Consider the following 72,089-nt stretch of genomic DNA (forward strand, 5'->3'; position numbering starts at 1 on the left):
TCAATTTTAAAACAATTGAACAAGGTAAATTATTAAGTATTACAAGTAAACACCAATTTTTAAGTACCTGTGATCAAAGTAAGTGTTCAAAATGTTCCCCTACCATCGTCTGGCAATGTCCTAGGTGGTTGTAAAAGCCATCCACTGCATTTTGAAGATAGTCACGAGGAATATCTTGAGCTTCTTGGACTATGAGATTTCTTAGGTGCGCCAAATCTCGAGGCTTAGTACGATAAACTTTATCTTTGAGGTATCCCCAAAGAAAAAAATCCAGCGGAGATAAATCAGGGGAACGAGCAGGCCACTCTACTGCACCACGTCTTTCAATCCATCTGTGAAGGAATATTGTATCCAAGTATTCTCTAACAAGGAGAGCAAAGTGTGGTGGCGCGCCATCTTGTTGGAAATAAATTCTTTAAATTTTCGAACAAGAGCAGCTTGTAGTGCAGGAATTATCTCATTTTGGAGCATTGCTAGATACGAGTCACCATTTAAATTACCATTGATAAATAATGGGCCCATAATTTGATTTCCTATAATATCTGCCCAGTTTCTGTGGATGCTGTGTATGACTCAATCTGCCACTTTCACATTCTAACAGTAGTTGTGTTATTGGTAATAATTATTGCTTCCTGGCTTCGATTACTACATTGACAGACGATGGTAGGGGAACATTTTGAACACTTACTTTGATCACAGGTACTTAAAAATTGGTGTTTACTTGTAATACTTAATAATTTACATTGTTCAATTGTTTTAAAATTGAAATAGCTATAACTACTGAATGAATCGACCTTTTTAAGTCCGGTTTGCGGCATTGTACTCTGCTAAGTAAGGCCTTTACTTTGATACCAAACTTGACCTATGCTGCTATTTAAGAATTTTGTCTGACTCCTTGTGGACCGTCCCACAAAGGGATTATCCGGTCGGTAATTGGGCAGATGTGTGCGTTACTATCACCAGTAAGCACGTGTGAACTTTGGTATTTCTTTCTATTATGGTTCACAAATTAAAAAAGAGGTTCTAGACTTAATTGACACCCTGTATGTATGTATATATATATATATATATATATATATATATATATATATATATATATATATATATAAATGAATGTTTGTGTGTTTGTCCTTTATGGAATCGCAAAATATTAGACAGACCATTATGAAAATTTGTATGTATACGTATTTTTCCACGGAGAAGGTTTATAAGCTGTGCCCATTGATGTAATTCACCACCAAGCAGCGCTGCAAAAGATAAAAGGTTTCGAAGCGCCTGCACACTATAAACTGCAATTACGAGACAGTTACGTATATTACATAGCCAAACACTATTTGAAGACTCTAAGTTATTATGTATATTTGTCTTTGAGATACATTTAAGATTGAACTTAAAGTTTGAGTGTTAGACCACTTTATAATAAAGTACATGTACGTGCACAATGGCTATAAACATAAACAGATTTTCTTGATCGTGGCACCAAGGCAAACTCTACATCGGCGTTGTAAATATAATTCAATTAAACCAGAAGTTCACATACACGGGCAAAGCTTACGAAAAGCGTGCAAAGCCGCAGGAAACAGCTAGTTGGTTCATAATATTGAATTGAACAATGAAGAAATCATGTCTTCCTTCCTATAATATTTAGATGCGTTTGCCCTTTCGGTTTTGAGCATACAGTCTTATCATCTCTTTCCTGAATAATTTACAAATGATTTTTAGGAACCTCTTTGCTTCCTATACACAAATGTTGGAGGCTCAACCTTGAATTACCTTCTATAAATAAGGGTCTAAAGAATTTCAAACTCACCAGGAATATTACAGAAAACAATATATTATATCACAGGTTTTTTGAGGGATAAATAAAACACTTGATTGTTCAATAAATGCTTTGCTTAAAAGATATCCATTCTTTATTAAAAATAAACAAAGAACAGAAACCAATGATTTGGCGACACATTACACTCTTGCAGTGACACTAACATTATATACTGTATATGCTCCACTTCTTTAAGTACATAACTGGTTTCATTTGCTAACACATACGCACAGACACTCCATTAAATGCACATAGAAATAATAATTGTTCCCGATATTGTTAGTACAATATTTATTCAACAAATGAACGTGACAAGGTAAATTGTTGGCAGTCATGAATCGCGTAACGCACAATTGATGAAGCCTAGCTGATAGACGTAAACTACAACACTAAGCGTACACAACAGGCCTAACCGTACAAGTAGTAGACCGTTGGTCCTTAAATTGGGATCTGTGAGCAGTGGATTGTTCCAAAACATAATTGTAATCTTCTGTTAGCTGGTATGGTTCAGGCATATGATATCTTGAAACTTTCATATGAACTAAATTTTAAAAATCAAGAAAAATATCACATGACTGACTATCTTCTTATGGTTGAAGTATTCATGGAATTTATTGATCTAAAAATGGGTCTGATGTACAAATCTCTGAAATATTTCATTTTGGCTTTGAAAATGTATCAATAATAATTTAAATTAATTATAATATTACTGTGTTAACTTATCAAGTTATTTTTGGAGCTTTTACTTGTAACTAGGAAACTAAATAAGTTTATTATAAAAAATAATGGTTTGAATATGAAAACAACCTTGACTCATTTCCCCAAAAATTGCAATATTTTATTTGAAATATTTATGAACTGTTTTCAATAGTAGATAAAGTTGGTTCTAATTTTTAAATTCAAAACATATGATAATCTAAAAAAATAGACTGAAATACTTTATGTAGCAATTAATTTTAGTAGTAATCGTGAAAACAATTTCTTTGATAGTAAAAAAGTAAAAGTAAACCTTTTATTTTTAAAATACTCAGGACCATTACAATGCTCACAGATCCCTCTATAAATGACACTACTGGCAAAATAATTTATGTACATCTACAATAATCTGTTGTGGTTTTGTTGAAACTTACAAACACAAGTATGTAACAAGCCTTTTATTAATTTATTAGGGCACTGTAGTAATTATAACCAACTCTGTCTATATTTATGCATGCTGTTTATTAGATCTATATTTAAAAATTGTCTCTATTGAATTAAAATCTGAAAGCATCTTTAATAGAAAAGTATGTAAAATGTTTTGTGTTGAAGTTTGATTGATTACAGTGATTACAAAAAGTAGATTAATGATTTAATGAAGCATTTGACTAGTATTTTAAGTTTGACTTAGTTCATATGTCTAAGGACTAACATTTAATTTAAGTTTCAAGAAGTTCCGCAATTCAGTGTTTCAGGAAAATTTAATTTTTGTAAGCAATATTTCGTAGAACTTAAAACAACAAGTAAAGGACTCCTTTACAAAATATTTTTTTCTGACATCTAAAATACTATGAAATAAGTTGTTTGTAATAATAAACTCTGTTATTTGAAAATCAGATTATATAGTAAAAGCAAGTAACATAAACAAGTTGTAAGTAACAACAAAACCACAAGGAGATACAGTCATAATAATATAGTGACGTTGACAATATCAACATATCGGTAGTAATACTCTAATATCATCTTTAATAGATCAGTATCTCAACAATATATTAACAAAATAGAAATATTTTTAATGCACATTTTAAAACAATTTACAACCAACACTTTGGACACTACAATAATCAGGCTACTCTCTTAAATAATGCCTTAAACATTTCATTTTGGATCAAACTGTTCAGTGAATGTGTGTCTAAGAGGTCACTGTAAAGTTTAAATGAATACCATTAGCCTTAAAAATTGACCATAATATAACATGGTACATAATGCAGAGTATCGTAGAGTGTAAGTTAGATAATACTAAAGTGGATAATTAATTTTATAACTATAACTTAACCATCTAATAGAAAAAAATTACAATCACAATTTCGCTGTAAAAGTAAGTTGCAAGTCATTCCTTCCTTTCTAAGAGCCAGTTCTTGGTGAGATTTATCGTATTGAAAAAAAAAAACCCATGAATGGTGACAAAGAGAGGATGGAGTTGTCAGCAGTGTGTCAGTAAACATGAAAGTAAACAATTCTAGACTTTGGCCATCCATTTAGGTACTGCAATCATGATCATAATGTAAGGTATAATTATTTATAGATTCACTATAATATTACATTTTAATCACACTATTAGACCTACATAAACAAAACGCTGATTTGTTCGAATTTTTGGTGTGGTAAATTGACAGTCACTGAACAGTTTTATTATAGCAAACAGTTAGATTGCTTATGCTACGCCAATGTATCCACTCGTGTCCTCATTGTACACAATACACTGTGATGCGAGTCTACACAGAAAACAACGATGAGTAGATAACTTTATACACTATTTTGTACACAAGTGTTGTATGCAAGGGTCTACAATATACATCGACTATTACATGGAACTGTTACTATAACTCACATCCATCTGCTACAGCAGTCTGAACAATTAGGCTAACTCGAAAACTAACTGTACGAATACACTGATCTAAAACCTGCTATGCCATGACAAACAACGGAACAACGGAGATGTTTAAGTAAACTTCTTACTCCATAAAGTACTCTTTGTCTTCAACATCGTTTTCTGCTAGAACTTTGCACAACAGCAATAATTCTAAATAAATTTCTCAAAAACTATTTCATAAACCATTACTATATAATAAATTTAAAGTGGTTTTTTTACTTTTATTTAGGTTTAGATTCAGTTGTGTTTTGAACTTGTAACATTTAATGTTTAATGTACTATGAAATTTCAGGCAAGTAATGCACCAAAATACAGTGTTTTAACTAAGACAAGTTTTATTGATCTCATAAGAATGCTATGAGCTTTTTGATGTATACAATACAGTTTGTAAAATTTGGTTTATAAGCAAAAGCAATAACTGTTAACTTGTTTACACACTATCTCATTTGTTAAAGGTTTAATAAACATGATTCAGACTATCTTAAAAGTAGCAAAATTTATGTTTTGATAAAATACAGATCAGAATTTTATTGTAAAATAAAATTACCGTACTATTTTATTTAATAAAAAGTATAAAATAAAATAAAAATGTTATGTATATAAAAATAACTATTTTTATCAACCCCTAATGACTGAAATCTTTCAATAGTTATAAAAAAGGTACACAAGCTATGTTAGATTTTATTCAAAGTAAAAACATGTTTTTGCTCTTTTTTGTTTACAATTTTTTTATGACATCTGAATACCGTAATATCAGAGTTTTTATAATTCCCCTTCAAAACACAACTGGTTTGAGAAAATAAAGTACATATGTACATGTTTGTTTAGAAATACAACACCAAAAACAAAAGAGACACATGACATCATTATTTAGGCCGATTCAATGCCAGTAACAAAACATTGGTTCTGCAATGTATAAAAATAAATCAACTTCTTACAAGTGTAGGGTAATAATTGACTTGATTCAATGCCCCCCGAGAGCCAACAGCAGACAACACAACTGCAAATATGGGACCCTGTTAGTTTCTCTCTAGTCCAACTTAATCTAATTAACTCAAGTAAAGCAAAGGTACTTTTCTACCTTCAACTCAGTGTAATAACATTGAAAGATGTTTCACATATTTGTTTTAAGAGATAAAAGAAATAGATACTCGCAGATTTTTATCTAGCCTTTTAACGTTTTATCTAGTTACTTATGTAATTACAGAAGTATTTAGATATTTTTACTGGCTACATCCAAACCTGTAACTTTCCAGCTATAAATAAATATTATTTATATCATGGTAGTGATAAAGAAATATTTACATCAACTTAAATGTGAACATTGTTATCAAAAGTGTTTCCGGAATGTAATTACCAATTTATTCTGATGCCATTTCAGCAATTTCATCATTTTAAACTTGTACACTCTTTAAAAATCTTTATTACCTCTTCACGGATGCAATAACAATTTATTTATCTTGTGTTTTTGGTTTTCTGTGATTATTTACTATATTTTATACAGTGTATGAACCTCTTGACTTTAAGGTTTATTCTGTTAATCAGTTTATTTACAAGTAATGTGAAGCCAGCCAAAATTTATAAAGATTTACAAGAAATTTGTGATAAATAATGGCTTAAAACTGTTGACACATAGTTCATAACAAAAGGTGAGAAATGGACAATCAGTTGTTTAGTTATAAAGCTCAGCTGTATCTGACAGTTAAAAGCTAATTCAACATTGCAGTTGGGAGCAGTTAAATCACCTACCATACACTCCAGATCTGCCATCATCTGACAATCAATTGTTCCTACACATGAAGTGTGAGCTTCGTGGAAAGTGCTTTGAAACAGACAACAATGTGAAAACATTTCAGGAGTTACGAATATCTTCCTGTCACTGACAGGATGTTTCTGAGAAAGGTTTGATATCTTGGTTATACGTTATATGTGTCTGAACATTGGTGGAAATCATGTTAAAAATTGTTTAATACACTTTCTTTCATGAAAAAATTTAATGTTTTTTTTTTCTTTATTTTTAAACAGAACTTACTTTCTGGACACACCTTGCACATAAAAAAATGAGATATTTTTGAGCTGTAGGTCTCATAATCTTCCATTAAGGATAATAAACCCCCAAACACACACGAGGCAAAATCGGTGAGAATACGCAATAGGATAAATATACTTTTTATTAAAAATTTGTTCTTTTTTAAATATGTTTTCTAAGACATTAAAAATAAATTATTCAGGCCTGAAATAAATGATCCAATTCTTAAAACAAATTGTTGGTTAGTAGGTTTTCAGACATTTGTCATCGTTATATGTTACAAAATGTATAACACTATGTTTCAAGAATTAAAATCTACCCTCTAAATTCTTGTTAGTGTGGTAATTTCATTTGAGTGGGTGTGATGTGTTATTTGTGCTCTTGACTTCTGTGTAGTCACAACGCCTGGGTTCATTTTCTCTTCTTTGGGCTTCAAGCTATTGTTAGGTATGATACCATTTTTCTACTGTTCATTTTTAGTGGCGGCTCACTCCTGCACGTAGTAGGTTTTAAGTACATGTTTATGTGTTAAGCTTTTTTACACCAGAGGAAGAGAGTATATTTTAAACCTCGAAACATAGTAAAGATGGCAAATGCCCGAAAACCATCCATCTTTTCAAACCACCCATCGTTAATAACAAACTTTGAACAAAGAATTGTTGGTTATGTCATCATTAGCTGTGGACAACTAGTTGTAGGTACAAATTTTACTACCAGTGTGACAACTAAGTTCACTAGCAAACTGGTAATTAAAAATAGAAAAAGCGTCAGCGGAGTGAGGTTTTGGAAACATCAGATATTACACTATATTTGATGACCTTTAAGCTGGTAAAAGTACATTTTTTATTTACTTCCAGATTTTAAAAACTGTATTTGATGAGTTTCTTTCCTACATAGGGGATTATAATTATATATAATAGTATAAAAAATATAATACATAATTAAATTATATATCATAAATGTGATGGAACTGAAAAATGTTTGTTGTTCAGCTACTTTGCATGTTCACAGATCAACAGAGGCACCACTGGTTGTGTCTGGCTATTAGTCTACATATATAGCAATGCAATTTTCATTTGAACCAGCTGAGGCACAAACATTTGATGGAGCTGTTGCAGGGTCCGAACACCGCAAGGTCGTCAACTAGTTGTATAATTATTTTTAGTTGAGCAGCTGATCCTCCACAGTTAATGGACCCAATTTGATTCAATACACACCACACCACAATCAACCTGTGGTACAAGTTTGCACCACTAGTTTTCCATGGCTAATAACAGCCTAAATCATTTAGTTTACATAATAATCACCTAATGTGTATTTGACTTTTTTATACTTTTTCCAGATTAAAAAAATTGTAATCCCTTTATCAGAAATTAGCCAACTCATAAACCTCTTCTTCCAGAAACAGCGTTAGAGGAAAATACATTTTCAGTAATGTTCTCTAGATTAAGAGGAACCACTCTTTGGTTTATTTAACATCTTACAGATATGTCCTCTAAAGTGCTTTACCTAAACATTTTTTAATAGACACTCAACATTCAATGGTATTACCAATTTGTAAACATGCAAAAAGTAATTTTCCTTTGTTTGGGGGTTTGTGTATGATAAAATTTAGGTCAGCTTTAACATTATCTAATTTTTAAAACTAAAAATCATTAAATAAAAATTGAATTAGTTAAATAAATTTAATTAAGATAGTATATTGTTCCGTGTTTGATTATTTATTTTTAAAACAGTAACAAGGCTTTTCAGGACAAATTGGACACATTTTGTAATTACAAAATGAAATCTTCTTTGAATTTAGAAAAAAACACTTGAATAAACAATACCACAGTTATTTTTATTTATTATTTTTATGTTTTATAACATGTTTAGAAGAAAAAAGATTAAATTCTTTAAACAAAATTGTTTAATATATTTTTATACTATTTTGTAATATTAAGATTTTTTAATTTCAGTTTTAAGTTTATGTTTCATTTGGTTTTTACTTGTTTGCTAGTGTTAATTGGCAGTCTATAAGATCCTCTTTTCTTTTGTAATTTAAAACTTCAATAAGCCAGAAATAAAGTAAAATGTTATTACATGAATAAGTTTCTTCTTCTAAATGTAAATGCCAAAACAGCAAGGGAACACAAAATAAGAGTTTGGTTATTCTGAATGGTTTAAATGCAAACTTGTGCTTGTTGTACAAGGAAAATGGTAGTAGGAGTGTAGAAAACAGTTATTGGCAGTGTCTTAAAATAATTGTTCATATAATGGCTACTCTACAGGTCTCCTAGTGCTTGTTATGGTTTGTTTGTACTGTTGGTGCCCTTCGATAGAAAACCTCACAGCATTATTTGCTACACAATTAACAGTCAGGGTAGGTCCAAGCAATATGTTTTAGGTCCTTAGATTTAAAAGATTTTTATCACAGTTTGGCCTCTGGATTAAGAAATATTTTAATTTTGATCCATAAAGAAATGTAGGATATAATTTTCAAAATGTTTATTAATTAACTTATCATGCTTACAAAGAAATTTCATATGTGTTTTTACAGTTCAATCACTATTATTTTAATGTGTAACACATTGTTAAGATCTATGTTCAAAATGTCTAAAATTATTTTATGTTATGTACTGTACTGTATAATGAATCATAATACATGCATTGCAAAGTAAAAATGTAAATCATCAATAAATATATTAATATTAAAGTTTTTTGCTATATAGCCTTCTTAAAAACAAACTAAACTGGTAATGTATATGATATTTCTCTGAATTTCATTAAAAGAATATTTCTATCAGTGATCCCACCTTTGGCAATAATTTTGAATAGTTCAATTTCTCAAAGCATATTTTTTTAGACAATTTAAATTATATAAATTCTTGACTATGTGTAGAAAGGGACAAACAGTTCATGAATAATTTTCCCCCAATTTCTTTAGTTCTGAAAATATGTAACAGTTTTCAGAAATCTCATTGTGCTTTTAGTTCATAAAATATTATCTTAAAAGTCAGTAGTGTTGTTTAAAATATAAATTGACCTGAGACATATATATCCTGACAAATATAATGTAACTTTGGTTTTGAAAATAGCTACTGATAGTAACCTGGCTCCAAACTTTCCAACCAGTAATTTATGTATTATTCCTTCTAAAATAAACTAATTTAAATGTTACTGGAAACAACTTAGTGAGCCCTGAGACTCAAAATTTTCAGGGCAATACTAACATTGGATTTCACATTTAAAATCCAAATTACCCTGTTCATTTTAGGGGTCATTCTTTGTCAGCCACTTACACTGTAAATAATCGTGTAAGTGTAGAAATGTTATTGTAAGCAAAGTAAAATGTATCATGAGAAAAGAAAAAGTATTTTAATATTCAATTAAAATATATAAATTATAATATTGATGCTTATTACTTTACCTAAAGCTACTCTTTACCTTGCCTGATATAATTCCATTACTTTGACTAAGAGTCAATGTACTGTTGTAAAATAATAGTTACGTTGAACTGTACACTTGTACGAAATCTGCAATAATATAACATTATAGTGTATATTAAAACTCTATTAATTAGTGGTTGTGTAACAAAATTGAGGACTATTATTTTCAAAGTTTTTGATCGTAATAAAACAACTTTATTGAAAAATCCTTAAACCCTGCCCTGGAATTAAGCACAACATTTCACTAAGTTACAAAAGCAGTTACAACAATTTTGTAACACTATATACTAAATTCTCTACTAAAATGTCAGGGACCACAGTACGAAGAGAAAATTAAGGACAAATTATTTTTAGTGCAATATAAATGTTATTAAAAATAACTTTAAAACTTACTTATTTACGTGAATAAAAGGTGTTCATACTGAGTTGTTAAGCAATATCGGGAAAGAAAGACCTTATTGTTGAGCAAATTGTCTTAAATATAATAAGTAATTAAAACTGCCCAAAATGGTGGTAAATAGAACACTTTGATGTAGCCAGTAAACACATATTGCCTGTGAAGCTTTAAACTATATAATCAGATAATTAAAGATATTTTGTCCAAAAAAGTATGTCCTTGTGAAACATCCATCAAAGTTGAACAGAACATAAGTAGTATTCAGTTAGGTTTACTAATACAACACTCAACAATTTCAAACACTACTTCATTTCAATATGTATTCAATGTACAAAACAGAGAATCAGTATATAACAATAGTTGTATAAACATCCGTTCAATATTGTAGTTACAAACTTGTTTAAGTGCCGGCACTCAAATAAGTTCCCAGATCAACTGGGTAGACAATATAAACACAGATAACAAACCGTATACAAAAAAAAACCATTTCCTAGAGTAATTTCATCCTTTCCAAACTCTAAAAACTGTATTGTTATTTAAAATGAAATAAAAGAGAAAAATATACATAAAAAACAATAATACATGGATTGTCGCTAATGAACAACTAAAGTTTAGGTTACAGGTCGGAGAAACATGTGCTTTGAAGCATTGGGTATAAAATCATAAGAATATTACATACTCAAAAATCTAATTTTTTAGTGTATTGAAATTAAAGAGTAATTTTTGCTTACATGTACGTGCCTGACAATGTAGAAGTAATTCATATTAAAATTCTTTATTTGTTAAAACAAATAACATGTGTATGGGTGCAATACATTTAAAAATATTAATTAAATACCACAAACTATTTTACTTTTCCATGGCAAAATTTACTTTTTAATTCTTGAGCATTTAAATATAGTCTTTCACAGAATGAAAACATTTTTCTATTAGGAATTACTAATTAAAACTTTCTTGATCCTTCTTTAACACCTTCACTGCGGCTCTATCCTGAGTGATGATATGTATTTTAGTCTAATTACAGCAAGCACACTATGGCGTCTGTCGCAGTCAACGTGTTAAACTACAGCACAGTAATTGTCTAGCTATAGTACATGTAGTTAACATCTTCACTGCGGCTCTATCCTGAGTATTAATAAGTAAGTATTTTATTCTTACAACAGTACGTGCATTAGGACGTTTGCCACATCAACGTGTTAAAAGAACGCACAATAACTGTTGGGATATAATACATGTAGTTAACTCCTTTTATTTATCTTGAGGAAAAGAGACTATAGCCTACACACGTAGTCCTAAAAGGACTTTACCTATGTTTAAGCCCTCAGAATCTGAGATTTTTACAGAAGCTTATCAAATTAAATTTGAGGCCTCCTATTTTCTGATATCTTTGGGGCTGAGAAAGTATGCCCCCTAGGTATTTTTTACTACTTTTAGAAATGGCAGGACAGTATAGCCAAATATGTTCTGCTCATTCTTCTGTTTCTCTGCAGAGTCTGCATTCATCAGGTTAAGACCAACCTTCATCAGATGTTTTGTAAGGAGGCTATTTCCTTAATATCTATTGCATATCCTCCTTACTTTGTTCTAGGGGCGCTGACCACCTTTTAGCATAAGGGGAGATAAAGATTTTAGATTGTCTTAGTCCAAAAGCCCTACTTCAGTTCAAGAATCTAATCCTCTTTTCCCAATCTTTTACAAGAGCTTTGCTGTAGGAGGAAGCTACTCCACAGCTTGGCTCCGGCCCTAACATATAGGTTTCTGTACTTTTAGCATAAGGGGAGATAAAGATTTTAGATTGTCTTAGTCCAAAAGCCCTACTTCAGTTCAAGAATCTAATCCTCTTTTCCCAATCTTTTACAAGAGCTTTGCTGTAGGAGGAAGCTACTCCACAGCTTGGCTCCGGCCCTAACATATAGGTTTCTGTACCTATTTTGGCAAGGGTATCTGCTTTATTGTTTCCATGCTCGTGGCTCGGCACCCAACCAAGTGTAACCCTGGTCTTCTTTGCCATTTCCACTAGAATATTCTTACATCCCCATACTAAGACTGTGGCGTGTTTTTCCATGGGCACTACTAAGTTTACTCCTGGTCCAATTATACCAAATCCTGCCCTAGAGTTAAGAATGTGATCCATCTGCATAATACTTCAGGACATTTTTAGTAGGGTAGGCCTTCTTATTACTCCATTTATCTCTATCTTCAATAGAGACAAGATATGGTTTTTCAAAGGAGTATTTCCTAACCAATCTCTCTTACATAAGTTATCATTTCAGCCTCATGAAATTCCTGATTTATTTTCATGTGTCCTTCTGAGAAGGTAGGTTTAATCATCTTTTTACTCAGAAGCTTCATTGCACTTAATTCGGCTGTCTTCATCATCTTCTACTCCAGAGGAGTGCAACCCAGAACCACTTCAAGTGACAGAGTTGGACAGGAGGTCATTGCCCCTGTGATGCTTACGCAAGGAAGCCTTTGAAAACTCTGTAGCTTCTTGACAGCTGTTTTTGTTCTACTTTTGGCCATCACACTAAACCAGCATATGTGACCATTGGTTTTATTATGGCAATACATATGTGTTAAACTTTTCTAATAATTCCAATCGATGAACACAAAGACTGAAAATCTAGGTTTAATTATTTTTGGATTAAAATTTACTGTACTGGTTCTTTTTATTGTTAAAAACATCTGATCATTGCCTTATATGGAAACTTGCAAAGAATTTATTACTTTTCCAGTAATAAATACCTGAAAACTTAATGAATATTTTTTATTAAATTTGTTACATTTAACAGCTAATATGTTTCATAGTGAAAACTAATGTAAACATGTTATGATACAATAGTTTTATTGAATAAAAAGTTTATAGATACAAATTGACAGCAATGTGTCCAGCACTGAAAAGAAGTGTACTGCTGTGTGTAAAGCTTAGATTGGAACATTCTTGTGATGAAATGTGAAATATATTAAATTATAATATTAAAAACTTGTATCTACATATAGTCTTTTGGAACAGTGGAACATTTGATAATAATAATTAAAAAAAAAAACAGTGGTGAAGCACCACTTATAAGTATTCTTGAAAGCATTCCTATAATATCATGAAAATCTACTTTTGCTGTAGATTTATTCAAATTAGTTTTCATCAGAAAAAGTCATATAAAGGAAAATAAAGTAGTCAAAAATTACTCTTCAACCAAGATGTCCAAGTGTTTCACAGTCTACAAAAATATATTTTCACCTAGATATTGTAGTACAATAGTTGAAAGAATGAAGTTCAGACCAGATTAAACCTTGATACAACAACAAATTTACTCATTGGTTAAGCTGTACTTGATTAATAGTCTTATAGTAAGAGACGAAGTATAGTTAGTAAAAACTGTTTCATATTTAATTAATGGGCATCACATACACACGACACAGACAATAAGACAATGAACTTGTATAAAGACACATAGAAGCATAGAATTATTTGTAATTTTAACATTAACTTAAACCTAAGCTAGTTATGTTTTGATCAAATTACTCTTTTTATAGTTGAAAAATATCTAATGCCATACTTTTAAAACATATGTAACCAAAGAAGCTATAATAAAGATTAGATTAGTTCTGACTTTTAAAAGCACTTTCTCACCAAAGAGATATGTATACAAATCCTACAAAATCCATTATATTGGCAGTGTATGTCACAATTAGGATTTTCAGTTCATTCATGTACTGTTATCCATGTTTAAAATTTTACTGATTGATTTCACAAGAAGATATTATCAAGAGAGAAAAGTCTTAAATGACAAGGTGAAATTAAAAGGTTTTATATTCATGCCAACTTTATATTCGACTATGTATTATTTTTTACATTTTGATGTCACATTCACTTTCTTCATCTTCATATTTGTAATGAATATGTACATTGAACAAAGACTGAGCATCAAAGAAGAGCTTCCATCATCAAAGTCAACATACTTACCATAAAATATTTAGCGAACCAAAAAGATTTTTTACTAATATTCTCTACTAGATAAAAAATAAATTTATTCTAATAATCATTTTAATTAGATCATAACGGCTTATAAACCAATCCAAATATATACATGCATTCGTATAGCAGTGAGCTAGTTTAGTTTAAATCATTTGAACATTTTCAGTAAAGAATTTGAACCTATCACTTTAAACTTCCAACTATTTATGTATGAGTACATTTTTAGTATTAACCATTTCTGATAGTTTGTTGCTAATATTACTGGAAAAAACTACCGAATCCTTTTGGAATTGTCTGAGGTAAGTAGTGTATGTAACAGAGAAACAAAACTGCTTCCAAGATCAAGCTCTGGGAAACTCTAATATGGGTATATGTTAATCCCAATATACACACTTATTAATTTCAACATATTGTAGTCTTAATGTTAGATGTGAGTTTATCCAGTCAAAATCCTAATCCACAGAACAATATGGTATTGTTCGATGGCTTTATCACTTACGGTTAAATATTTTTAGAGATAGTTTGTAATTTACACTGTCAAATGGTTGTGTTAGGTTTACATAAACTTAAGTTATTTAGTTTTGTATTGTCGGTGCTGCTTGAAAGATTTTATCACATAGTATTAATTATTGTGAAACAGATTCAAATTATCTACTTTTGCAAAATTCTCTTCAATAGATCTACTGTTCTGGTTTACAATCTACTTCCTCAGACATTTGGAAGTTATGAGGGTGCTAGGGAGATAAACTGCAATCAAAGGTTCTTTTGTCACCTTTCTTAAAAATTAATTTAAATGATTTTTGTAACTTTTATTTTAATAAAATAATTTCAGAATGCATTAAAAAACATAACAGTTTCTGTACAGGAATTTTGTACTGGTCTCTTATAAAGCTTTTGTTGTATTGTTACTTTGTTTTGCTTTTTTCCATCTCTATATATTTAATATTATTCACTAACATTGATAATAAGCCAAAGGTACAATTATTAACCTATTATAAATACTGAAAAAGGTTAATTTAATATGAATTAATTTTTTTATTTTTAAGCTTAATAAAGATGATTATATTACTAATTACTTTAATATGCAGTCTCCAAAAATTATGTACCTCTGCTTTCCAATATTTTACACATTTCTGAGCTTATGTATATACATGCTTAAATTTGTGCTCTGTTATTGAAATTATTTTAAAATTTATTTTTGGCCTTTTATTAGGATAGTCGAAGTAATGATATAACATTTTCATTATGCCTTTTTTGTCTAATGTATCTGTTAGTCAGACATAATAAAATATGATCTTAAAAATGTTGAAACGATCACATAAAAGGAAAAATAGGTGTTAATAAATATACAAAATTTTAATTAAAACTTTGTATAAAAATCAAATTATTCTTTGATTTTCTGTTTTTAGTAAATGTTTTACAATAACATATAACAGCTTATACCTGAAACATTTTTATATAATAAAAGTAGTTTGATCAGTTCAAATTTTTATTTACTAATAAATAATTCCATCTAGGTGGATTGGCTCTCGTTTGATAATACAATTAATTTTTCACGCTACTGTACCTCAACCTATAGCACCAGGTAAGGCATTAAAACATTATACTTTACATTTATGTAAACACGATTACATTCAATGGCTTTAGACCTTACAAGTTACAATGCACTTAAAATAAATCTCAGAATAGCAATAATAAACTAATAAGATAGGTACATAAACACTCTTGAACTTTCTAAATACTCTAGCAACACTCAACAAAATGTTCTATGGATTTACATACTGTATTCTAATAATTACTTAGTGAAGGTTCTTATTAAGTCAAAGCGTTAAACACTAATTTGGACTCAAGTTCACATAGTTAAATAAGCCTATTTCCAAATGTGAAATCAATATTTTCTGTCATAAATAACTTTGAAACAAAATCACTTTTACAGTTATATTATTTTAGCCAAACTAGAAAAGGGGTGATTAGTAGTGGTAATAAAATCACAATTTCCACCCCCCCCCCCCCCCACCCCCCCCCCCCCCCACCCCCCCCCCCCCCCACCCCCCCCCCCCCCCACCCCCCCCCCCCCCCACCCCCCCCCCCCCCCACATAAAGCTTTTGCACAAATTTGGATGGACGCCATATCAAAACTAAAACAACATTGGGTGAGGCCAGCTTATTTAACCATTGTACGTATAAGTAAACTTAGTACCAAGTTCAGTTTGACTCGGTTAGAAACTGCTGCATTAGGCCTATATCCAAAATAGTTACTGAATATGCTACTATTCAAAACTTGTACGTCCACGGTATGACAAACCTTAACCAGTTTAAAACTAATATAAAATGTAGCTAGTAAACTAATATACAATTTTCATCCTTGTCCAGACATCGCTCGCTTCGTCTATATCCTCAATACGAGATTCAGTGATGTCTAAACATTTTTAGATTGGCAAAGATCATTGTACCATTGCAGGTTTTTATTACAAAGAGAACTGTAATACTCTCATGAACAAGACTAAATCCTATTAGGTTTAAAACTTAGAGTCTGCATCGATAAAATATGTTTTGCGAATTTGTGTGACAGCACTAACAATTTATTTGAATGAAATAATAATATCGTGCTGACATATTGTTCATTACAAGCATAAATCCTCACAATATTCAAACAAAGAGGAAGGTTGAATCGTCCGCTAATATTTCATTGCGTTATTCCTGCGAGTGATGAATTGTCCCAAATAATTCTCCTACTTCCGGGTGTTTGATTCGCCGCAGCTGTTTTGTCACATAGACTGGCTAATTATCATTATTTGACTTTTGTGTTCACGCTCTTGTGTATTGTAGTGGTGTGTACACAAATTACCGTGGTGTTACATTTCCAAACCTCGTTACCAACTTGGCTAAACAAAAGGATCTAATAATAGAATTAAATTCGTCCAGTAAATCTGCGTATAATGATTTTTTTTTCCTTTTAGTTTTTAGGCCACAGAATAGAATTCTTGGTTGCTATTTTGGGTATTGTGAATTTTTTACCCCTTACAAAATGTTAACCATTAAAATATCACTAAGTTAAAATTATATAAAATATCGAAAGAAATAAAAAAATTGTCAATGACAAACATACTCAACATATATTTTTAATTTATATAAACAGTTTTAAAATTGTACAAAATCCGATGAGCTATATAAGATATGTAATTTTTATTATCTGCGCAAAGTTACAGGTACGATACCGGACATTCACAATGTGATTTGAAAATATTAAAACAATTCATTGATATTTTTAAAATTCCAAATTAGTTATTAATTCATTTTTAGACCATCGCCTAATTAAACAAGGTAGCTAGACTCACGGTAGGTAGAATAGAAACGGTATGGGCCACGCGCATGTTCCCCCACCACTGACGACGTCAACGGGCCCACTCGCTGCGGTGCCCAGCTCATAACAACGTTACTAGTGCTCCTTCCCAGCATTGTTTTATTGCGTTCTTGCCATACTCTCCAATACAAATTTCCCGCAAGTCGTATTTTATAACTGAAATGATGTTTTGTCTGCTATTAATTGTTAATAAAAGCTTTAAATTTAACGAATATAATATTATCAATACACATTGTGAATAGTACAATAAATTACACTAGGTCTACACTTGGGCCTACATAGCTGCATTGATATGGTGATCCGAATATATTTTTACACATGAAATAATATTATTGTTAGTGAATTGAAATTTAAAAATATTACCATCCTAAATGCTTACAATAATAATATTATAATTAAACATATAGTTTGTCGTGTCAAACAGTGTGCTTGAAAAGTCCCGGAATGGTTTTATTGTTTTACCATTTCTTGTGAAGCAATGAGACTTGGCATAAATGTATCAATATTACCCACAAATATAGATTTTTTTATACAATTTTAAAAATACGTTAAAGGAAACGTTAGGTTAAAACACAAATAGACAAAATAATGCATTAGCAGAGTTATTATGCATTACTTACTCGGTTGAAATTATTGAAGTTTAGCTAGCTTTTTTGACTCTTTTCTTCCACAATTTGTTTTTTTTTGTTTTCCATAATGTTTCCTCTTGTCACTTTTCTTCTTGTTCATTGCTTTTATCCTGAAGAATGTGCGTGTTCGCACAAAGCAAAGAATTGCATACTCATCTATATTGCAATATTTGGTTTTCAAAACACTAGTCAGAGTTTTCATTACATTGCAGTCTTTATTAAGGCTATTTTACACCATGAAAATTGTTAAAAGTTCGATTTCCATATTTTTCACAGTCCATTCCCATTCTCTGGTCGGTCCTCAATCAGAGCTCCACGTGATATAGCAGAGAGCCAAATCGTTTTGTGATGGGAAATCTTTCGTTGGATGACCCATAAATAAATTTGATTCCAGTTTTTTCTTCTTTTACCCTATAGGCTATATATCCAGCCAGCATTTGAATCAAATCCGTCCTTTTCTTTAGTCAAAACATCATATTCATTAGTAGCTTACGTTTTCCGATATCTCCTGCTATTTCTGGCTCAATAACTCCTATCAACTCATTCTTCTTCTTGTGGGTCAACTTCTATAAAACTACTAGTTTCACTTTGTTCAACTTTTTTCCTCAGAGCCTTTTTCAGGCAGCACAATCGAAACTGTTCAATAAATCAACGCCTGAGGGTGGATGTCTCTTCACTTTGACAGTTTCCAGTAGCTACAATAGAACTTGCAAAGTGGCCTAAAAGTAAAGCTTTTATTCGTTGTCCAACAGCTATCGGTAGAGGGTGGTCATAAAATCGTCCAAGCCCACGGAATCAGGGAAAAATACGATTCAAGGATGTCCTGATTGCACCTGGCTGCCATGATGTAGGTAAAGCCTTCAGCTCTCAAATCATTGTACAGTCCCTGAATACTCAATATAGAAATAAGAAAGCCATTTTGAAATGGTAACAAGTTGGACTTTCCCAAGACACGCATAGAACTGAACAAATCAAAGAGCTCATTGAGAGCGTGATTTTGCTCTGCTAAATGTAGCCCATAGGCTACCTTTAGTTTGTTGCATGGGTGATTAGGCATTCGCGAATTAAGAACATCAAAGCCATTGTTAATGATCCTAATAAACTTCACAATGGATTCATTTCCGGGTAAGTTAAATTCAATTGCTGTAGCAACTGTCCCAGAGAGTAGCTCTGCGCGGCTTTTCTTACATTTTGCCTCTCGGTACCTGACAAAAGTATATGAGAGGTGGAAATTTTGTAAGCAAACTTCAAATCCTTTTCATGTTTGTAGTTCAAACGAGTTTAGAAAAAATTTCTTTTGAAACTACTTCGCCAGATTTCAATTGATAACCATGATCCAATAAATGGTTCCTACAAAGTTTAAGCAAATGTGGAACATCAAAAAACGCCCAAATTTGACGAGTGGCGTCAATTGGATTTTTTAAACTAGTTACTTTGCCAGGTATAATACCCAAGGTTTTTCATAAGCTTTTGGTTAGATGGTCCCATGTCACTTACAAAGGCCCTTACTCGAAAACCTGTAGCTTCCACCTTTGCAATGGTTTTCAAACAAAAGTGCCTTATCTACAGGTCGGTCAAAATCATAAAAAACGGGTTGCTTCCACTTACCTACTATGCTTCTGACCACAATCACTTGTACCATGGAATATGGACCCAAAATTCGATCTTCCACATTATCATAACATAAGTCAGAGTTGACCTTCATTTCATCGTAACATAAAACCACGTTCTTTTCAAAATCACTAAACACGTTAACTTGAGTTTCCATAACTTTTAAACTCATATCAATGAAACCTGGTTTTATAGAAAAGTGACTTAGCCGACGTTTAATAGTAGTCTCACTTGGCAGTGGGTGCTTTAACACATCTCTAACGAATGAAAATGCCTTTTTTGAAATACATCTTAATGTAATTGCCTTTGAGACATCCTCTTGGCTCCAACTCCTACACTGACCTTGCAAAATATACTGTTGTTGTTGTGATTTTGTAAAAAGAGATTCATATGACTTAAGTTTATTTTCCAACACGGAAATTTTTGCAATTGCTTCGGCTAATTGCTTATTCAACAATAAATTATATTCTGATTCACTTTTGTCGTTTACTATAAGGTTTTCATCATTGGTTGATTCTGGAATCGCATCAGACGGTTCATCTATGTTGGCGATCTCACAAAAAATGTTACTAATTTGTTTTTTTGTTTCCCTACTTTCAACTCGTTTTAATCGTGAGATTGCACGTTCATTTAAATTTGACAGACCAAAGAAAGGAACTGCTGTGTTCTTTAAAATCCTTCTACTTTTCGTATTTAATAACTCAGATTTTAAGTCTCGCTCGAAATCATGTTCCCCAAAATGGGCCTGAGCATACTTTGGCGTTATCGACGTTAAATTCATCGGCCCTTTTGCATGCATTTACCCATTGTTTTCTTAAATCAATATCCGTAGGGAAACGATGAAAAGATATTCCCGTTTCTTTAGAATGTCTTGAAATGGTTTGAACAACCAGCTACTGCACAACACGGCATTATTATTATTACATTTCACTAGGCCAACACATAGTCACATACGGTACTTTTAACAAAAATTAAGACTGTAAATAACTTAAAACTTAAATATATCAACATCAAACGCACTATAGACACTTCACTCAGCCTACTGTCAGACACAATGACAAAAAACGCGGGAAACATACAGCCGAATGACAGCCGGAAACAGACAGTAGCTTGTAGTTCCACGTAACCAGGTAGCGGTGAAGTCGGCGCTGGGCCCCGTTGACGTCACATGCTACTGCGCATCCCTCCTCGCGACCCCTACCGTGTCTATTCTACCTACCGTGGCTAGACTGATGCCTTTTTCAGTGTGATGCCCATACAATTAGGGCCAAGAAAATTACTGACATACTCATAATTAACCATACATATTTTATTAATATTTTGACCTACACTAGTTAATATATGGGAGAGAATATAAAAGTAATCCTATTAGGCCTAACGTTTTGGGCCTACGCCAACTAAGTAATTTTCAGAGTTTATAAGAACATCACGAATTAACAACTATTTGAATTAAAGACTTAATAATTAGTGTTAATCACTATGTTAACACATGAATGCCAGTTTCACAATCAGTTTTTATAATTCCCCAACATGTTTCCAAAGTCGTAATCGAAAAATGTTTTATTGTTAAAGTGTTTTCATGTTTATTACGGCGTCTCATTTGAAAGTAGTATCCTAAAACTCTTAGGTCTATATGTTTAATACATTGCATTCAAACAAAAATCGTAAAAAAACAAATCAATACAATTACACAACAATGATTTTAAATAGCACCATGCAAAACCTTTAACTCTTTTGCAAATCTATCTATCATATTTATACTCCAATATTAGATACCTAAATGAACACTAGAAAGTTTCAGACTACCATTAATAAGAATTACCTCTGCATAGCCTCAATTGCTGCAACCTACACGTATGTAACAAACTTAAGGAGTATACAAAAAGTCTACAATTAATATAGCTTAGTACTTCAAGAAGTATCAACCGATAAGTTTAAATATCTTGCACATATTCCTACTGTTCGTGATATAAGATCTTTATACCGATCACCGAAATTTCCTCCAGTGATTACTAATTATGCTGTTGAGTAGATAGAATCCAACACGTACCCCTGGACTTCATAAAAATTGTAGTAGTTCAATTTCAATCGTAAAAATGTTTTCATGGCGCGCAGGATCTTATTGTCATTGTATAAAAACTAATGTTCTAAGAAAATATAAGGAAAATTTTTATCAGAAGTTAGTAGGAGTTTTGGCGATATTATGTATTTGTCCTGATTTTTCTACAGCAAATATTATTTATTTTGTGACATTTTGCTGATCTTAGTCAGAAACTATCTTCACTATGCTTGGAAAAGAGACCGAAAGTACATAGATAAAGCATTGAGTTGGTGTCATGAAAACTCCTACCATAGTTGGTTTTCAAGTTTCCTGTGTAGGTTGGGAACAAAAATCTTAAGGGAGCTTAGCCTTCCTTCTCTTTAAGCATGCCGTAAATGTTTTCTATAAATTTCTTCATGTTCACAATCCATCAAGTATATTGTAAATGATTTGGAAATATCTGTCTATTTTAAGAGAAACCCTTCATTATCTCGCTATTTAGGAATATTTGGCCTGATTATTTGATAATCTAGGATCAAAAGTAATTTAAAAATTACTATTTACTTATCATCATCTTTAACAATTTCAATGGAACTTTAAAACATAGATAGACTAAACCTTAATAAATTCTTATATAGGTCATAAATAAAGAAATATGAAAATTATTGTCAAATTTGTCAAATTCTTAGTACAACTGACACATCACAACACAACCCTATCAACCATTTTTGTAACTAGTCAAGAAGTAACTGAGTTTGAGTTTTTTTTTATTGCTCATTTTGTGTATTTTTAACAATAACGTTACACCACAACAAAGTGCATAATTTCTAGAGCAAGGCTAATATTTAAATTAAATTTTAAACAGATTCCAACGCACACTGTAATTAAAAAAACAAATGTATATAGTTCAATTTTTAATAGACACAACTAATAATAACTGTTTATTTACAGTACAGTTTCAACTGTAAATATTTTAGTTACATGCAGTATAGGGAACATAAAAGATCAAAGTAAACTGGTAAATCCATGGTTTACTCAAATAACTGAAGTATTAAGTGAACAGGGCTTAGAGGACACTTTCAATTGTGGCGAAAACAATAACAATCCATCATTAAAATTTCTCGCTACTTGCATCCTATCGCACTACACTTTGCAGTATTAATGAGTGGGTATATTATTATACTTTCAATATTCCCCTCCTAACTGCCGGTTTTTCATGTAATATTCAGTAAAGTCATTTAATTTGGTTTTAGTTCATGAATATTAACTACAATTTCTCTGTTAAAGAATGTGGTAAATTACTAAAACAACTATCATTCTGGTGATATAAATTTTAAATGTTATAAATACAGAATGATCAATTTAGATTATTTCCTTCTCTAATATTTCATACTTGCATTATATTTTGCCTGTCATCTTGGCTAATCCAAATAATCTAGGAAGAAAATATTACGGAAAGAATTAATAAATGATGCTTATATAATTTTACTTACTTTGTTTTATGAATTAAAGGCAAGATTTATTTGCAAACTATTTGGAGTTTGAATCAAAATTTCCTTTGGGTCTTCCTGTACTAACATATGAATTTTAATGGAAAGTAATTAATTATAATATATTGAGTGGAAAAAGGTCTTCGGTTGATAGTCGCTGCTCACCAAGAGGCTCATTTGCTGATATATGTATCTGAGCTCCTAAAGCACCGAAACACTGTAACCATCTAGAAGCCTCATGTGTCAAGTGGATTCAATGGTAATGATTAAAAACACTCCAACCCTGGTTGAGACACCAGGGAGTTGAATTGAGTAATTACGAATTCTCTGAAGGCCTCCAAACTCTGAAAGTTTCCAAACCCTGAGGCTAATATTCCAAAGATTCTAGCCTATGAATTTTCTGGCATTCTGGTCTGCAGAAGACACTAGCCACAACCAAATCTTGTAGATGCTGTAGTGTTGCCTCCAAGGGTATTTATTATAAATGTATGGTTATCAGATTTGGCGAGCCTTGGCCTCAGAAAATCTTCAACTTCTGGGTAATATGGCTTCTGGGAGCACCCAGCCTCTGAAATATCCTCAACTCTTAAAACCTTCAGCCTAGTATATTTACCTGGTATACATAACTGATTGATCTATATGAGTCCTCACTCTGATATCATCCTATTATTGAAAGCACTCTGCTTCAGAAATCACGTACTAATTGGGATCCACTGGTGTGTGAGGCTACCTGGATCCTAAAAAAGTTACTGGTAACTATCTTCTATCTTCCATAAACCAACTGTCCTGGGCACTAAGTAAACTATATATTTCCTGCTTAATGGATATTTCAATTTTCTCATCAAATCATCTAGAATCACCTGATCTCTAGGTCTTTAGTTCATCAGATCACTCATTCCGTTCACAGTAAAAAACCTTGTACGGATCAATAAACACTTTCTGCTTGCTGCCGGTATTATGTGACATTTTCAATCATAAATGAAATTGCCCAAAATTAGCCAGCATCAATTGTGGATCTATTTGTCTTGGATCTAAATTTATATAGATATTTATTTGTGGAGATGCATGAAAATAATACTTTATTTTATTTTGAAAGCTCTAACACACAAAACATAAATTTACTTTGGAAAATTGCTTAAGTATTATTAGTTACACTGAAAAAACTGTATTGTCAGAAATGTGGTGATAGTTGTGGTGGTGAGTTCATGGATCAATTAAGACTGAAGGAATTTAGAACATTGTGAAGTCACCCCTTGGGGGGGGGGTGTCCATTACATTGATATTCAGATTGCCGATTATTAAAAACTTAATTGAAGTTAAAAATTCCCTCCGGCCCCATCAGAAGAGAGGCATATTCCATGTGTAGCTGACATAATGAAATATCAGATTAGAGCTATGTAAACAAATAGATAAGTATATTTCATTCATAAAGTTAATGCCATGAAGATTCTTTATTGAATGACATATTTCTAAAACTTTTATACTAAAAGTTTATTATATTCAAAAATTTGCCACAATAAAAAAAACAAAATACTGGAATACGAAATCTTGCTGGATACTGTATCTAAATAGTTGTAAGCAAAGAAATTATTTCAAAGTCCTTAAAATCAAATTATATCAAAAACCGCATATCTTGACGAGTGTGCCCAGAAAGTACCATACAACCATGCAAGAATATTTTGCAGAAAGTGATTGTACATTTCACCATTCCAATTAACTTAGAAAAATTGTTGACCAATAATGTTGTTAATTATTCTACAACACATGTTAAAAGCCCACAACACCACTGGTTGTTTACTTCCCTCATACAGTGGGGATTTTCAATAGACTAATACCTCATGTTATGCTGATTTACTTCTCCGTTGCTACAGAACATTAACTCATCACACCATAGGACTTATATAAAAAAATAACGCATTTTACTGGGATTATTCTCTTGCCCAAGTGCTGAAGTTCATTTGATGAAGGCAGTCATCTTCTTGGAGAATCTGATGTAAAGAAATTCGAAAAGGTTTTCAGGTTGTTATCTACTAGAATCATCCAAACCGTTGAGCCAGACGCTTCTGAATCAGAAGCTAACCATACAACTGAATCATGAGAATTCATCATAAAATTTACAAAAACATCAGATGTTTTTTTTATCCCCAACAGGTTTTACAGTCCGCTTAGATAAATGCTAAGATAATATATTTATTAGTGTACCCCCATCTCTGTGTTCAGTATATTTGCCATAACGTATATTTATTTCTTTATTTTACTTTTTTTACATTCAGTGGCTATTTTAAACCCTATTTCACAAGTGACCATTGTATATTATAAGAGGATTTCATAAAGACTGGATTCAAGTCAGTACACAACAAAAACATAACTTACGTAAGGTTAGATGAAAAAAAAAGAATTTAATAATCAACAGTTAAATCTTTTATTATGTTACATTATATAATATTTCCAAAGTATAATCGTTTCTTGGAAACCTAAAGACAGCATATATAAAGGTTTATTTATTTTAATAAGCATCTTTAATTCAATGAATAAAAGGGGTTTTCTTACTTTCTATTCTTAACTATGTTAGGATGTTACATCAACTTACATTATAATCATGAGTTCGTCTCTAATCAATCATAGAATATAGTTTCCCCAAGTTTCTTCTTCAAAAGCATTTTAAATAAACATAAAATGTAGTGAAAAGAATGGTATTCTCTGGTTGTAGAGTATAACAATCTAGAAAATCAATAAGGTTCATTCAAAATCTTCAGTAGGGTATGTTACAATGATGATAAGTGTTAATATAAACCATAAAATACATATATACATACTTTACAAAACTAAAAATAATGTTACTATAAGCAAATAAACTACTGCAAAGGTCAAGTTTACATTGAGTCATATATAATATTACACTTTGTATAGAAATCTGTCTAAAAAATAAATTTACAGTTTAAAAAATTAATATTTTCTTTAATGTAATTTCATAACTACAGTATAATTTATCCTAAAACATTATTTAACCCAATTTTAAAAAAAAACGAGACATTTTATAAAATTAAATTATAATATATAAAAATTACATTACAAAAAAATACAGAAACTACATGTGGATAAATCATTTTATGGATGTAATTAATTAAGCAGAGTAGTGAGCATGTTTATTTAGAACAATTGAACACTTCACCAAGTTGAACAAAATTCCTAAACTGATCAACAGATATACTAAGTCCACTAAAAGTTTTCTATATAGAAGGAGAAAAATATTAAATATAATCTACTATGTTCATAAAAATATTATTTAATATTAATCTTACCACAAAAATGGCAGGTTCTATAAATTTACAGACATTTTGACTTAAAGCACAAAACAGTTTTTATGGACGGTTCACATTATAACACAAGGCATAGCACAACAAACAGGAAGACACACAGGAACTACGGCCTTTCCAGAACTTTCTTTCGTCTTCATTTTGCTGCTGGACTCGTACTCATACTTTGCCTTTGCCTTGTATTTGCCACCACCACTCTGCAACGTAATTATCTATTACTTCACAGAACTGTTACCTAATGCTTTGTAATAAACACCAATTTATAATGACATATTTTAATTTATTTAAGGTTATTGAATATAATCAACTGTTTAAGGATGATATTGCTCCAAAGGTCATAGCTTGTGTGGTACATTCAAGGAATCAATACAAATTCGGTTTCAATTAAACTTTAACTAAAAGGAATTTAATGGTACTTTCTAAATGACAAGAAATGTACAGGTGAAATAATTTGGGCCATGAGAGAACTGCTCAGATCACATGGTCCGTCAGAACAAACTATGGGGAAATTGTGAAATAATCTTGGCTTCAGTTATTCCTACCTGGCAAGAAGAAAGATTTTTAGCCAAGACCAATTTTATTGTATTGAGTAAATGAACACTCATTTCAACATTTTTTCTCTGTAGCTTATGACATTTGTTCTTGGACATCTTTTTAGTTGCCCAGAAACTTCAGTGACAGCAACAGTTTTGTTGTACTCTCTTTAGGTGTTACTGGACAGTAGTTATAAATCAGACAAAAGTGAGCCCACTTGCATGCTTAGCATACTATATCAATCTGTTACACGGTATTCAGTTTATGTTGAGACTAAAGAAGTCATTTATTCCAACCAACGCGCTCTACAGTGTAATGAAGTATGACAACCTTGCATTATGTTCCAAAATTAAATTATGTCCATTCAATACATTGCCCAAATTTAAATAAGATTAATTTTCCTGTTACCAGATTAGTTCAACTGGACCCCTAAAGGTTCTGGTGTATACAACGATGGAGTGAATTAAATTTCTTGTTTTAGAGAAAACTGAATACATTAACTCACATCTGCCTGTAAAGTATTGTTGCAATGATGTCTAAAGCAAGTTAATAAACACTGCCAGGATGTCATATTAATAATTAACTAAAAATAACATTTTAACTTAAATAAAAGAGCAAAATAAAAGTATTATTGTAAATTAATACTGTCATATATTGTACTCAATATGCATTTGTGATAATGTAAGTTTTAGGAAAAATAGCTAATTACGTTTCTTTTTTTATTGCTTATTGATAACATTAAACTGGGTTTTCATAGATTATCTACTTTATGGACAAAATTTACCTGAGACTGCATCATAGACTCTTCTTTCTTGGCAAATAATTCAAACACCTGGAGGATAGTATACTGGTGGTCCAGCGATGTTCTTGGATTTGACCTGCATAGCCGCAGCAGTGGCAGCAGGAGATGGGCCTGAGGGTGGAGGTGTGGGGGGAGCTGCAGGAGCTACTGGTGGGGACGCTTCCATCCTTTGAACTGCCGGTTCCCTCACAGGCAAGTACCGAGTAGATGTTTCTTGATGATGCTGAAACGGAAATAAAAATTATAACTCTACACCATACACATAAAAGTAACATTAATCCTCGATATTAAAAAAAATTGTTGATTTACACAAGAGTCAGGTTTTTATAAAACTATTCCAAAATATCAGTGAAAGTGTATATCAACATAAAAACAAAACATGTTTTGAATTTTCATTTATATTATTAGTTTAATGTTGGAACAATTATAAAAACATTCTTTTAAGGATCTGTGTGACAATTCACACACACACCAACACACACACATGTACACGCATGCATGCGCACACACACACACTAGTTCTATGTTTAATTTCATCACCTCAAATCTCTCACAACTTGAACCCTAAGCTTGTTTCCCTAATTGTAGGACTAATCCATGACTGTTAATTCCTTCAGTATCAATAATAGCAATATAAGCCATGAGTGGCTTATATCATGGATGAGTTCTGGAAGATACGAATATGAGCTGCCAGCTTATCGTAATTCATATTTCAAGAAAATAAAGATTGAACGATCTTTGTGATGGGATGGAGCTATCGCTAATATTTAAGGATTAATGTTTCTTAGAAGGTGTTATTAATGAACTTCCTAAATAGCCAGTGAGATTTAAATCAATTTGGAATAAATTTCTACAAATTCAAAACATCTGTTTCTCCAGATCCATAGAATATCTTAGAACTATAATTTTCCTCAACAAATTAAACATTTTACATGAAAAAAAGCTAACAGTTTCTATTTTGATGGAATATCTAATAGTTAATTAATTTATTGAAAAATAGGAATTCTACTAACTTGTATGTCAGTATCAGAGAATTGAGCCATGAGTTCATCAAGTTTCTTGGGTGGCTGCTGTTGCTGCTGGTCTGGGGTGGGTGAGGGAGTGGGGAATGGTCTTGGCAGTAGTGGCACATTCTCCTCTCCAGGGTACTTGGTAGAGTGAGTGGTCTGGCTGGAGTATTTGTAGGTGATAACAGTGGGCTGTGAAGGCTGAAGAGGGGGCGGTGACACTTGGTAAGTTAAGGTCCGACTGGGATCAGAGGGACTGAACTTCTGAACTGGCTGTGGCGATTTAGGCCTTACGTAGGGAGCATTAGATGACTGTTCAAAGTTGTAAGTCTTAACAGTGGTCGATTTGTTCGTGCTGGGTAGTGGTGGAGGGGTGAAAGATACAGGAGAAGGTGACCGATGAGGGGGTGGGCTGCGAGGAACTTCTTGTCTGGTATCACGGGAAGACGTGTTGTAAGAGTAGCTGTTGACAGTGGTGATCTTAGAAGTGTTCCTGGGAGGCTCCTGTGGTGTGTTGTAGTAGTTTCGGACAGTGGTCACCTTGGTAGTAGATGTAGGGGATGGCGAGCGGACTGGCGGTTGACGGTGGTTGTCAGGAGAGAAGTCCCGGTTGGAATAGTTATACTGGCGGACTGCTGTGCTGGAAGAGCTCCTTCCTCCTGCAGGTGATGGTGACCTGTATTACAAATCATCATTTTGTTACTTAGATAAATCACCAAATATAGAGAAAATTTAGTTTTTTGAGGAGTGTACATTTTCTTAAACATTGCCACTTAAACATTTTTAATTAAAAGGAGATGGTCACAGAACTTAAGGTTTTTAAATCAAAGTATTTTAGAATGTATCAAGAAGTTCTTTTATTGTATCAAATAATTTTATTGCAGAAACAACTTAGAACTGAGAAATTTCCAACACATTAATTGATAAAGTTTATTTGGCACAACTTAATTATGTTCCTGATTGTACTGAGTTTAAATAATATAGATTGAAAGTCATAGATTGAAAGTCAGCTGACTGAACAGAGTTGCATTTATTAGGAATAATTAAAAAGTTTTAATAACTAAAAGATTGTTTGAGAAGTCACCAAAGCCAAACATAAGATTGAATGAAAGAGCTTCAAAAGGAGCTAAAGAAGCTAGAATTGATCCCAACAAGTGCAGATGGAAGAAAAAAGGAAAGAAAGGCGTTTAAGTGGTGAGAACCTCCCTACAAGTCACCATATATAAGAGGAAGGACACACCCATGCCTGTAAGGAACTTTGTTGGGCACAAATCAGCAAACCTGTTGGAACAGGTCATTATTGTTTAACAATGGACACTAATATTCTGGAATTACTTTTTTTCAGCAGGAATTCCCTATCTTTGGCCAAATCATCAAGCACCTCTTCATCTCTTCTCAAATTTCTTCAATTTATATGCATTTCCTCCACCTCAACATCTTCATCAAGGAATTAGCAACAAAATAATAAACTGCTAACAAAAATCTTATGGGTATGAGATTCCTTGCAATCAGTATTCCACGCCTGTAAATATAATATTAGTGGATATGATTTTTATGAATATATTAGAGATGTAGTCTCGAAAAGTGTTTGATAAATACAGTAATAAACCTTTTTAACACTTTTTGATCTTTTTTATTTTCCTACAATCATAAAAGTGAACAAAAATAAAAAAAAGGTCAAAAAGTGTTAAAAAAAAAGGTTTATTGCTGTATGTATATTTTACGAACAGTTGTGTCAAGAGAAGATTTCAAAAGCTAACAGACAACTAGGAAAAGGAGCTATCTTCAGTTGTTTTCATGTCCTAAATGACCTACTGACTTGATGGGAGCTCTACCCTATAAACAGGTCATACAAACAAAACAAATGATCCAATTGACTACTACTTGATTGAACACTTTAAAAAATGGTTTAGTTATAGCTTGTATGAATAAATGCACTTTTTCTTCGTCTTCTTGTTCTTCTTCTTCTAGAATTAGCTGGTATTTATGTGATATTGGAATATTAATTATTTCTGTAATGGGTCACCAAGTGGGGAGATTGACATTTTCCTTAATGTACTTCAAATTAATTATTTCCATCCAATAAAATATGGTAAACAATATTGTTTGATGGCAATTTTGATACTATACTAAATGTGAGCGATGAGACATATACCAAATGAGTTTCCATTTGTTATTTAAAGCCATAATTCCTTATTAACATCCCTGAGTCTACTCACACCAACAATACTTGTCCTGCTATAAATTGTAGTCATGGATGTAAGCCTCAACATGGTGAGTGCTCTCTATATTCCATGCAGTTTATTCATGTAGTATTAGAATTAAGTAAAAAAAGATTGGAAGGTTTTTTAAACTACATTACAATGTCTTGATAGGATATTTTAATTAATTATATAAAATCTATTATTGAGGAGGCTTGCATCCAAGCAGCATTTGATTAGAATTAATCCTGTTTATGTATTCCACAACGACAAAATTTATGAGAGCCTATTCTGTAGCACATAATTACAGAGAAACTGGAATCGTAATGGAATCGTAATGGAATCTTACTTTCCTTATTTAGCAATTGGCAAGAAAACTACAAATATAATGCAATGTAATTATATTACAATTATATTACATTAAGATCCTCGCACAGGCCAGTGGCCCATGAGGACGGGCAGAATAAGGCTTAAAAGGGGATCGGCTTCTCCTTTTTATTAAAAAAAAAAAAAAAAAAAAAAAAAAAAAAAAAAAAAAAAAAAAAAAAAAGACAAAAAGACAATTAACAGTACACTCCTTTTTTGTAAGTGTATTATCCACACATAATGACTTGTTTGCAATTTCCATGTGCTTATGTACATGTATAGACAAAAATTGCAATTATAATTTGTTTCCACAATAATCGTAATCACATTATAACAATACAGTATACATGTAACACTAAAAATGTGTTTTGTAAAAATACAACATTGTTTAACTTAACAATAGGGTAAGACCAACCTGTGCAGTGTAGGTGTCCTGGGTACCTCATCAGAGCTGGAGTAGTTGTAGGTGCGGACGGATGCCAGCTGTTGCCTTGCAGGAGAAGGAGATGTTTGTCTGCGATCCTGGGGAGGTGACAAGTCTCGAGAATTGGCACTTCCTGCAAAATATTTAAATCCTGATATTCTTTCTCTACAATTACTCTTCCTTGTGTTTTCTTATGTTATTGTTCATGAATACTCTTATTGTTACGTAAATACGGGTAGACAATAATTTATACAAACAATATATTTCTTAGAATAATTATAATAAATCCTGAAGCATTTACATGAACATCAATAAAATTCAACTTTGATTTTAAAAAAAATTTTATGAATCTTTGAAAAATATAACAATTAGTTGTTCCATTAAATTTTACACAACATCTTGAAGTCAGGGCCATTCTCAGCTTTGGAGGGCCCCAGAAATGGAATTTGACCGGGCCCCATCATGTCTCACAACCTGTCCATCAACACGATCCCTTCAAATAGATATTTGGCATGGCCCTGCCACCTGAGAGCCCGGGCTCCGTAAAATTGTCTGGAAAAACCAGTCTGAGTACGGGTATGCTTGAAGTACATAACAACAACTTGGCTCTATTATGGTTCTGTTGTAGTGTGAGGCTAGAAAAACATTTGAATACGTTGTGAGTCAATTTTAATGCACAGGAGCCAATAGTGTTGGGATTATAGCTATGTTTCATTACACTTTTCAGTGAGGATATGTAATAAATCTTTCTTATTTTTACTGGATAGTGAGTTTGGTCATAATGAAACAATCAACTGCAATAATCTGGGTCATGATTCAATATTATATTGTTTATCAAAGCCAAAAACAAATATTCAGAAGACTTAATATTTAACTTTTAAATTGTTTCTAATTTCAAATTTTGAATTGCAGCTTTATATTACCTTTTAAATTTAAAAAAGCATATATTAACTTAACCTTAAAGCTAAAGGTGTTCAGTAAACAAATGACAAAGACATCTCCACTTTTATTCAGCAGTTGTTATAGTGTACTACAAAATAATAAGCATATAAATGACAAGTTAATAAAATAATATATTAATCTTTAAACATTTTCTCTTTTTTTTCAAAGTGTTAAGTGTCCTAAATGGTGAAACTATTCTAAAAATTAAAATTCTTTAAAAGCATTTAACAAAAATCCAGTAAAATTTCAAGTTTCATTCAAAACCTTAATGATTGTCAAAAAAAAACAATCATTTTTCAAACAAAACAATCATCATCAACTGGCCTATGAATTTAATAAATCCAGTTTAATCATATCTCGAACAGGTATACCTGAGCGTGTGGTCTTGCTCTCATAATGGTAGATCTCTTTGCGAGCAACAGGGGCAGGTGATGGCTGCTCTCTCTTAGTATTGCCACCAGTGAAGACCAATTCCTTCCGCACATCCCTTTCTGGAGCAGGACTGGATCGGTTCTGGCCCACGCTGCCATAGCGCTGCTCCTGGTATGACCTCTTCTCCAGCGAACGTGAAACGTGGCCAGACTTAGGAGTGCTTGTGTCTATTGGCTCACTGTCATCAGAACAGAAATATTACTTATTACTGAATATATCATATTGATTCACACGTATTTTTAGTGACACGTAAGTGAAATCTTGGTCTCTTGTAAGAAAAACCTGTGTGTCTTTTGGAAATGTGCACTTGTTCTCTATTTTTAAAAGAATTATAAAATGGTGGCATGTGAATTTGTAATAATACTACTTGAATATGTAAGAATCTCAGTTTGGAAATTTTTTAAACATTTCAAGAAATGCTAAGAAAATTAGTACAAATTAACTGTAAAAAAGTCAAAATGCTTCATGTATAAACCACCCTCTTCAGAAAATACTTGTATTTCAACATAAAATTTTAGAAGTAAATGTGAGTTTAAAGAATGCAAGAAAATGCCACCCCCTCCAGTGTAGTTGAAAATAATACTTTCTAATAGCTCTAAATAAATAAACTGAATTGTCACTGGAATACAGATATATAACTCATTCAACCCCGGCTATTATATTCAGTGATGTGTCGAAAATCCTGAGCCATGTATGTATGGTTTTTTACCTCTTAAAAGCTATTATTATGGTCATGACTCAATAATAAATGTATCAAAATTTTGCCAAGGGAACTATCAGCATTTGATAGCCCTCTGAATGCCAGCACTTCTGGACTTTAGATTATATCAAGTTGCTGAATCAAACTGTTCATCAAAATATAACTTAGAAACAGAAGTGAAGTATTCTTTAAACTTCACACAGTACAATGATGACAATCCAGCAAACAACAGTTTTATATGAAAAGATAGGATGAAGAAACTTCCATAATGGTCACAATATTTTCAATCATACTGGACTTTAGGTTATGTTAAAAAATCCTAACATACTTCGTCTGTCAGTAGTAAATTTTCATTTAACCTCTCTTCACAGAGCACAACATATACCACGCAGTATGTAATCAATTTTATAATTAGATGAGTGGCTTGAATACAGTGGGAGTTAAAAGTATGGATACACTCTGCTTAGTTGTTGATGGATAAAGATGGAGGGATGTAACTCGGGATACCTCTCTAGGGAATAGAAGTGAATTTTACAGTCACTGTTACAACTTTGTCCTTTTCCCCAAAATGGGATTTCGGGAAGGCGGCTCAAAATTCTTAAATGTAAAGACCATTAAGTGATACCTCATTTCAAAGGTCTTAAAACAAGAAGAAGAACAGTGAACACTAGAGTGTTCTATCTCGACCCAGTACAAAATGGCAGCTCATTGAAATGAATTAAGTTTAAAGCATGGGAGGATCCTGCTTAACCTTCAATGGATAAACATAGAAAAATGAAACTCAGGACATCCCTCTAGGAAACAAAAGCGAACCGTTTACCCAAAATGTTTTTTTTTTTTTTTTGGAGGACAGTTTAAAAATTTTATTAATTACTAGTAATTACAGTTATGTTAAGCAATAAAACGGCTAAAACCTACTAACCTGTGTTTTTTATATCAGATGTTTCAAATCGTTGTCCCAGGACAGTTTGACAATGTCCAAGCCTGTTGTAGGGACTTGAAATGACATGCTATATTGATTCACGTCCCTAAGGTCATTAATGCAATGAGGTTTCATTGTATAGACGTTGTTTTTAATGTGACTCCACTCAAAGTAGTCAAGTGGAGATAGATCTGGCGATCTTGGTAGCCACTCTCCATACTTCCTCTGCTGCCTATCCAGAGATTTGGAAAAATATTCTTTAAATAGTCGCCCGCGACATGCAGGCCATAGTGTAGACATGCTCCATCCTGTTGGAACCAAACTTCATTGCAGTTGTTGGTTGTTACTTGGACCAGCTGGATAAACCTGATTTTGTAATATTTCCTGGTATACCTTGACATTAAGGTTTCCATCAGTAAAAAAGGGTCCAATAAACTAATCCCTCCATAATGCCAAGCCAAATGCTTAATTTTTCAGGGTGCTTTGTGTGTTGCTCTCTCCTCCAATGATGGTTAACATCAGCTCAATAATGAGCATTGTGTCTGTTAACCTTTAACAATTAAGTTGCTTCATCTTAGCAAGCAATTTTGTTTAATATAATAAAATTGTATTATTATCAATGTTCTGCATCATTATTTCACCAGAAACTACTCGCCAATCAAAATCGCCCACACTTATCTAGACAAAATGAGTACGCTTTATAACCCCTGTCATGTAAAACTTCACAAAATGATGTTTGAGATATACTTAATATTGGAGAAACATTTCTTGTTGAGGCATGAGAATCTTCTACAACAGACTGTAGAACATCAAGTGACAATGCTTCATTTGTAGCCGATTTTGGTCATCTACATTTGGGGCGGACTTTAACACTGCCTGTTTTCTGGAAACATTGGATTGTTTTATAAACTCCTGATTTAGATACAGGGTTTTGATTGGGATAAGAGTCATTAAATAAATTCCTTATTTCATCATAAGATCTCTCCCAACCTCAGTAGTCTCAGATCATCAGGATCACAATACGTTCTTGTTCACTTAAACACTCCATTTCATCTAAAGTATCACAAAAATACATCTTAACTTTGTTAATTCCAACCAGAAACTGAACATGATACTGCACTTTCTCAAAACTGATAAGATAAGGGAGGCCTGCCCTGCATCAAGAAATAACTGTATAACAGGTTTGAGTTTGAAGGAAAGTGGTTGTCTATAGAAGTTATTTACCTTCTGAACGTGGATGTTCATGTTTTGCCTCAATGCGCTGCATTTTGTACAGAGATGAGATAGAAAGCTCTAGTTTTCATTGTTCTTCTTCTTTTATCAAGACCTTTCCAATGAGGTGCCACTTAATGGGTCTTTACATTAAAAATTTCCTCCCCTCAAATCCCATTTTGGGGAAATGGGCAAAGTTGTAACAGTGACTAAAAACTTCACTTCTATTTACTAGAAAGGTGCCCCATCCTAGAAAAACTCCATCCTTCCATCTTTATCCATCAAAAAACTAAACGGGTGTATCCATACTTTTAACTCACACTCTATAATGAATTTTGACTATATAAAAAGTACAACACTAATTAAATTTTAGGTACCATCATTACTGTGTTATTTTCTGAATATCATAAAAGCCTTGTAACTACCTTATGATTATAATACATAGAGTGTAAAATGTTTGCTTAAATGATGAACTGTGTCTCAGTGATTAAAAATGTAATTTTAAAATCAGACTTACAGTAGTCCAGGATCAATTCCACCATGGTGCCTTGAAACGCTGCCTGTGAAAACATTGTTTGGTTAGAAATCAGAGATAACTAACACAATGACAACTATCACTGTATAAAGATGTGAATGTACACTCTAATACTTTCAGTACTAGCCTTAATTATAATCACTAACATTTATTATCAACCAATGATTACTATATTTAAACATTGTTTATTTGGTTATGAAAATAATGAAGTTTTCTCTAACTTTGAAAAATTTTGATCTCCCTATTGTAAAACTGTCCTTAAAATGCTTGAAATATATAAGAATATAAGAAACTATAAGAATATAAGAATAAATTTATTTTCTCAGGATAACATAAAATACATACAGTAGTTACAGAGCGTGAAAAAAAAAACAAAGCAAAACAAAAACTATCCCAGGTCTGACCTTAATGAAGAAAAAAAATATCAAATTATACAAACTAAAAAAAACCCTTTGTCCAAATTGTTAAGTCTTAACTACTATGTACATTACAGCAACTACAATATGAATGTTAATTAAAGTATACATCAGATAAAAGCTAACAAAATACACAACTAGAGGAAGAAAAACTAATAACATTTTTAATATGTACATATAAAACAATATTTTAAATCCTGAGAAAATTTAGGGCCTCCAAGGCAAGCCTGTTTAGAGGACACCGTGTAATTATATTATTAAAAACTAAAAAAAATAAAAAGTTCAGACAGTTAAATTTAAAAAGAAAAAAGTCCCTATAAGCTATTTTATTGAAATTTTGTAATCATGTGTAAGATAATACATGCTACTGGAATCTATTTCAGGGTAAATTTTGTGGACCATGCTTGGAAAAATTAATGAAAATTTAATTCATTTATTCCTGAACCTCAATTAAAACCTCAATGTCGCAGAAAGAAAACAACCATTGTTTTAATGTCTTCAAAAAACAGAATTTTGACTTTTTTAAATTTTATTTCATTAGGAATTTTGTTAAATATTCTTGGGGCTAAAAAAAAGTAAGTTTTAGTAAAAAATGTTTTTTGTGGTTTAGGTGTTCTAAAGTTATTTGCATTGCGAAGTTTAAACCTATACTCATTAATGTCAACATCCGGTAGGTTTTCCACTCTTATCGTAGAACAACTTTAAAGTTTTGTACACAAACATAAATCTTAGAGGTAAAATATTAAGGCTGACAAATAGAGGGAATGAGGTTTCAGTTTTAGGTTTGTTTACTATAATTCTAATAAAATGTTTTTGAAGTTTCAAAATAGGCTGTAGCTTTGTCTTGTAAGTGCCTCCCCAACACGAAATACCATAGTCTAACCGACTGTTTACCAATGAAAAATAAAAAAAGACGTAATATCTCTTTGTCACAAAAATTCCTCAGAAAATAAAAAACTCGTAAATAATTTTTTAATTTAGATTTCAATACTAATATGTGGTTATTCCAGTTTAATTCTCTGTCTAACACTACGCCTAGATATTTAACTTCACTTGCTTCTGCAACCGGTTTACAAGATAAATTGCAAATAGAATTATTGCAAAGACAATTAAAACATTTATAAATAATTGCACCGCGTCAAAAGGCACTTGACCTCTTAAACTAAAATTAATATAACTTGTCTTCTCAGGGCTAAGAACCATTCTGTTTTTACAAAACCACCACTTTAGCGCTTTGAGATCAACATTCATAGCAAGCTCTATATCACCCCAGCTGGAGCTGGAATAACACAAAGCAGTGTCGTCAGCAAAAACAAGTTATACTACCCTGAAGACTAGCATTACAAAGATCATTGATGTAAATTAAGAAAAGAGTAGGGCCTAAAACTGATCCTTGAGGTTACACCACACTTAATTTCACCCATTGCACTGAAAACTCCATTAATTTTTACACACTGTCTTCTAGATTTTAAATAATCTTGAAACCAATTTAAAACAACTCCCCTTATCCCACAGTCAAACATTTTTCCCAATAATATTCCGTGATCAACAGTGTCAAAGGCTTTTTTTATGTCCAAAAACAGCCCACTAACATGTTTTGTTTTGGTCAAGTCCCTCAGATATCAATCCAATGAAATTTAAAAGTGTAGTTTCGGTGCTCACGCCCTCTCTGAACCCATACTGATTGCGACTAAAAAACTCCGTCAAAGTGAGGAAATTAATCAATTTTCGCTTCATAATTTTCTCTAAGACCTTAGATATGGTAGAAACCAAAGAGATAGGGCGGAAGTTGCTACAAATTGTTTGAGGGGCCTTTCTTGTGAATCGGAATAAACAACTGCTGACTTCAATTTTTCCCGGAAAAACTCCTGTTTTGAAAACTTAAATTTACTATAAATAAAAGAACATAACAAATTTTAGGAAATGTGTGTTTAATTAAAGTTGAACTAATTCCCGTCTAATCCGGGAGACTTGCCATTCTTTAATGAGTTGACAGCGTCTTGCAGGTCCTGTAAGAGTACAGGTTCCAGAAACATAGAACGCATTTCGTAATTCTTAGGGAATGACCCGGCATAAGGCAAAAATTCACAATTTGTCGGTTCTTCAATACTGTCGGCTAAGCTATCAACAACCGTTAGGAAATAGTTGTTGAATTTATCAGCTATTATTTTAGGATCTCTAGTAATTTCATTTTGTCCCTATTTTCCAATGAATAATCCATTTGTTTACTTTTTTGACCAGTTATTTCATTTAAAATATTCCAAGTTTGTTTTGGGTTACCTTTGCTTTTTTCAAACAGATTTTTATAATAAGCATTTTTTAGATCTTTTATGTCTTTGTTCAGTTTATTTCGAAAGCGAATGAAAAAAATATTAAACCTGTCACCTTGTTGGTTTCTGTGCTTTTTAAATCTCTTAAACAGTTTATTTCTAAATATGATACGCTTACAGATTCCATCGTTGATCCCAAGTTTTCAACTTAACACATTTATTTCTTAGTTCAATTTCAGCTTTACTTGCACTAATCGCAACTTGCAACAAATCATAAAACTTATCAAAAGCATCAGACGCGTTTTCCGTTCCATACACTTGTGCCCAGTTCAGTTTTGGTCGAGAACATCGTTAAGATATTTTATAGTTGATGCGGTATTGTAATATTAAAGATTTTTTTCTGGTATTAGTAACAGCAAAATCAGAATATACGTTTGTGAATTTTGATTTCAGCTCCATTTAACCTTCTGCGTAGTGCAGCATCAAAGTTCACAATTAATTGTGCACTGATTAGACAATGAGAACAACTATTCACCTAGATTACACTTGATTTCACAATCTAGGTGTCTCTCATGTCGAAAACAAAGCAAAGTTCATTTTGAACTTCAATGTTGCTCTTGGATCATTGAACTTCATTGACTTTATTTGGATCTCTTTGGACTCCGGATTTCAGAATTCAAGTCTGCGTCAGATTTCAGACACTGCACTAAGCAGAAGATGAAATGGAGCTGAATTCATCATTTGCATTGAATCGGCCCTTCCCACCATAGCTACATTATGTGAATATATTTTTATTCAGATTTCACTTTATGGATCTAATATTTATTTGATAGAGACATTTTCACTCTTTTGTAACATACTGAATAGTAAAAACCACATTCCCAGTTAATAAAAACTTTCCTTTGTGATGGTTTAACACTGTGACATGTCATGTACTGATTTTAGGACAGCTGGAGAAGTTATGATTTGTGTCCACAGCAGTCATTGTATTAATTTTAATATTTAATTTCAATTAAAAGTTATGCTTAAATATTTTACAGAAAACATTATATCCATTTTAAGTTATAGTTTTAGGGGTCAGTTTTCATGAACTTACAACTTTTTCTTTATTACTTACTACTTATAAACACAGTTTCAAATTATTATTGAATAATTATTGATAGTATTAGAATTTACTGTGGCTGAAGAAGAAAATTAATTACTGGTACACAACACTTTGGAATTTTACGTCCAATTCAGTTCATTTTGTTATTAATATATTATAGTTTCACATTATTTTACTAGCCGATCAAAAATATTAAATATAATTTTAGCTAGTATATTCAAATTTGTATATTTTTCCTTTGCTTCATCTACTGCAAAATTTACAAGAGTGCATTAAAAAATAACAGAATTTATATAATACTTTTCAAATATGCTTGCTCTAATATTTTGGATCTGTGGTCCTTGAAAGATCTGACCTTCATTCACGCTGTGGCATGTGTTCCATCTGCATGGATATATTCATCGATAAGAGGGAGCTGTTGTGTAAGGACATGTACCATGTACCCAACTTAGGTATAAAGATCTGCATCAAGTTTTGTGTTCTTTTGAAGAAAGTTCCCCACCAACACCTTGGAAATAATTCAAGAAGAGTATGGAAACAAATTTATATCCCAAACACGTCTTTTTGAATGATACAAAATGTTTATGGAGGGAGAAACACAAGGTAAACATCAATACCATTGATATCATGGTATGGAAATATCACTGATTGGCAATACAAAAGATTGCTGACGATGCATATTTTATATGGATCAGTTTAAGACATAATCCACAGTGAGTTGGATGGATTCTGCATCAGGATAATCTCCCTGCTTATTGAGAGAAAGTAACACAAGACAACATAAAGGATCTAATCATTAACATCAAACCCTGTCCACTGTACTATCTAGTTTTTGCACCATGTGACTCCCACAAGTGAAAAGGGACCTTCAGGGACACACTTTTCAGTGAGTGAGTTAAGCTCTTTCGGGTATACTAAACAGACTTTAATAGAAGAGCTTTAGTGAATGTTTTGAAAAAGTTGGTAGAGAGAATGGGAATCATTATATAACATCACAAGTAGAGTTTGTTGAAGTTTGTGATAGAATCACAAAAAAGAATGAACATGTTATTTGAGTTACTGCCATAGTCCCATTATTTTTTATACAGCCTTGTATAACTCTATTTAATATATACCTTTAATTATACCTCTCAAGTCAACTATGCATACTTTAGTACACATTCCATACATTTTAATTAAATAATTGAAACTGTCCTTAAAACTACTGTAGCTACTTAAAAGTCTGTGTAAAGTACACACTTTAGATATATCTATAATCCTTAATTATATATCATAATTACTCATAAGTCTGTTAAGTACATCATGAGGAGAAACTTAAGGGATTTTGCCAGAAAAATTTATTTTATAACTGAACATCCAAAACAAAAGCCAATATTTAATATGAAGACAAGTTCAAGAAACTATACTACACCAATATACTTTTCACTCTGCCCACAAAGGCAATCTTCTAACATACTTTCAAGTGAGTAAGCCTCATTCCAGAAAGTTTAAAAGCAATGTTTAGAGTTGGAGAGAATGGTTAGGTACATTCCTCTAATGTATCTCAGATGAGTGAGCATAAGGGCAGTAAAACCAAAGCAATAAAGAACAGGAGGTAATAAAGACCACAGAGTCCAGTCAAGGTCTTACCGTCTGCAAATCCTGTTTTCTGAGCAGTGTGAAGGTCGTCGAGCAGAGAGTCGAGTTCGGTGATGTTCTGCTGCCGCATGCGGGCATCTGCCACTGGCAAACTGGCATCTGGAAGATCAACCAATAAACATTTTTACAACCCAAAATACTAGCACACACTTTACTATAAGATTTTATAGCCTTTTTTTGTGCTATCTGTGCTGCTTCTTTATAGCCCTATTTTTTTAACCATTACAAGTTAAAGCCATTTCTTACTCCCGACAACTTTATGATGACAAAAAGAAATTTAATTATCTTTAGACATCACTGGAATATCTTTTTAGCTTAAATCTTTGAAACTTTCAATGCTTCAGACTTTTAACTTTTGATCCTTGCAATTCACTGTTGACATTATTGTGTCAATAATTTAGTTAAAATAAATAGATCCAAAAATTTCACAAATCATTCAAAATCATTATTATCATAGAAATCACATTGACTTTTAAACTTATTTCCAGTATTCTTAATGACATATCAGTCAAAACATGCAAAATATATAGTAATAGTGTAAAATAGTACATTGTAACATAATATTATTTTATAGTAATTATATGTAGACTATTAATATCAATACCTAAACTAATACAAGATTCAGTTCTTTTTGTTTTTGTGTGTTTTTTTTTTATTCAAAGGTCTAAAAGTGGCTATATACAACATTTTGAAGTCTTAAATTTTCAGCATTTTCTGGGAATGGATGTCTGGACCTCTGCTCTGGGCAGTGGGCCAAACCAAATTTCTAGACTCCTCCTGTACTACGCTACTACAGATTTTCCCATTTCCCATTCTATTCTGTTTTTATAATTTGTTCCGATTTAGATCATCATACATTTACTGCATTCAATATAAGACATCAGAAGTCACTGAAGGACAACCAACTTTAATACACCCTTTAATCATCAAACAACCTCCTAAGGGTTGTTGCTCAAGATGAAAATTTATATTCAGGAGATTGAAGCCAATCTAGGTTACACAATATTTTAGTTTACATTGTTTATAACAAAAAAAACTAACAGTTTTGTCAAAATATAACTTTTGTAAACAAAATACGATTTGTGTAAAATTTCCCATTGCATGTATTTGGTGTAAAACTATATTTCCTTGTTGTCCTTAATCTAATACATGAAAAATTCTCTTGTATAGATGTACTTGTATATCCACTCTTTACCTAAACTAAAATACATACAAATCCATAGATAATATACACCTTATTAATTTTGAAATGTTTTGAATATTTGTCATGTTAAAATGGTGAAAATTAGTTGATATGATTGTAACTATGTTAATCTATGATGCTAATACATTGTTTTCATCTAAGAGTAAAGGAAATACACACAACTTGTCTTATAAGTTATTAAATCTTTATTATTGGAGAAATTATTTTCCATTTTATTTAGTTCAATCTTCTTTTCAATTTATCACACAGATAATTTTCTTAACTAATTTATTTTTGGATATTGATTCACTAACAGTGCCATTATAAAATATCAGATTGAAGTTTTAGAGTTACTTAGATCAAGGTTACTAAAATTACCTTGAAGGGATGATCCAGATGTGGATGAAGTATTGTACTGGTACTGGACTGTTTTGTAGGCTACGTTACGTCCAGGTTGTACATCATGCTATCAACATAACAATAAACTTTGTAGAAACACTTAGTGCCAATTACAGATATACCATAAAACAGAGTATTTACTATCAGTTATCTAATACAATTAATAGAACCTCACAACTGAATGGAAAAATGGAACAGTTATTACTGATGGAGTGCTATTAATTTTATTCTAATAGACAACAGAAATTAATTTTATAAACATGTGGGGAAAGTAGTTTCTTTTGGTTTGAGATTATAGTTCTGTCATGTTCTGTGTCAACACAGATTGATTTGAATGAGTTAGTTACTGATAAATTAATTGCAGCACGGCATAATTAATTATTCAAACCAAGGAATTTTATTTGCTTTGATAATTTTACACTGGGTGAGCATTTTTCCCTAGTCAAAAATCAAAAACTCATTGGATTGAAGTTGTTCTGTTCGCAGCATCCGGTTAATTATTTATATTTGGTGGAAATCCCCTTTTAAATATTAATTTTATTCTAAAAATTATATAGTAATAAAATTTCTAGATCAAAACTGAATATCTACTGAACTATTTCAAATGTAATCAAGTTGAATAAAACCAAAAGTTTTGGTTCTTGTAATACAATTTTGAAAAACTTTTATCAGGATTACAAACTTTAAAAAATTGATTACCTGACATCAGGGTTGATCGTATTTTCATCGGATTTATTCAGGAGTAGTAACATTAATACTGATCAATGACTTTCATGAGTGAAATTTTACTGGACTACTTTTTCTTGCTCCAGACAGTTACATCGTGGAGTTTGGAAACTTAGACCTCTATGAACTCACCATAAATGGCGAGATCACGGTGTGGTAGCTCTTGTAAAACTGTTGTGCTGTTGGAGGGGTTGAGGTACTCTATCTGGTATTCAGAGGTCTTGGCGGTGGGGTGGCCATCGGTCTCTGTGGTGACGGTGCGAGTCACCTGGCGGTAACCTGTCACTGGCCCATTCACAGAGTGACCCAACGAGGACCCAGGTCGTGACACGCTGGTCTGTAGTTTCCTCCAGCAGTGCATTCTGTCCAAACATTGATTTGTTTCATTAGTTTGTATTTTAGTACAGATACACGTATATTAATTTTCATTACCAGAACCACAAATGGAAACATTTAGGAAAAGAAACTATGAGACGGGTGAGAGAAGTACCTAGTGGTGGAATAATCAAATGTTAAGAAATTGGAAGATAATTTGTATAGACAAATCTTTCCTAATTTTTCAAGAAAAATATCCAAATTTAAATAAAATACCTATATTTCTGCCGGTGCTGGAGAGTTCCAAAGATATCTGGTTTTTGTTAGTTTGATACATAATATTGAGTGATAGGAATCATTCAAATGAGATAATCAAATTTTGGTTACAGTTATTCACAAGATATAGAGAATGAGTGTTTTTTTCCATTTATTAGTTTGGAATATTTTGTTCTGAATATCTTATAGTTTAAGGTTATTGGCACTGAGAATACTGGGTATTAACAAACCACAAGGATTCTGAAATTCTACATCCCTAGAATAGAATTCCTACCAGTAATTTCATAAAAGTACTGCAATAAAAACACTTTTTAAATCTTTAAATAAAGTTAATAATAAAACAAGTGAGGTGAGAACAAGTACGAGACAAATTCTCGTATTTGCCTTTCATCACATATCCAAAAGTTGTCTCAGAACAACTCCAAAAGTGATAAATGATTGTATGACTGTTTATGTAAATAGACCATTTTATAAACACAAGGTTTTTAAATTTCCACTTCTTTATTCATAAACATTTCTATTTTATTTTTTTTTATTTGAAAATCCCAATTATAGAAAACATTTATGCTCTGTAAAATTTGCAGATGTATTAATCTATATTCAATTTTAGATTTGATTCCAAGTAAAATTAAAATCTTGATAAGAACCAAAAAGATGGTTTCAATTTTAATTTGGCAGATAGAAAAACTGTGATATATATATATATATATATATATATATATATATATTTACGGAAACAAGGCACATGATGGTCCTGTGTTATACAGCGACCCATGCAGGTCCATCAAGCCCCCTATTTAAACCTTCATATAGCCGTGTTATGAATTTGTTCTCACCATACATTTATGTTTTATAACTTGCTTGATAAATGTATGCTAATATTTTTTAATATATAAAAACTTTTGTCCACATGCTGGTCCGCGTGTAATGAGCGGTCAATGTTGGTCCTTTTTATACACCGTACAATTAAGCGGTACATGTTGATCCGCGGGTCGTGTGGTTAGTGGTGGGAGAAAGAGGGGAAGGGACCTGCATCTGCCTTTTGATTGTAATATATTGAAAAGACCTGTACTTGCCTTTCGTTTGTAAAACTCCAAGTTGTAAAGCATTCATTTCACATATTTTACTTCATTTTAAGGTAATCAATAATATTACCTTAGGTGAAAATAACAGAATATCTTGGATAATCATTAATATTAAAACATAAATAGTGCAGTCATTGAAGCGAAAAATACGGTCTTACCTCCGAATTTTTTTACTGTGAAACCGATTTGCATGAAATTTTGGAATTAGGCTCACCTTACCCTTAACTTCAAAATTGAAAATGATCTGAACTCCGCCTATTATTTTTAAGGGGTGTAAACAACCCCTTAATGGAAAAATCGACATTGAGCCATTTTATCGCTAGAAAACATGTTTAATAGTAAGTGGTGAAATTTTAAAGTGTTTTATAACACAATTACCTCATATTAAAATCATTTTCAACCCCTTGAACATCTTACAACCCTTGCAAACAACCCCTAAATTGAAAAAATCACAAAAAAATACTTTGGTATGATATAAAAAGATGTAAGTATAGAGTTAGTAATATTTTATATTTTCTATAATGATTATCAAATTTTTAACCCCCTTTCAACCCTTGAAAACTACCCCTTGATAAAAGATTTGTAAAAATTATTTTTTGATAAAATGAAAAGGATTTAAATATTATTCCACACTCTCGAAAATGATTATCATATTCTTAAGCTTTTCTACCCTTAAAACTACCCCTAAATTAAAACAGTAAATACATATGATTACATATTATTTAAAAATAATTTAATTTAGAGTAAAAAATTGCAATTGATTGAATAAAATATTTACAAATTATACAAAATTTACTCAAATGTGTTATATATACATATAAGAAAGTTGGTATGTATTCATGCCTACGTTTCCAAAATATATGAGCCATATTATGTATATATATACACATTACAATAGTTTTGGGTCTCTATTATACTGCGTACTTTCACATTGCTCCAAATATTCACAGTCCGAAATTTTCAGTTACTAAGTAGAAAAAAATATGATAAGTTTTTTGACCATAACTCCTTCAATTTTCATGCTATCACAATTTATAAAAAAACCGTTGTAAAGTTAATTAAGAGAGCTACAATTTCCTTCATTGCAATATATAGTAAAAAAACCTTTTTCTCAAACGGTGAAGGGTTAAAGGGCTTAAGAGAGGCTGTGATTGCGCTGCCACGCGCTCTTTAAACAATCATATTTCCGTCAATTTTTTGTTTTACAGAAAAATCAAAAAAATCCAAATTGTTTTGTCAGAAATATACCTACATTTTTCATACCTACACTTTTATTCGTATGTGTCGTCATTTTTGAGATATTATGAAAAACTGTGGTTTTTTAAAAATTTTGAAATTTTTTTTTAATCGTGACTTTTTTGAAAAATATGTGTCCTGAAGCAGCCAAACTGATAAAATCTATTAAACTCTTCATAATAAAGTTGATTCTAGGCGGAATACGATTAATTTTAATTTTGGTGGGAATGGCACTTATGAAACCCATTGATTTAAAAGAAAAAAACATTAGATGCTCCTCTTATTTTGCAATACAGCTCACTTAATATTACGTGCAAAAGACTTTTAATAGTGCTCATCTTAAAGCTTATTTCAAAGCACTGTAAAACTATTTTTTATTAGAATGCCTAAAATGCATCTGCTCGCCACTAGATGGCATTGACCACATCGATTAAATTTCAGACAAAATAAAAAACGGCTTTGATTTTTAATATCTAGCTTAATATTGCACTTAGAATACTTTATAAAAAACAAAATTGTTCATTGTTTTACCTGCTACAATTGTTTCCTTATAAAATTTTCGATAAAACGTATATTTTTGGAGATATTTGCAAAAAAACCGATGAAAAACAATGTGAAACAATTGCGAATTTTCAATTGCCAATAACTTGAAAAGTATTGGATTTTTCGAAAAACGTTATAGAGGATTTTTTTGCTTAAAATTAGACCTCTTCTATCGATATCCGAGGTTATTTTGAAAAGAATAAATTCACTCCCGAGAAGGGGTGGCAACCACCCCCAGGGTGGTTGCGGAGTTCAAATCATTTTCACTTTTGAAGTTAAGGGTAAGATGAACCTAATTCCAAAATTTTATGCAATTCCGGTTCACAGTAAAAAAATTCGGACCTACAATTGCTTCAATGACTGCACTAAAATTGCTGTTGCATCTGATCTGTGGCCTCCTTATTACCCACTGACATTTATTGTATTTCATAATATTAAATATATATTTCAATAGAATGACATTTTTCTAAATCATAAGCATTAAAAAATATTTTCAGTTTAAACTATTTCTATATTTACAATTATAAATAGATATGGTAATGCGCATGTTTTAATGTAAGTAATATTTATCTATGCTGAGCATTTTTTTCATTATACTGATTTTAATTATGGTAATGGTCGCGTTTCTGTAGTGAATTTTAACATAAAAGTTAATTGACAGTGGCTGGTTTACACACGGAGAATATTATGCCTCAAGCGTCTCAATTATTGCTGGGTAGTTTGTGTGGCCAGCAAATCAGCGAAAGGATTGCATTGAAATAGATAAAATAACAGCTTTATTTTGCCAGAGAACATTATAAACTTTAAAAGCACTCTTCAAAGTATTTTTTATTTTTAAAATTTTAAACATCTACATCACATATATCACCCTAACACACTAAAAGAATGTCAACATTCTACATTAATATCATTTTAAAAATAATACACCAATCATCAATGATGAACTTAAATCTAAGAATTGTTTTTTAATTAAACTAATTTTTCGAATATGATCAGGGGACCAGGAAATGTATACACGTATAGGCCTACTAATTCTCCATACTAACTGCTGAATTACATCTACCCATTTATACTATAAGATAACCAGCAATATATTTTTCTCCTAAAATTATAAATACGGAATGAAATGAAAAATAAAAGTTGTACATTTTTTATAATAAATCTTGCCATAAAAAATTTAATTATAACTATGTGATATTGAAGGGAGTTGAATTCACTAAAAGCTAAAAAATAAACATTATACCAAGTTTATACAAATAATGTCTTAACATGTCAATTTATTATTGTGGACAAAATCTTGAGCTCATCTTGTAAAATATTATTAGTTCTCAGGTACTGCACTTAATTGTAAAGTTTTAAAATTTATTCCCTTTTTCCTAAATGTTTTATAAATATAAGTGCGCACAAATTTTATTATTTTATTAAATTCGCCCTATTCTTAGGTCATTGGCACCTTTAACAATTTTAAGAATACAGAGAGCCAATGCGCAATACTGTTTCTTATGTTACCCCTTTTTATTGGCCCCTTTAATTTGTAAATATCGAAATGTAACATGTGATGTTAGTCCTTTCACTACTTTAGCCTATATTGGTTATGGTTGTATTTTATTTATCAATAATACAAGAATTTACTTCCTCAAATTACATATTAAATGTTTTCTTTTGCAAGAAACCACTGAGCACTAATTTAAAGTTACTGAATTTGGGAAGAAATATTTTGGTATTACACAATAAGATATTGCACAAGCATATCTCTATATAGCATAATATAAAACCATAAAATATAGCTAAGGTCTGTTTCACACTCTACATTCACAGATGGTAAAACCAACTTTTCGTTATACTCTGCTTTAAAAGATGGTACATAAAAGCAACATAGATCTTTTCACATTCTAATTCTGTATAAATTCTGTATTAAACATATCGGAGTTAGTTAATAGTATACGAGGGTGGTCTGAAAAGTTTGCTTTCTGAACGTGAAGATGGAAGGTTCATTAACAAAAGCTACTGAATTTCGTCTGTTGACAGTTACTAAAAAAAGTTTTAGCTATTTTCGACGTGCCGTTTTTATGTAACAGTCCGAGTCAGTTGATGGGAGTGTTTTTTGTGATATGGACACGATTATCGTGCTGCCATTAACTATTTGTGTTTGAAAGGCAATACTCCTTATTAAATCAAAATGAGTTGGATTATGTGTATGGAAAAACTCCTGCACAATCATTGAACTCAGTGAAAATTTTGGGCTGCTTCATTAAAAATAGCCATAAGATCTTGAGGGACGATGAACGTTCGGGACGTCCAAAAACTGCAACTACCCATGAAATCATCGACAGAGTTAACCAAATGGGTGCTAGACGACCACCGAATTAAAATGAAAAAGTATATCAACATTTAGGCATGAGAAAGCTGTCCGCGCGTTTAATGTCGCGTTTTGCTCACGTTAGACCATAAAGGTTCGAGGATGAACATTTCCAACGCTCTTCTGGCGCAGTTTAGGTAAAATAATCAAAATGCGCTGATTAATTACTGTATGATAAAACTTGACTATACCATTATACACCCGAAAAGAATTACAAAAGGGGAACATAGTCAAAAAAAGAAAAAAATGCTGCTTCTTTTGTTAGGAAAGACATGACGACTGTTTATGCGATATTAATAGAATTAATTTAATAGATTAGCTTCAAAAAGGAAAACCATTACAGGAGCATACTATCCATCATTACTTGACAAGGTAAAGGTAGACATTTTTTAAAGAAACGCCCACATTTGTAGAAAAAGAATATAATGTTTTCACCAAGGCTACGAACCTTCTCGTCCCTTAGCGGTTATGATGGCGAAAATCCATGAATTACGGGTTTAAACTGCTTAACCATCCGTCTTACCAGATCCAGTCCCAAGCGAATTCTTTTCGTTAATTCATCTCAAAATTGCGCTCAGAGGACAATGTGACCGTCAAATGAAGAGGCAATCACCTTCGTGAAACAATTATTTTTTCAGAGAAATATTCCGAGTACAACTTTTACGGGTTACAGAGATGGTATCGCTGATAAAAGTGTGTAGAGTGGACAAGGAGACTATGTTGATTTTTTTATTTCACAAATTATGTCATGTTTGTTAGGTCGGAAACTTTTCAGACCACTCTCGTAGATATAAAACATTATTAATGGCTTTTAAGACATACATACATTGAATGTAGAAAATAATTTGTCAATTCATAAATTAGGACCAAAAAAACGGATGGATATCAAAATTTTATTTTGTACGTAATATAGAACTTTAGGAAAGGAAAAATAATATTTTCATAAATAATTACTTATTTAAAGTTACACAAATCTTAAAAATGTCTATATTTAAATCAAATATAATTTAAGAATTTTATTATGAATAAAAATAAAAATATTCCCACAAGCCACTTTTCTAGCACGTACGGTAAAATGTACGTATTATCCTTATTATCAATGATTTTTAGGCCTAGATATAACATGAAGGTATTAATAATATTATAAATGGAAAATTGCTTATGTTTGTTTGTTTTGCTTTCACGCTTTAACTATTTAACCCATTGTACTGCAATTTTACGTAGACATTCTTAGGGTTCCTTGGATGAATATATGCATATTCTTATTTCGAAAATCTCTACGGGCTACGCCCTACTGGTCTATAACATACCTAAAATTCCTCATTTTCCGTCTCTACCTCCCTTAACCCCCCACCCCCCGCCATCCCCCTCCAACTCCCCTCCAACCTCACATACCCCCCTACCCCCCGCCCCCCCCACCCCCCCCCCCCCCCACCCCCCCCCCCCCAGCACGTATGATACGCAATTCTGAAACCTGCTAAGAACACTAATTAAAAAACTTGGTCTTTCCAATTATTAGTGAAATATTGACTAAAGATGTAGTCATTTAGAGTATTGGATAGTATTCTTTTCCTGCTATAATTACTAGGCATGGCTTAAAATCCTGAGAGATTTCACGTTTCGCTATGGAGAAGCCAGTATTTGTGTCATCAATTTTACCACACTTCCATATATTGAATTCTTACAGGAGGACAAGTATGAACTCCACTGAAATATTAGGTAAACTAGCACCGATTTACCCACTAAATAACCCTGATTGATCTCCTGTGCGCTATTCAATTGTAAAAGTTTTCAAAAACCGCATTCAAGGCATTTAAAAAACTTTATTAAATCCATAATCTTATGACTCTTTAATCAGTAAGTATGTATACAGTAAGACGTTTGAGTTCTTGTTACTTAACTTATCCTAGTTTTTCCCTTAAACTATTTAAAACAGGAATGCCATACACTAGAATTATTTTCAAAGAATAACTAATAATATACACATAATAATTCTGATAATGAAATGGTTTCTATTATAACCATTAAATAACGATATTATTTCTATACCATTGCATGACATGGTCCTACAAACTGAATGGTAAACCTCACCCGTCTGTTAAACTTATTTATGTAATTACCCATACAATCAAAAATTATTTTTGGATACATAAATCAAAATTATTCTAATATGTGTGATTGCTGGCAGTGGTTATAATTTAAAAGATGTTTTGACCTGGCCTAAAATCTGCTGTGCAGTACTAACTGACTACTTATTAAAACTCTTTGAGAGGTAACTTTAGACAGATGATTTATAAAAGGGCTACCGAATACTGAAAGGACTGAGATTACAAACATTGAACACCATTACCCCTAACAAGTTTGCTCTAAGGCTGGAAGTAAGTTAGCAGATTTCTTGTCGCATCGTGACGTCACCAATCAACCGATATTTGGCAAAACAGCTTCAACCTATAACTGTTCTTGTGTTGCCATGTCATGCGAGGTTCTTGTCCAATTAACCCTTCGTAATAGCGTCACGTTTTGTCATATTTACCTCTACAAGAATGCAGAGCAAAATCTCTTCCATTTCTCTTGTATTTCAATTTACATGGATACTCATCAATCAACAAAATTACATCATGGCACAACAGAAGAATTTAATGCCCGTTACCCATTATTAGTCAAAAAATTAAAACACCTGTTAATATAATCTCTTTTCCCTGAAACAAATATTTACAATAGTTTTAAAATGTGTAACGAATAAAGATTTGTTAGTTAAGTATGTATGTGTGTGCAACCAGGTGCAAGTTTCAAAGACTTAGGTTATAGAGGTTATCAGAACAACCAAGTAAAGTAATACAAGTGTAGGTATTCCTTCAATGGCTGACCGCTGCGCCGTTCTTTGCTGACTTTTGCAATCAACACGCACGACCTGTGTTGCCTCGCGAGTCACGACAGAGAAAATTGTTCCTTCGTTGACGGTATACTACAATAACCTACATTAATTACTCAAACCAAATTATACGATGAGTTGATGTGATTCATATGCACTAGTATCGCAAACAATGTTTGTAATTTGGATTTTTTGGAAAATGACTTCGGCATTTCTAACGAAAATCTAAAAGTGAAATGTGAGCTATAATTTTATGATGTAAGTGTGAGAACATAGCTTATGCATCATAATAAGGTTTACTTTTCTCAAGTTATACAATTTTAGGCCTCAGCATTTTTTTCCACTTCTTGTTTTGCGAGAAATACTGGTTGGGTTATGATGTTAGAGAGGATCAGTGGAGGTTTTAGGGTGACCAGAAACCTCACTTCCAGTGTTAATAATTTGACTCAACAGTATACTGTAATCAATTCAATCTAATGTTGCTGTTATTGGTCAACTAAGTGAAATTGTTCTTCTAGGAACCCAAAGTAACCATCGGAGGGTGCTTACTGGTCGTACTTTGAAAATGATAAATATCTACAGATAAGTGTAACCCAGTCAGATTGGTGACCAAGAAGTTCCCCACCTAAATCCTTCCTCTTGCCCAATTATTCCTGGAGCCAAGAGCCAATTTGCACCGTATAAGCACACAATCTACAGTAGTTATTCCAGAAACCGAAGGAGGAATTCTATCTAAGAAAGAAATCGATCATCAACCACGCTAAATTCGTGGAGGTATAAATGAAGAGTATCTTAAATCGTTAAAAGTATTAAGCTTCGTATACTAAAAACCGACCTTGAGACAGATTTAAGAGACACATATAATTTTGTTACAGTACCTTTATAAAACTAGATACTTGTACAGAGACTGAAAGAGTAAACGCCCATGTTAAGGCTTTGTATATAGTTCAGGTTATATCTAGGCATTTATTTACAATTATGAAAATATTTAGGCTCGTCAAGTAAAATGCCTTCCGGCCTCTGGATTGAATGTTCAGTATTTTCTTTTCTTGTAAGATGTACAAGATTAATTTATTTAATAATAATATCAATCTGTTAAAATATAAATTCTAGGCCATAATGTGACCTCTGATTTGTTACACGTTGTGGTAAACTATATTTTTCTAAGGTTTACAAATCCTCAAGTACAAAATCCTGCCTACCTTTTCCTTTAATCGTGTATTCATCGAAAGTGACGCATTTAAAATATCAATAATGTTTTGATTAAATAATAATTGTGCTGAATAACCCAATAGGTAAAAACCGCACATTAATTATAATTGTAAAATATTTTTCAAACATAGATAATAGGATAGAAGTAGCTCGTGTAATAAAATAAGGGAAGGTTCCTGAATTGTTTGCAGTGGTAGAAGCCTGTACGTGCTCATCACAAACAGTGTTTCAAACAAGAATTGTTATGTGAGGAACAACAAGTCATCCAATTATATTATTCTAACCTGTTGTATTATGAAAGTCATGTTCTTGTTTGTTTGAGGAAGACTGCACGCTGGGTTCAAAGGACAACTGGGTTGTAAGTACCACAAAGCTGCTTTTCCAGCTCAGTCAGTCGTCCGTTCTTTAATGATGAAGTACGCCGTTTGTTCCGGGAAGAGGACTATTCAGCGCGGAGAGGATGTTTAAGTGGTGCTTTCATTATATGTGTTACCTTAATAATTTAGAAAAGTTGCTTTTTACATGTTTGAATGGCTGAGCTTTAGCGAAGCCTATCCCTCGTGGGGTTGTCAAAACCGTCTGTACGACTGCACGATACTCTCGAAAACAAACTGACCTTTGAAAACTACTTAAAATTGGGAATTAAGCTTAATTTCTATATTTAATTTAGAATACATTCTTATTCGTTTTATATATTTTATATACATACATATTATTACATATTATATATAATATATATATATGATATATATATAAATTTATATACACGAGTAGTATATATATATATATACACATACATACATTAAATTTGTATAAGTGGCAATAGCCTATATTTAATTTCAATAAACATTCAAATCGCAAAAAGTACTTGCGATTGTGTAATGTAGCACATTCAACCCGGCAAGTTGAGAGATCCGGGTTCGAGTCCCGGCGGAGCAAGTATTTTTGCGATTCAATGTTTATTGAAATTATATATATATTATAATATTATATATATATATATAATGGTGGTCCACAAATAGGCTATATATAAGACAAAATAAAAAAGTATGAAATATGTATCCTCACATTGCTGCCTTTGCTCCACTATGGCATAACAAACTTGCAATCGGATAACGTTTAAAGGTCCCTATATATAACAAGTGAGAGATCCGAGTTCGAGTCCCGGCGGAGCAAATACTTTTCGTGGTCTAATGTTTATTTAAATTAAATTCGGCTATTGCCATTTATACAAATTTAATGTATGGTAAATATAAAAAGTCGTTTGACAGGTATTTGGTTCTTCCGATTATAGTATGTTAGTTTGGTTATTTTAAACGCATTTGTGACATACACGGTCAAATACAAAGTAAATTGAATCGTAAAAAGTAAGGGCTCTGTGGTGTAATGGGGTAGCACATTCACCCGGCAAGTGAGAGATCCGGGTTCGAATCCCGGTGGAGCAAGAAATTCTTGTGATTCAATGTTTATTGAAATTAAATTCGTCTATTGCTATTTATACAAATTTAATTAATGTAAAAAAAAGTCGTTTGGCAGCAGGTATTTGGTCTTCCGATCATAATGTTAGTTTAGTTATTTAAACGCATATGTGACATATACGGCCAAATACAAAATGATTTAATCGTAAAAAAGTAAGGGCTCTGTGGTGTAATGGTAGCACATTCACCCGGCAAGTGAGAGATCCGGGTTCGAGTCCCGGCGGAGCAAGTAATTTTTGTGATTCAATGTTTATTAAAATTAAATAAGGCTATTGCCATTTGTACAATTTAACGTGTGTGTGTGTGTATATATATTATATTATATAATATATATATATATATATATATACGTTAAACCCCCCGGAACCCGGATCTCTCACTTGCCGGGTGAATGTGCTACCATTACACCACAGATATATACATATACATTGTAATAATTGGTTAGTCCTCAGATATCAAGATTCAAGCTAATCTTTTCTTGATAAATTTATAGACTTTGTTGCTATTTTGAATGCCTATAATATTGTTATTTATTACAACCGAATGAACTGTATATTGCCAAAGATATTATTCCCTGTAATTGTTTACATTGTATGTTTTCCCTATGTTTTGCTTATTATTGCTATTTATTATTGTCCTGTGTATTATGTATTATTTATACCTAATTTTACTCATTGTATGAAATATCTACCATAACACTTAAAATTGTTTATATTTCTGCCTGAGAAAATGTTTCTCGTTCTTTTGTTGTTATGAGTACAGTTTATTAAGATATCTCTATTTATTTATTTTTGTTTGTTTGTTATTATTTGCTGTTATAGTCGACTAATATTGAAAAATGTACTAAGAAACTGTCAGATTGAAAGTTGTTTGTATTTTTCTTATACTCTGCACTGAATATAAATATAACTAACGAGTATAACTTTAAAAACTTGATAACATAATTTATATGATATTTAATTATATATATATATATATATATATATATATATATATATAATATATATTTATATACATATTAAGGGTAATATATTAATATATGTTTTACCCTTAATATATTATATATTATAAGAGAATACTGTAGTCATCAAGATAATGTTATATACACATTTCCACATACATAATTGAATACTTACAGTCACACTTAACCCAACACTGATGTACGAAAGACACACAATTCGTCAGCATATGATAAATTTCATGTTTTGTGAGGGATAGCTTATAAAAATCAGATTGGCTAAATTTGACATTCACAATTTCTAGAAAATAAAGAAATCACGAGATTTACCAGTGTAATAGTCATAACTGATTGATATTAACTCAATTCACCTTGATCCATCTTTATGTGCACGACAAAACTGTTGGTACAACACGGAAATTAACCTTTCTTCAAAACTTTTTTGAACTGTTCATAATGTTTGTCTACCTCTTCCGACATCCCAACATATTTATCGATATGTAAACACAGATGGATAGGAATGGAAAATAACTGATAAGACTAATGAGTCATTTAGCTGACCTATTCATTATACTATTCGCCCTAGACAATAGTCACTGACCTATTCGCTTCATTTATTCACTTCTTTTAATTTTTCAGTTTTATCATTAAACTTAATCAATAAGATTCTTAAATATTTTAAAGCGTTTATAAAACATTATGTATAATATTTACTTTAATACTAGCAATAGACTATATATTTTTAAATCACTCCTAATTAATAACTTGAATGCTGTATGTATATGATATACCAGTGTTAACCAAAATTAGTTTTAAAATACTACATGAAGGATTTGAAAGATAGTTTAAAGTAATAGTGTGTCTTTACAGTAGTAGAGTATACTTATAAATCCCGCTGACAAGTATTGTACTTAGCGGAACCTGAGTAATGTATTATTTCTGCAATTAAAGCAATTCAATATACATTCTCGTTGCCATCATGATTACCCATAAGATCAATGTAACTGTCACACGTCTATGGGACAAGTTCATTTTCGAGATACCGTCGTGCGGACAGACAGACATATATAGATTGACAGACAGAGATTAATTAGTATTCTAAGTCCCTCAATAAACTACCAATTTACAACACAGCACCACCAGTCTTTTTAAATAAACAAACAAACAGTCCACCCTGACTAGGATGACTACGCATAAAAAAACAGCTGGTAGGTAGGCAGGCTTCTGAACGTAATTCGGTTGAGTCAGTGGAAAAGATCTGTTCTTTCAAACCTTTTCTTTTTACATAATAAGTAAACCATGAGACCGGAAAATAAGCGACCTCAGAAGCCGCTTTGAATAAGGTTAACCCTTTTATACTGTCACAGAGTTGTGGTTCTTTTGGTGAACTTTGATTTCAAAGTGTATAGAGATTCTTGATACAAGGCCAAACATATTTTGTTAAAGTAATTCGAAGGTGGAAATATACCTAAATAATATTATAGAATTTTACTGATGAAAAGCTTATTTCATAAATTTTTGTTTATACGATCCCAAGCAAACGGTAAACATAAAAGTTGAAAATTATTAAATTATAATGTTAATTTAATAAGATAAGATGTAATGCAAACATTGTAAACTGCAAGCTAGAATATTTCTAAACTCTATAAAAACAAACCCATCTAATTATTGATTAACATTGGTACTTAAGAGAAAACAAATATGGTACTTGACATATTTTTTTTATAAATTATATACACTAAATTAATGTATTGTTTTCTATCTCACTATTTCTAATCTACTTTACATATAGTTTTTGAGTACAATAATTTAAAAAGGGGCAATACAAAAACACTCACTACCCGCCGAAAATTCTGAAATAACCAGTAAAAACAAAGAAATGGCCGCATATACAGTAATCAATAATTATCGGTTGTTAATTTCTGCTTTACTCGCAATTTTAAAAAGAGCATAACTATCTCACTATAAAAGTATCTATGACGTAATATGAGGGCAACCCACATGATCATTTTCACGACACAGAAAATAAACCTTTTAAATGGTTTCATATTTCAGGAACGTATGGGTCTCCCTAGATTTTTCATTTGAATTAATTACATTTCTGACGCCACAGTTTTCCTGTCCTAATATTCGCGATCAAGAAAATATGTATATATAAAGGTCTCGGAAACCTATTTAAGTAAATAAGTGTCTAATTCACGACCCTTGTAATATATTTCCTGTATAAGGTATCTCCAGTCTCTCAAGTTGAGTTTGCGTTGCGAATAGCGGAAAATATATAATAAGTAGTATTTAATATATACATTTACTACTGTATTTAAATGTATGTATTGTAATGTAAATATTACATGTATTTACATTACTACTTGTATTTACATGAAATACAATAAAAACTCAACAATTTAGCTATTTTTCAAAGCTCCATTCTTAAGTTTTCCTTTTCATAACGATGAACAAAATACAGGGTATCATTTCATTAAGTCTGGAACTGGCCTCTGAAATTTATTTTTTTATATATTCAGATTTTTGTAAGTCTTAAACATTTTAAATGCAAAACAAATTTTGAGTTGTAACCTCGCATTAACGGACTTTGTAGAACACACACCGCAAACCGGATCTCAAAAGGTTTATGTACGACTAAAAGTTTTACGATCAAAAAGTATCCGTATGTGCATTCCGACTGCTTAAATTCACTTTATTTTAAATTTATTTTCGGTTCAGTCGAGTTGTTGTTGCCTAGACTAAGAAAATGTTTACGTATATAGGTGTCGGAAACCAACTTATATTAAAAAGTCTACTTTCATGCTGCGATATTTCTGGTGCTCTAATTTATTTAAGTGTATACTCCAATCAATAAAATATATTTTTACGTAAACGTCATTAGAGTACTTAGATCAAAACGTATTTACATCCGTCGCTTGTGTCCTGCTTCCACTATAGGGAAATGTTGAAAAATCCATGAAATTAGGTTCATTCAATATTTTTAAATAATAATTTATAATACGTTTTGCATTATAGCAGTATTTTTCGGGCTATAGGCAAAGGAAGAATGTATCTATGAGGCATGTTTGTGTCCGACCCTCTGTTTTTCTTTCATTCTTACTGAAAATATCATACACAACGTCAAAAGATCCAACCTGCTTCGAGTACCTTACGTACAAACATTCACGAATTTGTTCAATAAGATTTTATAATGGCATTTAAATAGTATTTCTAACGCATTGTGTGGTTTTTATTTTGTCAACTTGAGCAATTATGTATTAAAAATTAGATAGAAATTTCGTCTCTGCAATACTTAATACACAATTATTGATTGACTGCAAAACTGCATGTTTAATATTCTCTATAAAAGTAATGTTTCTGCCTCTTTAGCGATTTTCAGCTGAAAGTGTCAACAGTTGTTTTATTTTTCGTTTGAACTTAGATCATGCAGCGCAAAGATTATCATTATTTATCTGAATTATATAATATTTCAGGAATTTTTCAGATTGCTGTCTCTACAAAACATATCGTCGCACTTCGATAAACATTATAAAAATATTTAGTCGAACTGGTCCAGCCGTTTTCGAGATTAGCGCTCAGCAACACATTTAGCGATTCATTCGTTATTTATAAGATTTAATACTTATACCCGTTTGGGACAGGAACTATTTAATAAATTAAAAAGACTTTCTCATTAATGCATTATTTTAATGTTTTTATACGTATATAAATTAATAAAAACATGGTGGGGACATATCAAGATCTTAGTGAATGTATTTGAACTAAAATTCCTTTTAAAAATATTTTTACTTCGAAAAAATATTCTACTGATCTTTATATAAAATATATTACATTACGTCTATATTGCTATTGCCAGAAGTTAAGGCTTGTTTACGTTACTAAAACAAGGTTTCTGAAGACATTAGAGAATTTGATATCCATGGCATTTCTTCCTTTGCATTAAGCTTAAACATGCAAATATGTTCTGCTTAGCATACATTTTATGCTTTCTATGGCTTAGCAAATTTCTTTGGGCATGGCAATGGGTTCAATTTACAACAAAGTTTGTAAGTAACCATAACAAAACGTCTCGCAGCTGTATTACTCAGTGGAAGTTAAGCGTTGAACTGTAAGTTACCAGCCTGAGTGGGGTTCGGGGCGAGTTTGAACAAGAGTGCAGAGTTTTCAGACAATAATTTCAACTTGTTTACTTCTCTGAGTGGACAAGTTTCCGCTGAAAATATTATAAACAAGAATACTTGCCAAAACAGTAGATGATAATATTAAAACTCTCTTGCTTATTAGCGTCATTACAATCAATTATGCAAAAAACATCTAAAAGCCTTCAGCGCTTTTATCAAGCGTATACAAGATATAGAATATATTATCAGTTAGAATATCTGCTGACTGAAGATGGCTCTCCACAAAGAGCCCGATATTTCTCAAGAAGTTAATTGTATAAGTGATGTTTCGATATTGTGTGAACCGGAAGACAGTTAAAATATATAATCTTAAATAATTTTAAACTTTATCTTTATTTCTCTAATGGCATTTGTTTGCCTACGATGTTCACATGAGAACTTGATATAATGCTTTTTAAATATTTGTGTATTTCCTTTTTCTAAAATTGCGATAAAGAGCCGTTCAAATGTTTAAAGTGTCTATCCGCCTTCTTTCATCCCAAGAAATTATTTGAAATTAGCAAAATCCTGCTTCATTTCCAATTGTTTCATGTGTGCATAAAACATTAAACGACAGTTTACAGTTTCACACGAAACGTTTTAATGCTGGCTTGTATAATAACCTTTAAATTTATTTTTGCATGGATACCCGAAACTTTCCAAATACTTGTTTATGACCCTTCTGTATCCTATGTATAATTCATACAATAAATTAACTAACGTGGTATTATATGTGTATACTTTAAATATGTAAATAAATCCAATGGGAGAACAGAAGGCTGGGATTGGAAGGAAAAACTTATTCTCTATTTGCAAGAATAGATGAAAGATTACGATATGTTTCATGTCCACAAGCCGTTATCTTAAGTATCATTTCCGGTGTCGTATATAGTAAACCGTAATATAAACTCATAATAATATTTATTTATGCAGATTTAAATAATTTTCCACAGTGCTGGCTTAAAAGTGATTGCGACGGAGAGAATTTTACTTTCAAACAAACAACGTTCAAGAGTATGCGTTCATAATTTCATGACACTATTGTCTATGTACCGTATTTATGCTGCAATACCAGCCCTGGAATTGCAATGTCGCACTTGTGGGCACAAATCCCATAAGTACGTAATTAGCTTTGCCAAGTCACTAATTGCATTACCCAACATATCCACACATAGAAACTGAGTTTTGTTGTGATTACGGGACATACTAGTTCAGCTCATGTGAGTTATAGACAGCATACTTCTCTCTGAGTACCTGATTTGTAATCTACTTTATAAACAAGGTTATCGAGTTGTTTGTATACTTTATTTTTTGTTTCTAGTCTAATTAGCACAATTCTGGACGGATCTTGATGATCTCATTTCAAATGAAAAGTACCAACGTTGTATAACCATGAGATTTTAAACCGTAGAAACCCCTGCGAATAACCTACATCTAAGCAGTTCATGTCCAATATATTTCCCTTGGAACTTTTTTCTAAAATAAATAAAATAATTATATATTTTAGATAAAAATCCGTAAATTGCAAGATGAGATGGAGTTTCCTGCGTATTGTACTCTAGATTATCATTCATAATTGCCGTAACTAGTAACGGATTTTTTGGTCAGGTTAATTTGGCGTTTTCACAGTAGAAGCTTACCACAAAGTCTTCAATTTGGGGGGAAAGTTGCTCAGAGCAACAGATTGAAATCTAAACTGTTTTAGATTATTCTTAGAATTGTTTGCCTTCTTGTGGATTTCAAGTCATCGTAATACTAGGATATTTGTATAATATCCTAGTATTTTTATATCATTATATAACAGTAATGGTTTATAAAAGTTCATTCGCTTGATCATTTCAATTACAAACTGTTTTATATGTAGGTTATTTTGAACAAGATATGAAACCTTTAATTATTGCACATTATCGTCGCAAAATGTTTACCCCCCCCCCACCCCCCCCCCCCCCCACCCCCCCCCCCCCCCACCCCCCCCCCCCCCCACCCCCCCCCCCCCCCACCCCCCCCCCCCCCCACCCCCCCCCAAGTTTTTTATGCTGTTGTGAGCTATTGCTCAAAAACATGGTCCCAATAGCACAAAACCAGGCTGTACAAGTGCCGACGTTTTTGCATGATGTACTTGGTACGCTTTCCTTGATCCACCCAGCACTCCTCTGTCACTTGCACACCAAAAACAGTCCTTAGATTTACCAGGCCCAACAATGGGCCAAATTAAATGTGCAAAGCGTTACAACCTTCCGTTTAATATCTCTCCCTTCATCCTGTATGTCTGAATGGTCTTGCTTCCCACGTTTTCCTTGACATTTCTGACATCAGAAACAAGAAGGAGTCCCCGTTAATGAGCTCCTTTCGAAACTTTCTTCACTGTCTGACTTTTTTTGTCTTGGTTTTTCCATGTTGAACAACAAATAACCGTTGTTACTGAATGGCTGTTTCGAACCAAGCCAGAAAAAAATTTTGCCTCCCACCCACTTTAGTGATTTTTCTGGTGAAACTGGATGAACCGAAATATATTGGGTCTCGGCAATTTCTACGACCTCTCCATTGATTTCGTTTGTATTTTACATACGAACCAGTAGCCTTTGTTCACCTCTTCTATTACCCCTCTTTACAACAAACACGCCTCACAGTTTGTGTGCTAGCTATCATACAAAGTGCTCCACATTGTTACTCCTCATTTGAATCCTTCCATATCAAAAGATTGTACTTGTCGTCTTTTTCAGAAGGCTTTAATTTCGCCCTTCTTCAACTTTACTTGGGTAACTTCTCTTCTATTACTCCCCTTCTTACTTCTTTTTGGTCTAACTGGCTCACGTAAGCCTTTTCTATTTCTCATAATAGTGCCAGTTAAATGGATTTTCATTTCATAGAGTGGCCTGAGCCAAATCCAAATTAGTGTAATACCTGTCGGTAAACACATGTAGGCCTTCAATGTTACCATAGGTTTCTTTAATCTTATTAAACAAGATGTAAAACAACTCGACTGGTGACACCTAAGTCTTGCCCGAATCATTTTGTCTGTAGTGCATTTTCCAAAGTATTGGTTTCCAGGGCACAAAATGTAACCAGACTTGGATTCAAGATAGAACAAACACCTTTATCCGCCCAGTCTTGGTGGGTTTGTCTTTGTTATAGACCTTGAAAGAAATTTTCCCCTTAAATCCAACAGTAAACTTTTCGTCAATGCCTGACTTTTTTTTTTATGGCACATAGTATTTCCCTGTACTTTTTGTCCTAAGTACAGCACCACATTGCGTACTTTCTCCAAATCTTGTCAAGGTCCCGTGGATTGGGCCAGTTGGAGGAGGACTTATGTGGAGATTCCAAAATATTTGTAAAAATCTCCTCCTTTTGATAATACGTCTTTAAAAAAAAGGCTGGTAGTCAATCCAATCCGTGGAGAAATAGTCACCGAGTTCTGGCTTAGGGTTCATTGCCATGTTTATTAGGACTCCTAGGAAAGCTTTCATTTCAATTCAGATCTACATCTTTCCATGACCACCACATTGATCGTTTCTGCAATGGAGTGTTTTTTTTTATTTTTCATTCGCGTATCTATTAAGTTTCTTTAACTATTTTCAGATATGAGATTATCTGTAACAGAAAATGCTGGAAATATTCAAGGGGCGAAGTTGGATTTTGCGCCTAGTTTTGTGGTTTTGTAATCCTGAGTCATTTGACCACTGAAATTTAACAAAGTTTGTATCACCTTCAGTCCATTCCCTCCACACCTCCTCTTCTTACTCTGATTTCGTTCTACCTCCTCTTCTCTAATTTCGTCCAAGTACTGTTCTTCTTCAACTTCTGTATCTTTCTTGAGTTCCGTTTTTCCAACATAACCTAGACCATCACTCAGTTCACAGTTAATCAAATGCCTCGTACTCTTCACCTAAGTTTGAGTCAACATCACTTTCGTGATCGGAATCTAACGTTTCCACAATCTGAATCTGCATTCAAACACATGTCTGATGATTTCATCGGAATTTAAATTAAAGTCTTTATCCATATTGCTGCACTTATCAAAAACCTTTACACACAGCGATTAGCCACACGATAATTGAAACAGAAAGTCTCCTATTACAATCACAAGGATCTGATAGTTTAAATAAAAAACAGCTGGTATAGAGTCAAGTTGGCCGCCAATAGAACAGAGATTATATTATCAGGCATAAAGTACTCGCGCTTTTCTACCTAGTTCAAGAGATTCCCTATAGGTCGCAGCACAATTTTTAGTGTAACTAGTATAATTTAAAACATCCTAACAAATAGTTTCCATGCGATACAAAGTGCAATGGTCCATTCCCATTGGCCAATGCGAGCGTTTCAGTCGATTATGTAATTGGCCACTCACAGTGGCCCGTACGAGCTAAGGAAGAAACAAGACTGGAATATGAAAGCGGAGCCGGTATAAACAGTAGCGCGGCCATTCCCAGTGGACATACACCTTGTAAGGAATATTTCTAAAAACTCTATTCGAGTGGCAAAGGGTTAAATTTGTATAAATAGCAATAGACGAATTTAATTTCAATAAACATTGAATCACAAGAATTTCTTGCTCCACCGGGATTCGAACCCGGATCTCTCACTTGCCGGGTGAATGTGCTACCCCATTACACCACAGAGCCCTTACTTTTTACGATTCAATTACTTTGTATTTGACCGTGTATGTCACAAATGCGTTTAAATAACCAAACTAACATATATAATCGGAAGACCAAATACCTGTCAAACGACTTTTATTTACATACATTAAATTTGTATAAATGGCAATAGCCGAATTTAATTTAAATAAACATTAGACCACGAAAAGTATTTGCTCCGCCGGGACTCGAACTCGGATCTCTCACTTGTTATATATAGGGACCTTTAAACGTTATCCGATTGCAAGTTTGTTATGCATAGTGGAGCAAAGGCAGCAATGTGAGGATACATATTTCATACTTTTTATTTGTCTTATATAGCCTATTTGTGGACCACCATTATATATATATATAATATTATAATATATATATAATTTCAATAAACATTGAATCGCAAAAATACTTGCTCCGCCGGGACTCGAACCCGGATCTCTCACTTGCCGGGTGAATGTGCTACATTACACAATCGCAAGTACTTTTTGCGATTGAATGTTTATTGAAATTAAATTAGGCTATTGCCACTTATACAAATTTAATGTATGTATGTGTATATATATATATATATATATACTCGTGTATATATATATATATATATATATATATATATATATATATAATATGTAATAATATGTATGTATATAAAATATATAAAACGAATAAGAATGTATTCTAAATTAAATATAGAAATTAAGCTTAATTCCCAATTTTAAGTAGTTTCAAGGTCAGTTTGTTTTCGAGATATCGTGCAGTCGTACAGACGGTTTTGACACCCCACGAGGGATAGGCTTCGCTAAAGCTCAGCCATTCAAACATGTAAAAAGCAACTTTCTAAATTATTAAGGTAACACATATAATGAAAGCACCACTTAAACATCCTCTCCGCGCTGAATAGTCCTCTTCCCGGAACAAACGGCGTACTTCATCATTAAAGAACGGACGACTGAGCTGGAAAAGCAGCTTGTGGTACTTACAACCCAGTTGTCCTTTGAAACCCAGCGTGCAGTCTTCCTCAAACAAACAAGAACATGACTTTCATAATACAACAGGTTAGAATAATATAATTGGATGACTTGTTGTTCCTCACATAACAATTCTTGTTTGAAACACTGTTTGTGATGAGCACGTAAGGCTTCTACCACTGCAAACAATTCAGGAACCTTCCCTTATTTTATTACACGAGCTACTTCTATCCTATTATCTATGTTTGAAAAATATTTTACAATTATAATTAATGTGCGGTTTTTACCTATTGGGTTATTCAGCACAATTATTATTTAATCAAACATTATTGATATTTTAAATGCGTCACTTTCGATGAATACACGATTAAAGGAAAAGGTAGGCAGGATTTTGTACTTGAGGATTTGTAAACCTTAGAAAATATAGTTTACCACAACGTGTAACAAATCAGAGGTCACATTATGGCTAGAATTTATATTTTAACGATTGATATTATTATTAATAAATTAATCTTGTACATCTTACAAGAAAAGAAAATACTGAACATTCAATCCAGAGGCCGGAAGGCATTTTACTTGACGAGCCTAAATATTTTCATAATTGTAAATAAATGCTAGATATAACCTGAACTATATACAAAGCCTTAACATGGGCGTTTACTCTTTCAGTCTCTGTACAAGTATCTAGTTTTATAAAGGTACTGTAACAAAATTATATGTGTCTCTTAAATCTGTCTCAAGGTCGGTTTTTAGTATACGAAGCTTAATACTTTTAACGATTTAGATACTCTTCATTTATACCTCCACGAATTAGCGTGGTTGATGATCGATTTCTTTCTTAGATAGAATTCCTCCTTCGGTTTCTGGAATAACTACTGTAGATTGTGTGCTTATACGGTGCAAATTGGCTCTTGGCTCCAGGAATAATTGGGCAAGAGGAAGGATTTAGGTGGGGAACTTCTTGGTCACCAATCTGACTGGGTTACACTTATCTGTAGATATTTATCATTTTCAAAGTACGACCAGTAAGCACCCTCCGATGGTACTTTGGGTTCCTAGAAGAACAATTTCACTTAGTTGACCAATAACAGCAACATTAGATTGAATTGATACAGTATACTGTTGAGTCAAATTATTAACACTGGAAGTGAGGTTTCTGGTCACCCTAAACCTCACTGATCCTCTCTAACATCATAACCCAACCAGTATTTCTCGCAAAACAAGAAGTGGAAAAAAATGCTGAGGCCTAAAATTGTATAACTTGAGAAAAGTAAACCTTATTATGATGCATAAGCTATGTTCTCACACTTACATCATAAAATTATAGCTCACATTTCACTTTTAGATTTCGTTAGAAATGCCGAAGTCATTTTCCAAAAAATCCAAATTACAAACATTGTTTGCGATACTAGTGCATATGAATCACATCAACTCATCGTATAATTTGGTTTGAGTAATTAATGTAGGTTATTGTAGTATACCGTCAACGAAGGAACAATTTTCTCTGTCGTGACTCGCGAGGCAACACAGGTCGTGCGTGTTGATTGCAAAGTCAGCAAAGAACGGCGCAGCGGTCAGCCATTGAAGGAATACCTACACTTGTATTACTTTACTTGGTTGTTCTGATAACCTCTATAACCTAAGTCTTTGAAACTTGCACCTGGTTGCACACACATACATACTTAACTAACAAATCTTTATTCGTTACACATTTTAAAACTATTGTCATATTTGTTTCAGGGAAAGAGATTATATTAACAGGTGTTTTAATTTTTTGACTAATAATGGGTAACGGGCATTAACTTCTTCTGTTGTGCATGATGTAATTTTGTTGATTGATGAGTATCCATGTAAATTGAAATACAAGAGAAATGGAAGAGATTTTGCTCTGCATTCTTGTAGAGGTAAATATGACAAAACGTGACGCTATTACGAAGGGTTAATTGGACAAGAACCTCGCATGACATGGCAACACAAGAACAGTTATAGGTTGAAGCTGTTTTGCCAAATATCGGTTGATTGGTGACGTCACGATGCGACAAGAAATCTGCTAACTTACTTCCAGCCTTAGAGCAAACTTGTTAGGGGTAATGGTGTTCAATGTTTGTAATCTCAGTCCTTTCAGTATTCGGAGCCCTTTTATAAATCATCTGTCTAAAGTTACCTCTCAAAGAGTTTTAATAAGTAGTCAGTTAGTACTCACAGCAGATTTTAGGCCAGGTCAAACATCTTTTAATTATAACCACTGCCAGCATCACACATATTAGAATAATTTGTTGTTCCAAAATAATTTGAGTGTATGGGTAATTACATAAATAAGTTAAAGACGGTGGTTTACATTCAGTTTTAGACCATGTCATGCATGTATAGAAATAAATCGTATTTATGTATAATAGAAACCATTTATTATCAGAATTATATGTGTATATTATTAGTTATTCTTTTAAAATAATTCTAGTGTATGCATTCTGTTTTAAATAGTAAGGAAATATAGGATAAGTAAGTAACAAGAACTCAAACGTCTTACTGTATAATACTTGATAAAAGTCATAAGATTTGGATTTTATAAAGTTTTAAATGCCTTGAATGCGGTTTTGAAAACTTTTACAATTGAATAGCGCACAGGAGACAATCAGGGTTATTTAGTGGTAATGGTGCTAAAGTTACTAATATTTCAGTGGAGTTCATACTTGTCCTCCTGTAGTTCATATTGGAGTGTGGTAAATTGATGACCAAATATGGCTCTCCATAGCGAACGTGAAATCTCTCAGGATTTTAACCATGCTAGTAATTACAGAAAGAAACTATCCAAACTCTAAATACTACATCTTTAGTCAATATTCACTAATAATTGGAAGACCAATTTTTTAATTAGTTTCTTAGCAGGTTCAGGCGTATCATACGTGCTTAAAACGTTTAGAGGAACGAAGAAACTAGTTGTGCAATAACAACGGTCTATTAGCTAGTTTTGCAAACGCAGATCTAAATAAGGAAGTCTATAAAGAATTTACTAGAACAGAAGCTATACGTACACAGAAGCAAAGTACCTGTCACCATACTTACTCTTAACTCATTTTACTAAAGCACACAACTGCAGAACTTCCTAAAAAGATGCCATGCTTACAAGGACGGCAAAATAATAATAGCTGCGTCTATCAAGTTTTATAATAATATAAATTTAATCTGTGTCTAATTATCGTGAATTTTCGGGGAAAACCTCACATTTCAAAAACTCTTTTATCTGGTTGCACCAGATCGGACCAGAGCGCGCGGGACATGGCACTTTAATAAATAGCATTATTGGTCATCATTGGATGAAAAATTAACAAAAATATCCATTGGAAGAGATTATTTGTTGTGCAAAAAAATGTGTTGTCCCATTTAAAAAAGTTTTACTATTATATGTAAGAAAACGTGTTTTTAGTTTAAGCACTGAAAAACATAAATTTTAAATTAAAAATAGTCTGCACAAAAATAAAATTGATTTATTGAACTTGCATTTCATAGCGAAAATATGCCAGCGTCCAATCCACCGGACTTTTATAAATTCCTCCTATGTTCATCCTAAAAATTTTTTATTTAATTCACTTAAATTCCGTGCTAAGCTGCGTATGGAAATCCACTACCTTAGTTAAGTATTCATGAAACCTTATATTCATGAAAATGTTTCTAACAAATGCTATATCCTTGCATATTAATAATAATATTCAATATTTAGATTGATTATTCCATATTACATATTAAATGCGAAAGAATACAACACATAAATGACAGAGATAATATGCTACTGTTTTATAACACAAATTTGTGCAAGTATGTATTAAAGGTAGTACAATATACATAGTTCCGCGTGGGACCAAGTAAAATCCTTCCGCTCAAATCCTCAATTTAGCGGTGCATAATCAAATTTCAAATTTAATTTAACGTCATTAATAGAATATACTTATTGTTACTAAAAGGTTCTTTGCCCTGCTCACGGACTGACATGATATTCAGGATGAGGAAGGTTAGGGGTAGGATCCACTTCCTTTCAAAATCACGCGAGGAGGGATGCCCTTAGACTGAATATCAGTCATGTCACCAGGAAGATCAGCTCTGCATCAGCCTCTCCAGTCAAAGCAGGTAGGGGACAGCACTCCCCTTATCCAGGCTAGTAACAATCATACAATCGTCGTCCGCAGTAGGCTAGACCTATCGGTTCACTTTTTACACTAATATCTCGACATTTGCGGCTAGTGATAGGCAGTTCGTAGACACCCATAGAGTTACCCCGAATTAAGTGACTTATTGGTTTATGCTGTAGATCATGTAAGTTCAACTGGAAGGTTTATATCAGCTGGAAGCAATAATAGAATAACAAGAAAAAACAATATGATAAAACTAAAACGTACATTTTGACGTTATGCCTTGGTGTTTACTTGTATTTATTACTATAGTTTCAGATCAAATAAATAAGATAAAATCATATAGTCCTTCCATCTTAGTCGGATGAAGTTTGTGAAAACTTAAATATTATTAATTTATTCTCGTGGAATTTACATGTATTCATTATCTTTAAAACCGTTCAAGATACCTAAAAAACGTTCATTATAAAATGTTTAGTAAATATTATCTGGATTTCAGAACACGTATGGTTTTTTTCTCTAGGTATATAAATAACCGAATTTCGAAAAGTTTAAATGGCCGCCATATTGAAACTAAATGGCGTACAGAGCTGGCCTACAAACGTAGTCAGGATATTTAAAAGTTCAGAAAAGTTTAAACTTGTTTCAGCATTTTTGTCACTAATTATTAGTGACAAACAAGATCTTATGGGATTTAAATGTAATCAATATCTTAAAAATCGTACAAGATACCAATTATTTTTATTCTAAAAAATCTTAGCATTCCAGAACACGTTTTCTCCTCAAGGCCCATAAAGAACGTAGTTGTGGATTTTCTTAAAGTTTAAGCGCCCGTCATATTGAAACGAAGTGGTGTACCAAGCTGACCAACGGAATTAGCCATGGCATCTATAAGATCAATCTTGAACCAAGTTTCAACTTGTTTTGGGTTTTTGGGACGGTCATTATTTCCACAAGCCGCGTTATAATATAAAAAAATTTGAAATAGGGATGGTTTTGGGATTTGGAGCTCGGTGGAGTGATGTAGAAATTTTAAGTAAATTGTACCATGAGGACGATTGCAATGGGCTGATTTTGTATACAAAATCTACATAATAAAACGATTAGATCACTCTTCCTTTGACCAGTAGGGGTCTGGTTATATGAAGACTAAATTAAATACTTACTGCTATGCGATGACTGGGGGAACAATGAGATGTAAAGTAGGCCACACGGCCACATTGTGCTGTGCGCGATAGTTGTGTTTGTGGCCGCTGTATCGCAAAGTCATTAGCAGCTGACTGTACAATCGACCTTAATACTGTTTTACTATCAAATTAATTCAT

The 72,089-nt window shown here is 32.3% G+C and overlaps 1 protein-coding gene across 1 annotated transcript; it reads right to left on the minus strand.

The window, feature by feature from the left end:
- Window positions 1–26,533: 26,533 nt before the first annotated feature.
- On the minus strand, window positions 26,534–44,905 carry LOC124361033 (proteoglycan 4-like). The gene is given in 10 exon segments (XM_046815071.1): window positions 26,534–26,927; window positions 28,049–28,090; window positions 28,092–28,289; window positions 29,080–29,749; window positions 32,056–32,197; window positions 33,378–33,616; window positions 36,790–36,832; window positions 42,228–42,335; window positions 43,798–43,885; window positions 44,663–44,905. Coding segments are annotated over 10 exon segments (1,914 nt in total). The 3' UTR covers window positions 26,534–26,786.
- Between the last annotated feature and the right edge of the window lie 27,184 nt (window positions 44,906–72,089).

This window comes from Homalodisca vitripennis, chromosome 4 (genome assembly GCF_021130785.1).
Source record: "Homalodisca vitripennis isolate AUS2020 chromosome 4, UT_GWSS_2.1, whole genome shotgun sequence".
In the NCBI taxonomy this organism is placed as follows: Eukaryota; Metazoa; Arthropoda; class Insecta; order Hemiptera; family Cicadellidae; genus Homalodisca; species Homalodisca vitripennis.